Raw genomic sequence first — 69118 nt, forward strand, 5'->3', positions numbered from 1 at the left:
CTTGTTGTAGAGTCTTAAATGCAAAAGTTTGTTCTTGTGTGCATTTTAAAGCATTTGGTGCACATTAAATATTTGAAGGAAGGTAAATTGCCCCAGCAGCTGTTAAGCTGGGATTGTGTGTTCAGAGCATTCTTTAGTGTCAGCTTTAGTGTTTGCAGGGGTTGGATTTGTGTTAATTGTGCCAATATTCAATTAGTGATTAGTGAATTAGAGATTCAGTTTGTGGATTATAATATGGTTTTTCAGTTGCTGTTGTTTTGTCAGAGAAAAGAGAAGTGAACTGAAATCTCTAGATTTGTTCTTTGAACTGAGCAATAGTCAGGGTTTGGGAAGGTGTGGTTTGATACCAGGGAGCAGCAGCAGCTGGGGAGGTTCCTCCAGCTGCAGGGGAAGGAGGCAGAAATGGTCCCATTGAGAGAGGAGCAGAAGAAAGGATTTGGGTTTGGAAAGCTTTGGAGGGTTTAGTGTGAGAGCAGGGATTTGGAATGTGCGTGGGGAAGGGACAAACAGGAGCTGCCACAGCCTGGACTCCCCCCAGGGCTCCTGGCCAGGCAGGAAGGCTCCTGCCCTTGGAAGGTGTGTGGGAGGGCCCAGAGGTGTCATCCCCAGCTGAACCTCTGCTCCATGGACACTGGGAGAGAGAAAATGGATTTCTTGGGAGATCCTGGAGTGGTGTGTTGGGTTTGAAATAAGAGTAAAGGACAATTTAGTCAGAAACGATTCCTGTTGGTGGTGGCACAGAGCAAAAGGAAAATGGGCCTTTCTTTCAACCATTAAAATTTGGAATTGGTAAATGGGTATTGGCCCTTCAGTTTCTTTATGTGCCTGACTGTGCTGTACCATTCCTAGGCAAGCGATGGATTTAGTGAGTTAAATGACATTTGAAAAAGGGAAAATCCAAGTTTGTGGGTGCAGCTGCTCTGTCATTCCTGGGTTTTGGTGTCATTGTGTCACTCAGGGGTCCTGAGGAGGGTGAAGCCCTTCTGTGCAGGACATGGAGATGGTCCCTGGCCTGTCCAAATGTATTAAATGCTGCTGCTGAAGGAGCCTCCACAGTGATTTTATCTTCATTAAACCCCTGGAACCCACGGGCACCTGCTCCTGCCTGGACAGTAACCAGGAGTTTCCTTGGACTGGTGTCCCCCAGAAAGGACGTTTTCACCCCTGTTTCTGAGGCTTTTAATAGTCTTTGATCAATAAATATTTCTCCCTGTGATTTCTCCTTGTGGTGTCTTCTTGAAGCCTGAAGCAAGCAGAGGAGGGGATGCCAAAGATCCGCCCTCCCCTCTCTATTGTCACTCTGCACCCCCCAGGCCCTTTCTCTGCAGTGTTCTGTCTCCCTGGACGTCCCCCCAGGAACTTGTGCCCTTCCCTGCTGGCACGGGTGGGCACACCCCCCATCCCAGTCATGTTCCCAAGCACTGCCAGGGCCACCTGGGTGACCAGCAGGACATGAGTGGGGGTGGCTTGTGAGAGAGTCCCCAAAGGCTCCCTGTCCCCAGAGAGCAGAGCCACGGGGACCAGCAGGACAGGTCCTCCAGCAGGTCCCACTGCAAATGGCCCGGTTTGTGCTCCAGGAAGGAACAGGCAAGGACCCAGCTTGGGAGAAGATGCTCCAGGAAAGGACCAAGAGGGTCCAAGACACAGGATATGGGGCAGGAACACACCTTAGTGCCCCCTCACATACATGTGGTGTGAGTGAGAACAGCCTAGGGCAGAAACACCCACCTGCCCGGGGGCCCCAGCAGTGGGTCAGCACCAGGCTGCAAACAGGGCAGGGCAAAACTTGGCCCTGCAGACCCCACAACCGAGGCCAAAGAGAGACCAGCCAGGCCACCACCCCCAGCCCAGCCTATTGCACCTCCGGCCACAAGAGTGGGGACCAAAGCTGTGCTTCTCCTTCCTCCTCTGCACCCAGGAGCCCCAGCCCGGGGCACGATCCTGCCCCCAGCAGCACAGACTGCCAGGTCCCTGAGCCCCTGGGGCAGGAGCTCCTCGGGGCGCAGCCCCTGGGCCCTGCAGCACCACAACCTCCTGTAGGGCTGCCCCTGCCTGGGCTCAGACTGCCCAGCACGAGGGAAACCAGGAGCCAGAGAGCAGAGCTGGGGGCCTGCAGAACATCAGCATTTCCTGCCCTGCACAGCCAGGACAGTTTTCCAGAGCTCACTTAAAACAGCCCCTCCAGAACTTTCAGGGTGTTCCACAGGGCCCAGTCAGTCCCAGGATGATCCCAGTCAGTCCCAGGATGACCCCAGTCAGTCCCAGGATGACCCCAGTCACTCCTGGTTTCTCCCTGGGCCTGCATGGAATGAAGGGGCCAAGGTGACACTGCAGGGCCTCCTGGAACCAAAGAACCCTGAGACATTTGGGAACCTCCTGCAGTCAAGGGACAATTGGGAGCCTGCAGGGCCTCCTGGAAAAAAGGGACCCTGAGACACTGTGGAAACTCCTGGAATCCAGGGGCCTTTGTGACACTGCAGGGCCTCATGAAACCAAAGGAACCTGGAAACATTTGGGGAAGTTGTGGAATCAAGGGACCATTGTGACACTGCAGGGCAGGATGGAATTACAGGCACACTGGGACACTGGGGCAGGACATTCCCCCCTGGAATGGGACCAAGACAATGCCCTATTTGCAAATGTATCAGTGCTGAGCTGAGAGGGGCCCAGGCCAGGCCAGGAGATGTTGGAACCAGTCTGGGTTCAACCCTGAATTAACATCCCGATGGTGAGGCAACCCCTGGAGTCCAAGGGCTGTCAGTCCATCACTTTATACTGTAAAGTTCCAGTCCCCTTTCCCAGGGGCAGGTTTTTCCAACATAACCCCTCTTGGGGTATATGAGTGGAGATTCCCCCCTTGGCTGGGGACCCCCCTCAAGGTCAGTCCTCGAGGGTGAGCAAAAGAGATCTCCCCAGGAGCCTTGGTCTGGGGAAGTTACATCAAATGTCTACTTAATAATTATTTCTTTTTTGCCAGCTTTAGTATAATTCCTTCAATTATATTGTACTTATCCTGTACTACTGGTAGTTTTAGTGTTTATATTGTGTAGTAAATAATTCTGATTAAAATTTTTTTTGTCTGTTCATCTGTGATAATGAATAGTTCATTTCATATCAATATATCTGATTTTCCATCATTAAAACCTGCAGGGCAAAAGTGGTTCAATCACAGCTCTGTAATTCCTTAAATTCCAACCCTTGGCATAATCCAGGGCTGAGATTGGATCCAGCCACCCCCAGGCTCCTCTCTGAGCAGGAGTTTAGAGAGCCAGGGAGTCCTTTCTGCACCTCGGGACTCAAGGGCAGGACTTCTTTAATGAACTTTGTCTGAGCCTTCCGCTCCCCCCGGCAACAGGGGATGACAGGGAAAAGGGAGGGGAAAGGGGAGAAAAGGTGGAAAAAGGGGGTGGGACCCCTTCAACTGAGCGGTTGAGGGGGTGGGACCCCCAGAGCAGAGCACGGGGAAGCTGTGGTTTGACGGGACGATCGGAAAGGGGTGGGAGAGAAGGGAAAAGGGGTGGGATCCCCAAAACTGAGTGTGAGGGGGGTTGCCACCCCCAGCCTAAGTGGGAAGGGTTGGGAGCCCCTGGCTGAGCACAGAGGGTCTGGAAATTGGGGGGACGTTGGGAAAGAGGAGGGAGAGGGGGGAAGAGGGAGGTGGGACAGAAGGTCGAGGGGTCCCTTTGTGTCCCCCATCACATGAGCGTGACTCTCCTTCTTCATTTCCTGCCGGGGGTTTTGTAAACAGGGCCTTGTTGGAGTTGTTTTACCCCATTCCAGGCAGAGCATCCTGCTACAGGACCCCCATGGGACCCCCTACGCCCTTTCTCACCCTTTTCCTCACTGTCCCACCCATTTCCCACCCTCCCTGCAATCCCCTGCTCCCCCCACAGCTCGGTTTGGGGGTGGCCCCCTCCCCCACCCTGTTCAGTTCAAGGTCTCAGCCCCTTCTCGCTCACTTTGATGATGCAAAGCTCGTCCCTTTTCCCCCCTCTCCCACCCCTTTCCCATCAGACCCCCAAACTCCAGCTGCCCCAGTTGCTCCCACTAAATCTGGGAGTCCTACCTCCCCCTTTCTCTCAGTTTTGTGGGTCCCACCCCCCTCCTTCTCCATTTGGGGACCCCAGCTGTTCCGATCCACTTCAATGCAGAGGGGAACCAGGTTCTAAAACACTCCCATAAGCCAGGTTAAGGCACAAACGAGGCCAGATGCTGGATCCCAAAACGAGAATTCCACTTTGTTTTGGAACACAAAAGAGCAGAGAGAAAGAAGGGAGATAGGACAGTGGGACAAGCTAAGGGGAACTGTTAAAAGCACAGGACAGGAGTTAGCAGCACCAGGAAGTGCCGCTGCCTTGCAAGCTGGTAGATCTCTGCTGGGCTTCTGCCCTGGTCGCCTTGTAGCCTCCGAGGAACAAACCCAACCCGCAGGGGAAGGGGGTGGCAGCAGCTCCCGCAGCAGTCCTGCAACAGCTCCCCACAGTCCCCGGGCACGGCCTTAAATCCCCTCGCCGTGGGACCCCTGGATGCCCCCTGGCCCGTTCACCAGGATCCAAGCAAAGGTCTCCTGGCACCGAGATGGGCCCCGAGTGTCCCTTGGCTGGTTCCCCGGTCTCCAAGCGAGATCCGCCTGGCACACCTTCTCCCATTTTTGGATTGTCACAAGTTTTTCTCTTCTTTGCTCCTCTGCCTGCCTCTGCTGGCTTGCTGGGTGCCTCCTGGAGCTTTTGCAAGGAGCTCGGCTCCTGCAGCAGCCCGGCTGTGGCACCAAGGCTTTGGAACTCTGCTAAGGGAAAAGGTGAAGTTGCTGTTGGGCCAATGTTCCAGTGCTATTGCTAAGGGAAAATGTGAAGCTGCGGTGGATGGGGAGGATGTTGAGTTGCCCTGGAACTGGCCCAGTTGAATTAAAGTGCAGGTTGAAGGGTCGGTGCTGTTGCTAAGAGAGCAGCCCTGTTGCCGGGGAGCAGCCAATGGGGAGCTGCCCAGAGGCAGCCAATGGGGAAGCTGCGTGGTGGCGCAAAGGGCCAGCCAATGGGAGAGTGCGATGGAGCCAAGTGTAGCCAATAGCCAGCCAATGGGACCCCGAGCGGACGGGCAGCCAATGAGGAGCTGTGGCCGGGAAGGTGCTGAGGGACTGCGCATGCTCTGGGCCAGTCCCCGTGGGGGGCTTTTCCCAATTGTCCCCTGTTCAACTCCCTTCAACCTCCAACCCTGATAATTCCTGGCATCCCCCTGTCACTGCAGAGATCCACATGGGTTCTGCACTTGACCGCCCTGGGGCAGGGGGTGAGCAGGGCATAACCAAGCTCAGGTGTGGACACCTGACATTTCTGGGGGTGCCTAGAAGAGAAGCTTTGGGCAAGGTGACTGTGGTTAAACCTGTCTGGCCATCCAGGGACAGCCAAGTTGCTCTCTCCCTTCCCCTCCTCAGTCAGACAAGAATTCAGTCCATGGAGAGGTTTCTTTGGAAGACAAATGTATTAATGAAGGACATCCACGTCTGCCCCCGGCCCACTTTCCTTTCTGCCTTCCTTTCTCTCAGTTTATTGCTGATCAGGCCATCCCATGGAATGGAATATCCCTTGGGTCAGTCCAGCCCAGCCCTCCCAGCCATGTCCCCTGTGAAACACTTGCCCAGCAGAGCCCATTGGGTGGGGGTGGTTGCAGAGACGCTTCCTGCGGGGCCAGCACTGCCCAGGGACAGCCAAACCCTTGGGCTGGGACCAACAGCGCTGCAGCCACGAGCACCAACCCAGCAGGACAGGGGCTGCTCTGGGCAAAGGGAACTGCAGCCCAGGCACAGCCAGGGCAGGGCTGCTCAGGGGGCTCTTCCAGCCTCTGGTATTCTGGGACTCAATGAAGCTTTTCCTTGGAGAGCTCTTTGAAGGCCCAAGTGAGAGAGAGGCAGAAGTGCAGCTGTCAAATGCAGCAGGATAAACACAGCAGTTCCATTGAGGAACATTTCTGCCCTCAACCTCTTGTTAGGAAATGTGTTGGATAGATTTGATGAAACAAGCTTCCTTTTCTCTGGTCCAGTGGTAGGTCACAAAAAGGAGGGTGATGGCTGGTACAGTGCTGTGTGATAAGTTGTATTTCAGCAACTCACTATCCAGAAAGAATGCTGGTGGCTGTGAAGGGCCTGTGAGGTCCCTTCTCTCTGCAGGAGCTGATGGCTCAGCCCGTGACTCGGGGCTGGGCCAGGGGCTCTCCAGCTGCCCCTGCCCTGGCCTGTGACAGCCCAGCACAAGGCCCCTGGCTGGCACAGGCCCTGGGAGATCCCCTGTGCCTCAGGGCCTGGGCTCACTCCAGCAACGGGGCTTCTCTTTGGGCTGCCCCGTCCCTCGTGCTGAGCGCAGGATGGGACAGCAGCAGGCACAGCTGGGCCCTGTCTGTGCCCGCAGCTGAAAGGAGCAGCCTGGGCACAGCACGGGGAGGCTGCTGCTGGCAGGGCACAGCAAAGGGCCCGGGCAGGCTGGGCACTGGCACCCCCTTGTCCTTCCCTCAGCGTCACCCCCCAAGGCAGTGCCCCCGGCAGAGCCCTGAGCCAGGCGGGAGGGACAGGATCTGCCTTCCCCGGGCTGGGGGTCAGGGCTGGGCCTTTCTGCTGCCTCCAACCAAGCCAGGCTGTGCTCAACATCTCAGCTGCCTGCACAGAGCCTTTGCCTCCCTGCACTCACGGCCCTCAAGGATCTGCTGGAGAGTCCCTGGGGAGGCTTTGTCAGGAAGGGCCCTCAATGGGGCTCGTTAATGCTTGAAGGGACTAAAGGTTTATTCAGGTCCTTTGCCTTTCCTTTTGACTTTGAGTCTAGGAGAGGTTTGATCAGTCATGGTCTCCAATTCTCTGCTTTAATTAGTCCCTTGAGAGGCTTTGTCAGTAGGTCCTCCAGGGTTTTTAAGGAGCTTTGGGATTTCCTTTGGAAACTGAGCCTTTGAGAGCTTTGCGCAATCATGGCCTCCAATCCTCTCCTCCAACCAGTCCATGAGGAGCCTGTCTTGGGAATGGCCCTCAGTGGGACCCATTAATGCTTTGAGATACTTTGGGTTTTTCTTCTGACTTTCACTTCTGGACAGGTTTGTGCAATCTCCCCTCAGTACCTGAGGTTCAAGGATTCAGCACCAAAAGCCCCCCGGGGCTCATTCAGATAAAGCAAATCCTAACAAACCACAGCCGTTCCTGGGATTTTCCTCCAGTCTAGCCAGTAAATTAGGAATGTTGTCCCATGGAATCAGGGGACCATTGTGACACTGCAGGGCCCCAGGGAACTCTTTTGCCTGCGATGAGGGTCAGCACAAGAGACACCGACACCAACTTTGGAGAACAAGTGTGTAATTTTCCTGCAGTGCAAAGCAGCAAAGAATGACAAAAGGCTGAGCTCAGTAACGCACCTCATCGTTCCTACCAAGAGTGCCTGGAGTGAGTAGAAAAGCTCCCTGCCCAGTTGCCCTCATCTGTTCCCCTCAGCCAGGCCCGCACGGCAGCGGGGGAGCCCCGGTCGCAGCCAAGGGTTGGAGAACCCCTCCCGGGCACGGGAAATCCCACCCAGGGCGTCCACTCGTAGGGGAGGGCTCCACCTCTGCTGGGAGGGGGTCCAGCTTTTCTGGCCTTGCAGAAACAAGCTCACAGAGCTACGAGTGTGCAAAACCATCTGGCTCCCTTCTCCTCCTGGGTTCCACCCACAGCCTGGCCAGGGCTTAAGGGGAAAACCCAGGCAGTCAACCTGCCCCATCTGCTGCCAAACAAGGCCACACATCCACTGCCAGGGCCTTGACCACTCTCTAAAGACAGGAAGATAAAGATCACATTTTGCTCACAATCAGACATAAGATTTGATTAATCAACACATACAAATATCATTCACTAATGAGCTGAGACTCACAGATCTCACTAATAAGCACATTTATTTTGTTCAGGGGCAGATACACGGGGAGTCTTTCCACACTACATCTTTGACCAACAAACATACACAGTTTTAGCTAAGGAGCAAATACAGGGATAAACAGACTGTTAGGTTGGAAGGTTCATCTGGAGCTCAGCTTTGGCTCAGGGCCTGTTGTTCAGCCTCAGCACTTCAGTGACAGCCACACAGGGCTTTACATGACACACACAGTTTCCAGATTCATTAGAGATTCTCCCTTACTTAAGACATAGATGTTACTTTGCTTTACACAGTCCCCCCCCCTATTGCAAGTCCTTAGTTGGTCCTTTGGGGTCTCCTTCAGGGCTCTCTGGTGGGTTTTTGGGTATCTGGTGCCCCCCAAAGTTGAGGTGTCCACTTCTTGACCTCGGTTCTGAGCAGACACAGTGTCATTACCTTTCACCACAAAGACTGGAACGTTTGGGTTTGATCTTCTCTGGGCCCACAGAGCTCAGCTTCCATCCTGTTTGCTTAGTTACATCCCTGATCCAATTCTCTAGGACCTCTCCAAGATTACAGTTCTCCTTCCTTGGCCACAGAGAAATGTTGGGAGCAGTCTTCTATATCCCACCTCAAATCCCCCCTTTTTTCAGACTAAGCTCCTGAAGGGATAGAGTGTCTTAGGAGCTTTATTTCATTTTACAGCTCAAGGCATTAGAACAGCTACAGCACTGAATCCTGATGCAAGCTAAAATACAAATGCCCTTCCAGCTTTGGGGCAACCCTTCACAGGTGTTATTTCCACACACCAATCCCACCCCGTTCCTTTGGGGACCGGCCAAGGATCAGTCATTTCCCCAGCAGGAAGGGTTTGAGGACATTGGGGGTGATTTCCCACCAACGGGCCACTCTCATTAACACAATCCACTTGTCCTGTTCCTTTAGTGGGGGTCACAGCTTTGGACACAGGCAGGATTGTCAGAGGTGGTGGGGGGTACTTGCACACTGACTGCTGGGTCTACTTTTCGGGGAACACAAGTGCTCACCCAGTGACCAGGAATCATTTCTGCCAGAATAGGGAAGGCAGAAATGGTGAATGGCTTCCTTGTCTTTTCAGGTAAAGGAGTGCACACCCAGCAATCCCTTGGAGGCAACACTTGGGTCACGTTTGAGACTAAAAGGAGATGTAAATTTTGCTCCCAAGTCAAGACCCAATTAACTATTGTCAGGAGAGCCAAAGCAGACTTAAGCATTTGGTTTCTTCTCAGACAACCTCTCAGTTACCCAAGGGGCTCTGGCCTTTGGAATTCTGCAATAATGCATCCCTGATTTGACTTTTGTACCACTTCTACAATCAAGTGGGCACCTCTGTCTGATGACATTCCCAAATGTACCTCGAATCCAGGGATTCTTGGATTCAACAATATTCCACTCACTTCCCCAGCCAAGTTGGTGTGACAAGGAAAAGCCTCTGGCCACCCAGAGAAGGTATCCCCCAAGACCAGGAGATCTTTACACCCCCCTTGTCTGGGCAATTCAGTCACGTCCATCTGCCAACATTCACCTACAACAATTCTACATTTTCCATCACCTGTTCCCACTCCACTGGCAGGGTTTGGATTATTTCTCTTCCACACACCACACTGCTGACTCACTGCTTGTACAAATGGGGTCAATTTTGGACCAAGAACCCACTTGGGCAAATGTTACAGTGCAGAAACAAATACAAACACAAAACAAGGATTAGTGGAGAAAACAAAGCCAGAGACCAAATGGGGGAACACCAAATAACCCACCCAAAGAGCTGGAAGATCCACACATCTTAGAGGGACAGGATTCCCCAGAAAAATGCCTTATTATCCAATGGGATCTTCCCCCATCCCAGACCAGTCCAGGGATCTGTGGTCTTCTCCAGGAAAGTCCTGGGGCCGGCATGAAGATCCAGAGATCCCTCGGATCCACGGGAGATCAGGCAGAGGGTCCCATCTGGGGCCAGAAATGGTCTCCAAAAGCAGCAGAAAGCAAGTCCTTAACCCCAGCTGGGAGGTGTTAAGAAGCAGGCATTCTTTAGGGCAGCGTGCTGGACGCCTGCAGGAGAGTTCTTCTAATCCAGCCTGCTCAGGGACACAGGCAGGGCTTGGGATTACACCCACTGATTCCAGAGGCATTGGATATTCCCCCTTACTGAACACATGTCCATTACTGTGCTTTACACAGTCACACCCCTATTGCAAGTCCCTATTTGGTCATTTGGGGTCTTCTCTGGGGGTCTCTGGTGGGTTTTTTGGCATCTGGTGCCCCCCAAAGCTCAGGTGTCTGCTTCTTGACCTCGGTTCTCAGCATCACTGGTTTTCCCCACAGAGACCGTCATGTTTGGTTTGATCTTCTCTGGGTCCCCAGAGCTCAGCTCACATCCTGTTTGCTTGAGTTCCAGCCCTGATCCAATTCTCCAGGACTTCTCTAAGATTCTACTGTTCCTTATTTGGCCAGAGCAGAATCTTGGCAGCAATGTTCTACTTCTCCCAAACCAAGGCTCCCCCTGCACCAGCCACTGCCAAACAAGGCCAGACATCGACTGCCATGGCCTCGACCACTCTCTAGATACAGACAGAGAAAGATCAGATTTTGCTCACAATCAGACCTATTTTGTTAAGGAACAGATACAAACAGGATTCACTGATGAGCCCAGACTAACAGATCTTCCTAAGAAGCACACCTGTTTGGTTCAGGAGCAGATACACAGGTGGAGTCCCATCCCACCACATTTGTACCAACAAATAGACCCAGTTTTAGCTCAGGAGCAGATACATGGAGACACAGCCCATTAGGTTGGAAGGTTCATCTAGAGCTCAGCTTTGGCTCAGGGGCTGTTGTTCAGCCTCAGCACTTCAGTGACAGCCACACAGGGCTTTACATTACACACACAGTTTCCAGATTCATTACAGAGTCTTGCTTACGTAATACAGACACTTGTGGGCAACACTTGGATCACCTTTGGCCCTAAAAAGACCTGTAAATTTTCCTCCCACGTCAACAGTGTTTGAACTGTGTTCAGAAGAGCAAAACAAGAGTGAAGCATTTTGTTTCTGCAGTCAAGTGGGAACCTCTGTCTGATGACATTCCCAAAGGCATCCCAAATACAGGGAGGATTGCATTGAACAGGATTGCAGTCTCTTTCCCAACCTGCTTAGTGCAACAAGGAACAGCCTCTGGCCACCCAGAGAAGGTATCCCCCAAGACTAGGAGATCTTTACACCCCCCTTTTCTGGGCAATTCAGTCACATCCATCTGCCAACATTCACCTGCAACAATTCTACATTTTCCATCACCTGTTCCCACTCCAGTGGCAGGGTTTGGATTATTTCTCTTCCACACACCACACTGCTGACTCACTGCTTGTACAACTGGGGTCAGTTTTGGACCTAGAACGCACTTGTGCAAATGTTTCAATAATTTGCTTCACTCCAAGGAATACCCTCATGTTCCCCATCCACCAGGTCACAGGAGATTGGCTCAGGGACTATTATTTGCCCACTTGGGGGAACTGCCCAGCCTCCTGGAGCAAATTTTGCTCTAAGGTTTCAAGGAGTTGACAATCCTTAGCACTAGACTCCTTTTCTTCTACTGGGAGAAGGATCTCTGTCAGGATCTCTGACCTGGTGGTGGGGAGTTCTGTGCATCCAGAGAATTGTTTTCCATGCCGGACAAAGCTGCCCCCCCTGGGAAACAATTCCCAACCAGGACTTTCCAAGGGGCTGTCTCCTAAGTCAGCTCTGCCCCAATACACTTTCCCTCTAGTCTGGAAGCAATCCCGCTCTGGGCTTCCTTTGCTGGGGCTGGGGCAGTTGACAGGTTGCTTCTTTCCTTCCTGGCCCAGCCTCCCTTGTCCTTGGAGAATTCCAAAGCCCACGGAGGCTCCTGGGCTCTGGACTACTTGCACTTTGTGTTTGGGATACCCCATATCCACTCAGCCCAAGGAAATTCCACAGGGCCACAGTCTGACCCCAACGTTGCTGCTCAGCATCAGTGGCTATCAAAAGATCATCCACACCCTGCAATAAGGCTCCAAGAGGGTGGGTTTGGACTTCTCCATTCCTCCAGTCCCTTGGCCAATTGAGTTCCAAATATTGGGGGGCTATTTTTAAACCCCTGCAAGAGGACCACCAAAGTCAGATGGGTTTTCCTCCCCGGCTTTGCATTTTCCCATTGGAAAGCAAAAGCTCTTGACTTTCCCAACTCAAAGGGAGACACAAAAAGGCAGCTTTCAAACCTAATCCTGTGAAACAAATTAAACTCTCATTTAGGGGACTTAGCAAAGTGTAAGGATTCGCTACGACTGCTTGTATATCTTCTACTCTATTCTTTATAGCTCTAAGGTCTTGGACTAACTGGCATAGCCTTCCATTTGCCTGCTTGACTGGCAAAACTGGAGCATTCCATTTAGATTCACATTCTTTTCACAAGCAAAATTTCATCAATTGTTCTACAAAGGGTGAGAATCCCTTACAACTTTCTATTTGCAAAGGACATTGCTTTGGCCTCACCAACCCCACTCCAGGTTTCTCTGGAATTCTCACGGGTTCTGCTCTCTTGGATCATGGAGGCACCTCTCCAGCCCATCCTGTTGGAACCACTGCATCCCCAAGTGATGGTGGCAGATGGATTACTTCTGCTTTGGGAGACTCTCATGCAAAACTAGAAACTTCCCCAGAATTAGGCTCTGCAATAATAACCTATATTGGACCATTTTTCAATTGGATTGTGGCATTTCATTTTGCCAAGAGATCTCTCCCAAGCAGAGGCTTTGGGGAATTGGGGAAATACAAAAACTGGGGAGCCAACCACTGTTTTCCCAATTTCAAAGCCACAGCATTAAAAATGGCCCAGTTTCCCAAGTCCCTGGCACACCAGACAATTGTTCTAGAATTGTCCCTTGAGTTTCATTTTCCCGGATTTAACACAGAGGAACAAGTTCCCACAGCTACAAACAATTGTGCTTAGCTTGGCTGGAACCAGATGTTCTGATGGGGAAGAATCCTCTGGTGCCCCCTCAGTCGTCTTCAGTGATGCCACGAGAGGGTTCGGAGGGTTCTGAAGTTTCAGTTGCGGACAATCCCATTTCCAGTGTCCATCTTTCTTACAGGATGCACAGGGACTGATCCCAGGTCTCCTGGGGGGATGTTTGAAGCAGGCTGCCCATGCTCTCGTCCTCTTCCTCTCCCCGGGGGCACCATTTCCTCAGGGATTTCTTCCAGAACTGCAACTCCAACCTCCAACAATGTCCCCAAATTAGACTGATCTTGTCCCTCAGCTTGATTTTCCTTTCCGGGCTCACACCAAGGGCTCTGAGGGTGCTGCATTCACACCACAATCTTTCTGCCCTTTCACAGGTTCTGCAAAGTGAAAAACACATCACCAGACATAACCTCCTTCCACTTCTGTTCCCCTTCTCAAACAGCATCAACTGCAACAATGGATTCTAATTCAGTGTTCCAGAACAGCCACCCATTGATTCCAACACTCCATTAAATTCTCCCTGGGAGCTGTTCCTCCGGGGGGGCCGCCAATCTTCATCCAATATTGCAAAATGCAACCAAGGGGGGACTTCTTCCAAATTCCCCCTTCAGATTGCCCACTTCCCAGCTCTAAACAGTAGACCCAAAATGTTACAATACAGAAACAAATACAAGTACAGAACAATAGTGATCGATAAAACAAAGCCAGAGACCAAATTCCAGAATACCAAAGAACCCACCCAAAGCGCTGGAAGATCCACAGGTCTCAGATGAGCAGGATTCCCAAAATACCAAAGAACCCCCAGTGTGCTGAAAGATCCATACGTTTGACATGGGCAGGATTCCCAATAAGAATGCCTTGTTATCCACTGGGATCTTACCTGTGTCCCAGACTGGGCAGGGGATCTGTGCTCTTCTGCAGCAAAGTCCTGGTGCTGGCGTGAAGATCCAGAGATCCCTCGGATCCGCGGGAGATCAGGCAGAGGTGTCCTGTCTGGGGGCCAAAAATGATACCCAAAAGCTGCTGAGATACAGCTCGAACAAGCTGAAAACTAAACTGTGATTTGGGATCGTCCCAGATCGACTGGATTTCAGCAATTACTCAACACAGGTGCCACCTCCTCCAGCCAAGCCCAGGAGATCAACCTCCTCAGCAGCTGCAAGAGCGGGATGTTCATGTGCCTGCTGCCATCTCCCCAAAGCCATTATCCCACTCCTGCTGACAAGATGGGCAAGAGGAGCATCTACCTCACAAGATCTGCTGCCGCAAGAAGAGCGTGTCCCAAAGGATGTCCTCAGCCTTCTCAGAGGGGACGTCAGATCCTCTCCAGGGATGGTCCCAGCCCTTCCCAACCCGGACTGGGCACCAGCTCCAACTCTTCCCTGGAAAACAAACAACAAATTCATGAACAGAGATTACAAAGCAAAAGCAGAAACAAGAAAAAAAGGTAAAATGTTAACCTTCTGTCAGGGTTCTGAGGAAGGCCCAAGCCCTCCAGGCCAAAGGAAAACCCCACCTCCTCCAGCTCAGGAAAACCCAGGCCTTCTCCCTGCCCTGCTGCACTGGCCCAAAGAAAGGCTCCTAAGCCAAGGCAGCCCAAGCCTTTCCTGGCCTGCAGCCCAAAGCAGCTGGTGTTCTGCAGCCCCGCCTTTGCTCCCCCCACGGGGGTTTGTTTTTGGCAGGCTGGCTGCCCCTGCCCCAGCCCCGCCCAGCAAAGGGGCAGTGGCAGAGGCTGGGGGCAGAGCCGGGCTCCCATTTCACAGCCAGCCCAGAGCACCCGCCCGCCCTCCTGCCAAGAAGCAGCTTGGCAGCCGGCTGAAGAATTCCTCAGGTTCCCCATCAGCAAAGGGGAACCTTCGGTGCCCAGCCAGGCTGTGCAATGCCCGTGTCCGGGAGCACCCCCTGGGTGTGGACTCATCTGCAAACGGCGTGTGGAGCACGGCTTGGAGGAAGGGGCCAGAATCAAAGTCCATCCTCTTCAGCTCGCCGGCGTCCAGGTCAGCTGAGAGCTTGTCATCCTCGACGTCGTCCTCGATGTCTCCAGCAGCAGGCCCACCCGGCACAGCTTCTCCAGAGGCCCCTTCTCCTTCCCTGGGGACCAGACCAGGCTGTCAGCGTTCTGCCGAGGGCCCAGCTGTCTGTGAAGCGGGACGAGCAAAACCAGGTTGGATGGTGGCCACCAGCACTTGGGAGACCGGGTCTGCAGCCCAGCTCCAGCACAAAGAGGGGCGTGTTCCCGTGGGATGACCCCCCCTCAGTGCTACAGGCTGACAAAAAAGTCTGGTTTCCTTTGGTTCTTATTGCCAAGAGATGTGTGGAGGTGTTACCTGCCAGGCCCCTGGATCAAAGGGAGCACGTGGATCTCTCCCGTCTTCTAGGGCAGGGGAATGCCCTGCACCCAAGGATGGCACAAAAGGTCTTCCAGTGCTGGCCTGTCCGAGGGGCGGATGGACAAACACCACCTGATAAGGTGCTGGCAGCCTGGGGGGAAAATGGCCGGTCAGTTGGAGAAGGATCCTGTCCCCTCTGTCCCACTGTCCACGTGCCCAGGCCGTGCTGGCTGTGCTCAGGGCTGTGCCCAAACTTCTCCATCGATTCTCCCTTTTGGAGGAGAGCAGGATGGCAGGACACAGGCCACCTCCTCCAGCCACCCATGGGACACAAACAGCTTCAAGAGCGGCGTCCTCGTGAGCCCGCTGCCCTCTCCCAACACCGTTATTCCCCCCGTGCCACAAAGATTGGTATCCACCTGGAGAGACCAGTGCTGGGAACGGGAGCTGGTCCCAGATGGTGTTGGGGCCTTTGCGGAAAGGGTGCTTCCCGCAGACCATCTGGTAGAGCAGGATGCCCAGGGACCAGATGGTCGCCTCCTCGCCGTGGTAGCGCTTGAGGTAGATCCACTCTGGCGGGCTGTATGACAGTGTTCCTACGGAATACAGACGCAGTTCATCAGGTGGATGCTGCCTGCTCCCAGAGCCTCACCCCAGCATCCCTGGCAATGTGGGGCCTGCCCCAGTGGCACACGCTGGGACCCACTGCCTTCTCGCCGGCCCCTGACTCTTGGTTACAAACTCTGGGTTGGAGAAGAAGCCGCTGGTGTCCAAGAGGGCAGCAGAAGCCCTGGCAAGGCCCAACCATTACATGCAAGGGAAAAACCCACCCAGTGGTGGGGAAAAGGCGTGCCTTCTCCCCGCCCCACTGCACTGCCCCCAACAATTCATCATAAGCCAAGGCAAACAAGGCGAGCGGAGCAGCCCAAGCCCTTCCTCGCCTGCACACCAAGCCAGCTGGTGCACAGTTCTGACCCCCTTCTCTGCTACCCTCATGGGGGTTTTGGTCAGGCTGGCTCCCCCCTGCCCCAGACCCAGCCCGGGACAGGGTGGGTGGCGCAGGCTGTCGGCAAGGCCGGGGCCTGTCTCACAGTAACCTCCCAGCCCCATCCAAAAGCAACTTGGCTGAAGAACTAATCCTGTTCCCCCTCAGCCAAAGGGGCAATCTCCACTGCCACACCCGGGCATGGCCATGCGATGCCCGGCACCAGGAGCATCCCCCGGCTGTGGGCTCACCTGCAAACTGGGTGTAGACCGTGTCCTTAAGGAAGGTGCCACATCCAAAGTCGAGGAGCTTGGCCTCGCCGGTGGCCAGGTGGAGGAGGATGTTCTGGGGCTTGATGTCCCGGTGCAGGACGCCGCAGCTGGTGCAGTGCCGCACGGCCTGCAGCACCTGGCGGAACAGCCCCCACGCCATCTCCTCCGGCAGGAACCCCCACGCCCTCAGTAAGCGAGAGAGGTCCTGAGACGGCTCCGGATGCTCCATGACCAACAGGAACCCGTTGGGGAGCTCGAACCACTCCAGCAGCTGGATGACACCAGGGAAGCCATTGGACACCTTGTCCAGCAGCACGATCTCCAGGGGGGCCCGGGTGCCGTCAGGCTGCGGGGGGACCACGGGGTCGTCAGTGGGGCTGATGCCGTGCCTGTCTGCCTGCTCCCCCTCGGCCAGCCCTGGATGCTCCCCGTCCCCCACGGAGCCCACGGCCACTCTCCCTCCAGGTGTCCCGGCGGCTTCCACCCTGCCGGGCCTCGGCTCGTCCCCGCCCGTCCCGCCCCGCTTTCTGCCGCTGGCCCCGCTCGCTCACCAGCTCGCCCCAGCGCCGGATGCCATCCCGGGACACGGCTTTGATGGCCACCTGCAAGCCAAGGGGAAGGGCGGGTTGAGCTCGCCGCCCGTCCCGCCCTCCTCCTCCTCCTCCTCCTCCTCCTCCTCCTCCTGCACTCACCGGGGCTCCGTCCGCCAGGCAGGTCCCCGCGTAGACGCGGCCGAAGCCGCCGCTGCCCAGCAGCGAATGCAGCCGGTAGCGCTCGTGCAGCGGCTCCTTGGCCTTCGGTGCGGGCGAGACGTGGCCGTCAGCGTTGGGGCCGGGGCCCGGCACGGCCCCCGAGCGCCCCTCAAGCGGCCCGGGCCGGGCTTCCCCAGCCGCAGCGGGCAGCGGCGGCTCGCTGCCGGCGGCCGGGCTGGCGAGCGGCGGAGCTCTGGCCGGGGAAGCCGCCGAGGAGGCGGCAGCGGCCGCGGCGCCCGCGGCCCCCGCCGGCCCCGGCAGGCGCCGGGCTCGAGCCAGGCGGAGCCAAGGGGCGGCGAGGCCGAGCCCGTCCCACAGCCAGCCCCACAGGAGCGCCCAGCAGCGCCACAACCGGCGCGCCGGGAGCCGGGCGAGGGCGAGACCGCGCCGGGCCGCCCAGGGCCGGGGCCGGGGCGGCCCCGCCCGGCACAGGGGAACGGCCGGGGCCATGGGCCGGGCCGGCAAGGGGAGGGGGACACCGGCAATGGGACAGGGACCGCGGGAGTGGGACACTGGGACAGGGACACCGGCACAGGGACACTGGGACAGCGGGACACCGGGAGAGGGAGAGGAGGACGAAGAGCTCGAGCAAGGAGAGCACGAACAAGAGTCACAGCGAGAGCGCGTCGCTACAGTCGCTGCTGCCGCCGCTGCTGCTGCCGAAGCGCAGGGGCCGTTGGTCCGTTGGTCCGTTTGTCCGTTCCCCGTTGGCCCCCGCGAGCCCCGGGGGCAGCCCCGGCCGCTCCGCTCCCAACCAGCCCCGGCCGCAGTCACGGAGCTCCCCTTCCTCCCGCCCCCACGCCAAGACCACGGCCTTTTGGAGCTGCTTCACTTTAGTTCAACTTCTTGGCTGCCAAGTTTGCAACTTCCCGCCGCTGCTCGGACCCCATCCCGCCCGCTCGGCCCGCGCTGCTGTCGCTTCCTCCCAGGCCAGGCGGGCTCTGCACTTGCCCCTCAACTTTGGCAAGGGCTTTGCTCAGTGAGGAGCCCCGGCACGTCCGGCCAGCGCCAGGCAGAGCCAGCCCCGGGGGAGGGCAGAGCAGGACGATCGGCAGGGGAAATGCAGCCCTTTGGGGTCAGCGCTGCTCCCCGACCACCCCAGGGCTGGTCCTGTTTTCCACCTGGTTTGAGGGAAAATCGGCAGCTGCAGAGAGGATTAAGCAGAAGAGAATTAGAAGACTCTTCTTGCTGCCCTTTGGATGCCAGTCCCTCCTAATAAATGCAGGCTTAATTTGGAATGGACACGATGTAGCAGCTTTTTCAGCACCCAATATTTAACAGCTGCCTTTCAGGGGACAATGGGAAAAGGGGGGGAGAACAGGAGAAAAGGGGGGCTGGGACCTCCAAAGTGAGCGAGGAGGGGGCTGAGACTGTGAAACCGAGCAGGGCAGGGGGAAGAAACACCCCCAAACCGAGCTGGGGGGGAGCTGGGGACGGTGGGGATGATGGGAAAGGGGTGGGAGAGGGGAGAAAAGGGGTGTTGGACAGTGGGCAGGGGGACAGAGGGCAGGGGGTTCCCACATGGGTCTCCCCTGTCCCCCATCACTTGAGCCCTGGAGCGGTTCCCTGGGGCTCTGGGAGGGGGCAGATCCGCCCTGGGAATGTCCACTGCTTCTGTAACCCTTTGTGTGCTTGCTCTGGTGACGATTGTCCACAGGTGCCCAACCCCCCTGTCCATCCCTGGGGGGCTGATGGGGGGACTCCCCCACCCAGTAACTGGTGCTGCAGCAGCTGTGGGGCAGAGGGGGGTGGGAAAGGGGGGTCCGGGGTGGCCCCCTGAGCTCCCAACCTGCTGGGGGGGCTGAGGGCTGCTGGGGGGGCACCCCCTGACCTGTGTCCCTGCACACCCAGGGCTGTTCCAGGTCCTGGGAAAAGCCGAGTGAACGGCCCCAACCGGGAGAGGTTCCTGCCCGGGTACATCTCCAACTGGGAGCAGCTCAGGCACTTCAGCAAAGATTTGGGCACCTGGGGGGGACACCCCGTGTGGGGAGACCTAGGCCAGGCACTGGAACAGCCAAGGGGAGTTCCTGGAGAACAGACAGGATCAGGGGACATGAACTGCTGGCACAACTACGAGAATGTGGCCCCGTTTGCCCGGCCTGGGAACCCCCATTTTTGGGGTAATCTCCCCAAATCCTCCCAAATATTCCTCTGAATCCCCAAATGCCTGGGGTCAGGGCTCTGGCTCAAGCTCTCGTCCCCTTCCCGGCACAGGGTGGGTCTTTCCTCCTCAGAGCACCCTGGGCTGGCTTTGGAGCCCCTCCTCCTGGGGTACCTTCGTGGCTTTCCCTCCCCGCTGCCTTCCTGCGCCGTGGAGCCCTTCAAAACGGCCTCTCCCACCAGGCTCTGCGGGGGGGATTTGTCCTCCGGGCTCTCCGTCCTCAGCTCGGGGCCTGGGGCAGGAGGGAAGAAGGACAGGGAGGGGATTTGCCTCCGGCCCAGAGGGAAGGCCAAGGACATCCCCCCAACTCCGGCCCCAGCAGGACGGCGGCGGCAGCGGGGTTGTCCTGCAGCCGGGGACGATGCTCAGCTGGGAGATACAGGACAAGACAGGGCAAAGGGGCACTGACTTCCTCCTCACCTGCCTGGGGGTCCTGGGGCATCTTCCTCTTCCTCGCAGCCTCCTCCTCCATCTGGCCAAGCTTTGGGAAGGAATTATTCTGTGTAAACTCATTCCCTTCTGCCCAGAGTAACTCAAACTAATACACATATATCAGACTTACAGGCTGATGCCATAGAGTTTAGAGACAGACTTCCCAAAGGGATGAATTTTTCCTGGTTTAGGAGGGAAAACAAGGTGTGGGTGCATTGGGTTGGCGGTCCCTCTGTTACAACCCACCCCAGGAAAAGAGGGGGGGGTAACCCAGGTTTTATCAATAATTCCTTTGGGGTGGATTAAAGCAAAACGACACTAAATAATTGGTGTCTGAAAACATATATTGACAAGATTTATTTTAACAATTTTGTATCAATAGGTATGTTAGCATTTTGGGTGCTGTCATAACCTTTCGGGGGAGGAGGAAAACAAATGCATAGGGGAGAGAAAGACAGGGTAAGAGTAAGGGAGAGCAAGAGAAAAAAAAGGAAAGATGAGAGTGGTATAATCACCACCCACTGGATCCAGCGACGTCTTGATCCGCAGGCGGTGGGGGGAGAAGAAGAAGAAAAACCCCGCCAAACCCCCAAAGTCACCAGTCAGTATCTATATCCTTTGCAGCTCCCCCAAGGCGGGGAGTTGTTTTCACAGGGTGGTGTCTCCCTTTTTGGCGCGGAGTTCGTGGTCTCTTCCCGCCTTTTCTTTTCGGGGCTTGACATCTTCTGCACTGGAGGACGGGGGATGGGCCCAGTTGCCCATCAGAAAGTCAAAAGCCTGCAGAAGTCTCTTAGAATGCAGAAATCCTTAACTGTTCCAGTCTCTGACACCCTCCTGCCCAGCTCCATCTCTAGAAGTCACCTGGAATCACCAGGAATCACCTCCAAACCACCAAGATTCAGCCCAAAACAACCCTCTCAGCAGTGGAGTTCCCCCTCGCTGGTCCATCCACTTTGGGGTTCTGGGGTCCCTCCTGGGTGGGCTGCTGGAGGTCTCACATGTATTGGGGAACCCCCTCTCCAGGGTTCCCGCCCTCTCTGGGCTGCCGGAGATCCCGGGAATCCCAGGGGTCCTTCCTTTATGGGCTCCTCACTTTGCCATTCTGGGGATCCCCCTTCTCTGGGCTGCTGGGGGTCCCGGGGGTCCCGGGGGCTCCCCTCTCCGGGGTCCCTTTTAGGGTGGTCGGGGGCTTTCGGGGTCCCAGGGTCCCTTCTCCCCTGACTCTCGCCTTCGGGGTGCTGGCGATCCCAAGGTGTCCAGCCCTCTCTCCAGGCTGCCGGGGGTCCCGGCTCCCCCCACAGCCCTCGCTGCTCCCCCCTCCTCTCCAGACTGCCGGGAGTTCCCCCTCTCCGGGCCCCCGTTTCAGATTCCAACCCCCGCCTGTCCCAGGGGTCCCCAAAGCCGGTGTGTTTGTCCCGTGTCCCCCCCACTCCCCGCCGGTATCCGGCGATCGCCACGTGGCTCCGGGGACCCAACATCCCCCTGCTCATCGTCGGGGCTGTGCCGGGAACCCACCCCGGGACCCCCAAAAAACACCTCCCGGGGTCCCCAATATCCCCCCAAGGGGCATTTGCGGCTCAGCTTTGGGGTCCTGCAAGATCCAAACATCCCCCTGCACCCCCCAAAAAAATCCCAGCGTGCTCAAGATATTTGGGGCGAGCTCCCCTTCCCCGGTCACCTGCGGGATGCGGGGGGCGATGCTCCCGGGACGCGGGGGCTGCGGATACAGCGGTCGGTGCATCCACGTGCGTTCTTTCTCCTCCTCCTCCTTCCCCTCCTCCTGGGGGGGTCCGGGTGGAGCGCTGGGCGCTGCGGGTCTGGCTGGCAACTGATGAGTCATCAGCGCTGCGCGCTCGGATTGGCTGAGCACTGCTTTGGGGGCGGGGCTAAAGGAAAGGGGGTTCTTTGCAGGGGAAGACATTTGGAGCTGGAAGGACTCCAAAGCTGAGCCGCAAATGCCCCTGGTGGGGATCGGGGGGGGTCCGCGGGAGGGGATTTGGTTTTGGGGGTGTCCCGGTGGCGGTTCCCGGCAGAGCCCCGGCGGGTCTTGTTGGAAATGATCCAACTTGCCTCAAATTTTAGTCAGGGGAAGCAGTTGACCGGGTTTCTTTTCACGGGCTCTTGTCGGTTTGATCTTTAAAGCACCCAAACTTGGAGTTTCTCTGCACTGGCTCTGATGAGCTTCCATAAACAAAGCCCGAGGGAGCTGAAGATTGGACATCTGGGATCTTAAATTCCTGGTCCTTCAAGGACCTGTTGGAGGAACCAGAAGGTCCAGAGGGGATTAACAAAGACATTGCAGCCTGAGAGTTGGAGACTGTGTCTGAGGAGGAGTGCTAAGAGGACCAAAGAAGGTGGACCAAATTAGCCAGTTAAGGATAGACTACTAATTAGAGTCTTAATTAATGAAGAGAATTCATTAGTTCATTAATTGGGGTAAATTAGAAGCAATGAACATGAATTTGTTTGTTTGTTCAAATGTAGAAATGTGTGAAAAGTCTGGAAAGGGACAGGTGTGGCTGGAATGATTGGCTCCCTGTCTCTGGGAGCCAGAACAAAGCAGTGCCTGGCTCACCAACACTTCCCAGGGGCGTTGGAGGGTTTCATTTCTTCCCAACGCTTTTCAGGGACAATTCTTGGTGAGCCAGGTGGGACAATGCTGTCGACCCTCCAGGGATTCCGGGACCCTGAGGACTCCAGGGAGCAGTGAAAATATTCTTCTGGGAGATCTAAGTCCCTGGATCTGGTGAGTTCAAAGCAAGATCCCTGGAATTTTATTAAGGCATTCCTGAGTGTATAAAAGGTATACCTAAGCATCCTAGAAATGGAGCTCTAGAACAGAATTGAATAGAATTGGGTTGTGAAAGTGATGCTAGAACTGTAAAAGAAGGAGTGTGATATTTGGCTTATGAGAAGAAATCAGTATTGACTGAGTGAAAGGGGTGGGTTCCAGGCCCCAGGTGTGGTTCAGGGGGTGGGTTCCAGGCCCCAGGTGTGGTTCAGGGGGTGGGTTCCAGGCCCCAGGTGTGGTTTAGGGGGTGGGTTCCAGGCCCCAGGTGTGGTTCAGGGGGTGGGTTCCAGGCCCCAGCTGTGGGTCAGGGGGTGGGTTCCAGGCCCCAGGTGTGGGTCAGGGGGTGGGTTCCAGGCCCCAGGTGTGATTCAGGGGGTGGGTTCCAGGCCCCAGATGTGGGTCAGGGGGTGGGTTCCAGGCCCCAGGTGTGGTTCAGGGGGTGGGTTCCAGGCCCCAGGTGTGGTTCAGGGGGTGGGTTCCAGGCCCCAGGTGTGGTTCAGGGGGTGGGTTCCAGGCCCCAGGTGTGGGTCAGGGGGTGGGTTCCAGGCCTCAGGTGTGGGTCAGGGGGTGGGTTCCAGGCCCCAGGTGTGGGTCAGGGGGTGGGTTCCAGGCCCCCCGTGTGCTTTGCCCACAGATCAGTCACACACAGAGCTCTTGCCCATAGAGCTGCTTTGGGGAGGGCTTTGCTCAGGGAACTGTGTTTGTCAAAGCCAATGGTCAGTGCTGGAGAAAGTGAAGTGTTTGGGGAGTGTGTGTTACTGGCAGTGTGTGTTATAGTATTAGAATCCTGTCTGACTCAGAGACACCCATAATAGATATAAAAAAGAAAAAATTCACTTGCTGTAGAGTGTTAAATGCAAAAGTTTGTTCTTGTGTGCATTTAAAAGCATTTGGTGCACATTAAATATTTGAAGGAAGGTAAATTGCCACAGCAGCTGTTAAGCTGGGATTGTGTGTTCAGAGCATTCTTTAGTGTCAGCTTTAGTGTTTGCAGGGGTTGGATTTGTGTTAATTGTGCCGATCTTCCATTAGTGATTAGTGAATTAGAGATTCAGTTTGTGGATTATAATACGGTTTTTCAGTTGCTGTTGTTTTGTCAGAGAAAAGAGAAGTGAACTGAAATCTCTAGATTTATTCTTTGAACTGAGCAATAGTCAGGGTTTGGGAAGGTGTGGTTTGATGCCAGGGAGCAGCAGCAGCTGGGGAGGTTCTGAATCTGAAAAATCGGTCCGAGAAACTGCTCAGAGACTTTTTATCTTTAAGCAGCAAGGTATTTGTTTATTCAACGTTGGGAGCAAGCCAGCTCGCGCTGGACAAACTTGCTCAAAGGCTTCACACAAAATCAGCATTTTTATACAATCTTCAGATTGTATAAATGCATATTCAAGTGATTCCAACATCTATCTCTGCATATTAATAATAGGTGGAGTATAGGTGGAGCTCAGGCGGGGCTTGGGGCGGTGCTTCTCTTGGCCCTCAATTTTGGTGGGTCTGGGGGCTTCAACTCATCTTCCTCAGCTTGACCTTCCTTCTTTTCCATTGTTCTTGACCCGCTCACTGAAGCTTGGAGAAAGCCCTGGCTCCAGGCCTATTTCTTCTATTCAAATGTCTACCTGATCCTACTGCATTTCTAATTTATTGCTTCTAGGCCTATTACATGTTCCTGTACTATTCTCTTAAGCTTTGGTCCAGTAAGTAGAACAGAACAAGCACAGATCGTTTTGGATGTTGGTAGCTTGTTAGCAGGCCCAAATTTCTTAGTTAACTCTTTTGGGCCTGGCCTCCTGTTTCATTCCCCCCTTTTTGTTTAGAATTTACGAATTCTTTCATCAAGTTCCAATGGATTTTGATAGGTATTCATCACAGCCCACATTATCTGCATCCTTCTAACCATGATGCTTGATTTGCACCATAGCCAAACAATTAGGACCAGTAGTAGAATCATGCCAGCTCCTAATACCAATATTGGATGTATCAAATAGTGGAACATCCCCTCGTGATGCCGTAGGGGAGTATCCTGTAAAGACGTCCCACCAGTGGTGCTCTCCCACTTTTTCTACTTTGGTTAAAACGGTTTTTATGCTCTCAGTGTCATGTTCTACTTGCCAGAGCATTTGTTTAGTCGTTCTGTTTACTTCCTGGACCAGTTTTTCTATATCAGGATGTTTAAGCATTGCTTTAGAAAGATTAATGTTCATTGCTATCTGTAACTTTGGCACATCATGGTACATTATATAATCAGCTTCTATCAGTTGTCTAGTAGTCACTGGAACAGTATAATCAAAGTCACAGCCTATTATTTTAGTAAAAAAAAATTAGTACCACTCACTACTTCATGACAAATATCTATGGTAAAATTAACACAAAAGATTCTAACACATGCACAACCATTTCCTACGTAATAGACTTGTGATTGGGTTTTAGTTTGGGGAAGCATTTCAAAGGTACACACACTATCGTTAGCAGCTAAGCAGAAATCCTCATTTCCTACTACAGCATTTTCACAGATATATCCTAATTGTCCTTTAGGAATACATGCCTCAGTACCGACTGGCTGCCACTTTTTCTTGGTGTGATCATAACTTGCCCAAACATTATGGTCAATGGGTCTGACAATTACATTTTGGTGTATGGCTCCTAATGTCAGGATAGGAAAGATGGTCTTTTCTTTGGCTGCACTGATAGTGAGCACATAAGCTTCAATTTGTTCATGTTGAGGGTTGTAAGTGAAGTTCACTAACTGCCACCACGCTTGGGAATTTCTCTCAAACTGTGTAGTAGAACTGTTTCTAGCTATTATTTCTCTTACTTCTTGTGGTAATATTCCTGAAGGTCCTTCTCTTAATATTCCTGCAGCTACAGATTGTACCCACTGTTGAGTTTGGAGACATTGTATTGCAAGTGCAACCCTTTTATGGATGACACCAGCATAGTGAATAATTTTGGTGAAATCTTTTGCAGTGTGGTTGGCTTCTAATGTTAACAATTTAACTGCCAATGATTGTGTTTCTGCCAAAGTGAGCAAAGATGACCTTAAAGGGACTTTGAATTTTCTTAGATCAGATGTGAGAGCACTTAGTATATTCACTAATACTTCTTGATCTATGGTGTTTAATACACTTAATCCTGTGCCAAACCATCCGGTTACATCGCTTTGAATTCTGGTACGAGGGGATCTGGCCATCATCTCTGCATGCCAGCCTTTAGGGCTTTGCTGTATATAGGGCTGACAATCTTTTTGTATGTTTGATATGTTTACTTGAAGGCTTATTTGAACCCTCTTCAGTGAATATGTGGGATCTAACAACAGCTTCTGCTCATTTGAGTGTCTAATCATGTAAGGTCCAGCATAAGTTAAATTGTGGACACTCTCACAGGCTAAAGAAGGAGTTGTAAAACTGGTGGTGGTCTTAGTCAATGGGGTGGTAGGAGATTTGCTGGTTGGAAATCTCCTGGTTATATTTCCTTCCCTGAATGTCCACTGACACATCACAGAAACTGATTTATCTAGAGTGAAGGTGTGCCAACACTGATCAGCCACTAATTACATTTCACAGTAACGTCAATTCTGGGTGACCATCTAATCTGTGCCTATTAAAACACTTGCATCGTATGGGGTACCAGGATTTTACCAATTATTCAGTACCTTTGTTCCTTGGAGGACTATAACAGATGCATTGTATTGGTTCAGTTCAGATGAATTCAGAATATCTGTATTTATAGCAAATCATAGACTAGAATTCCCATTATAGGCCTGAGACCATAATAATTTTTCGGCCAGGGTTTGATTTAACACTAATGTACTTATCAGTCCAGAGATCAGCACTGAGGAGGCTTGATAGTAGATGATTCCTCTCCCGAGGTCCATGCTTCCTCTGGAACCCTCTTGACTCGAGAGCAGTGGATCCCCGTGGGTTTCTCTTTCACCCGGATCGTGTGGAGGTTGTCATCAGCACCTGGTAGGGTCCATCCCACTTCTCCCACAGTGGATCTCCTGAAAGATTCTTAACATATACCCAATCACCAGGATTGAATGGATGTAACTTACAATCAGGCTGCTTGGGTTGGTGTTCTAACACCACTGTAGCATTTTTCTGCAATTGTTTTTCCTACAGCCATAACATGATCGTACACATACTGATTACTGATTTGATCTACAGCTTCACTGTTCACAGTTTGCATCATGTAGGGTCTGCCCAATAGAATTTCAAATGGTCTCAGTTTCCCTTTTGATCTTGGCTTGACCCTTAGCCTGATTAAAGCAATAGGTAAAGCTTGATACCAATGAAAATTTGTTTCTTGACATATTTTAGATTCATCTTTTCTACTTGCCCACTTGCTTGGAGTCTGTAGGGCATATGCAGTTGCCAATTGATTTTTAGTGCTTTACTTATTGCTTGTACAATTCATGCACAGAAGTGTGAACCTCTATCTGAAGAGATGCTCTTAGGCATTCCAAACCGTGGTATAATCTCATTCAACAAGACTTTAACCACTCCTTTTGATTCATTTTTTTCTACATGGGAAAGCTTCAGGCCATCCAGAAAATGTGTCAGTCAAAACTAAGAGATAACAGGACCCCCCCCTTTTCTTGGGAGCTCAGAGAAATTAATTTGCCAAGTTTCACCTGGGAAATGCCCTTTACTTATTGCCCTTTGGCGTATTTCTGTTCCAGTATTAAAGACAAAGTTCACATTGGGATGTGACTTGCTCTATTGTGATAAATAAATTTGGTCCTGCTACTCTAGTCCTTAAATGCTAATAGAGTGAGTCTAAGCCCCAATAGTTTTATCATGTTTTACTTTTACAAATTGCCACACTAATTTTTCTAACAGTATTAACTGACCTGTTTTTAGTTAACCTCATCTATTGTCTAACACCTTACCTTCATTTTCATGTATCCATTTATAATCTGTTTCTTGATATTCTACCTGTTGATCTGTGTCTAGTTCTTCTAGCACTAAAGCTGCTACTGATAGTTCTTTACTTCTTGCAGCAGCTAATTCAGCTTCTGCATCAGCTTTTCTGTTTCTTATTTCCAGGACAGTGTAACCTTTCAGGTGTCCTTGGCAGTGCATAATTGCCACCTGAGAGGGGAGTTGTACAGCTTCTAATAATCATAGAGTTTCTTCAGTATATTCCACAACTTTTCCTTGAAGAGTTAAAAGTCCTCTTTTTTCCAGATTGCTCCATGAGTGTGAACTATGCCAAAGGCATATTTGGAGTCAGTCCAGGTGTTAATTTGTTTTCCTTCTGCCAATCCTAAAGCTCGAATGAGAGCCATCAGTTCTGCTTTCTGGACTGAGGTTCCTGCGGGCAAAGGATTTGATTTGATTACCTCAGTAGTGGTGGTCACAGCATACCCAGCCATCTTCACACCTTGTCTTATGAAACTGCTGCCATCGGTAAACCAGTCGTCTGCATCCAGGGGTGGTTCTTCTTTAAGGTCCAGGCAGCTGGAGTGCACTGCTTCGATGGTTTCCAGGCAGTCCTGCATGACAGGTGCAGCCGAGATTCTTCCTTCTAGGAATGAAGCTGGGTTAACAGTGTTAGTCACCTGAATGGTTATGTCATCTGATTCAGCCAGGATTACCCGATATTTCAGAAATTGGGAGGGTGACAGCCAATGATTTCCTTTCTGTTCCAGTACTGTAGATGCTGTGTGGGACACTAACACAGTCATTTTCTGTCCCATTGTACACTTCCTGGCTTCTTCCCTATTTATGATCATTGTTGCTACTGCCCTTAGGCAGGTGGGCCATCCTTTGCTTACTTCATCCAATTGCTTGGAGAAGTAGGCCACTGTTCTTTTGTGTGGCCCTTGTTGCTGAGCCAGGACCCCCAGAGCCATTCCTCGTTGTTCATGGGAGAACAACCAAAAGGGCTTCGTTACGTCAGGCAATCCCAACGCCGGGGTCCTCATGAGTTCTCACCTCAGCTGTTTGAAGGCTCCACTTGCTTCGGGAGTCCAGATGAGGTTGCCCTCAGTCATTTTCAGCAGGTCATATAAAGGCTTTGCAATTAGCCCATACTGATATATCTATAAACAACACCAACCTGTCATTCCTAGAAAGGCTCGAAGGTTTCTCACCATCTGTGGTTTCAGTGTCTGGCAGACAGTTTCCTTTCTTGTTGTCCCCAGTGATCATTGTCCTTCAGATACTTTGTAATCCAGGTACACCACTTGTTTCTGCACCGGCTGTGCTTTCTGTTGAGAGACTCGATACTCAAATGAGTCCAAAAAGTTTAAGAGGTTTACTGAGTATTGGGCACATTCTTCTTGTTTTTCAGTAACAATCAATAGATCATTCACATATTATAAAAGTACACCCTCTCCTGGTGGTGACTGCCATTGTTCCAATTCTTTAGCTAATTAATTCCCAAAATTGTGGGAATATTTCCTAACCCTTAAGGTAACACTGTCCAAATGAGCTGAGTTTTCCTTCCTGTGGTGGGATTTTCCCACTTGAAGGCAGATATCCTTTGACTTTCCTGTGTTAAGGGAAGGCAGAAAAAGGCATCTCTTAAGTCTAATACTGTGAACCAAATTACACTTTCTTTTAATATTGTTAATAAGGTATACAGGTTTGCAACAGCTGCATGTATGTTTTAGCTATTTTATTTACTGCTCTTAAATCCTGAGCCAACCTATGTGTTCCATTTGTCTTTTGACTGGTAAAATTGGGGTGTTGAAATCTGATTCACACTCTACAAACCCTTAATTTCAAAAAAATTGTCTATTATTGGCTCAATTCCTCTTCTATCTTCCAGCTTCAGTGCATATTGCTTCCTAACTACTGGGTTTGCTCCTGTCCGTAATTCTATTTCAATGGGAGCTGCTCTTTTTGACTTTCCTGGTGTTTCAGTAACCCAAACTCCTGGGTATACCTGATCTAAAATTTGATTGACATTTGAATTACCCTGGCTTGGCTCCACATAGCTCATTGCTAAACTCAGAGCTGCTATTAATTGTTCTTCCTTTACCTTGTCATGGTTTGAGATAGTCCCCAAATCCAATTCCCTAGCTCCATCCCCCCTCCCACATCTCAACCTAATGTGAGATGGGTTTTTCCAGACAAAACACACCAGACTCAAAGTGGGGGAAAGGGAATATATTACAATGACTGTACAAATAAATATAACATCACAATATACACATGATCACAACTATCTCTACCATGACATATGTATTTACAATGGATCAGATCTCTTCTCCCCTCCAAATAAAAGTCCAGGAGGGAAAGAAGGACAGATCCCTTCCAGTCCTTAAGCAGCAGCTCCTCTTCTGTCCTCCCTGCAGCAGTAACTGGGTTGTTGTAGCTGGATCTCTGTTCAACATACACAAGGGGGTCTCCAAGCCCCTCGGCTCTCCTTCGGTCCAAGCGAAGGCCTCACCTGTGGGCTGCCAGCAGGGACCAGACTCGCATCACCACAGGCATATCACGAACTGCAGGGGCATCTTCGTGAAAGTCCCTTCCTCAGGGGATTCAAATTCCCGTTTGCAGAGCTCCGTGCTCTGTCTCCAGGCAGCGGGGGGGGCGAAGCCCTCCTCCACATTCCTTTGGCTGTCCTGGTCCAGCTTCAGGACGCCTTTGAGCTTCTCAGCTCCTCTCTGTAAGTGCTGTAGCACTCCAAGGCTCTTTCAAGTAAGAGTCCATCATCTTCCTCCTTCCAGGAGGTCTCAAAGGAGTTTTGGGGGGTCTGGTACAGTCTTACCCCAAACTCTGTCTCTCAGCTGCTGGTTCTCTCTCTCTCCCTTTCCAGGAGTCTTTTCTCTGGTGCTGCATGTTGTTTCTGCTGCTCCTTCAGTACAGGTCCTTATCTCTGGCTCTCTGCCACCTTCTCCGGCCAGTGTCGGCTGCTGCTGTGTGCCCATGGAGAAAACACCTCCCGGCATAACTACAGGCACCTAGCCCAGCTTTATGCTGTTCCAGGTCCCTGCAGCCCCCCAGCCGGGGCTGGGAGGCCCCAGAGGGCCCAAGGGGCTTAGAGCCCCCTCCTCGTGGCTCACAACATGGCCACCTCTCCTCCAACAATCAAAACTACAACTCATCTCTTCCGGTGAGCTGTGATATGTTTACATTTCTGCAGGAGCGCCCATTGGGCAAAACTTCAAAACTTCCAGAGGTTTCCACCCCTTGGGGTCTACCACTTTTCTTAGCCTCTGGGGGAAAACAAAATTCAAACCACGACAACCTTAAGTTCAATTTTACCTTGTTTGAATTCTATTACAGCTCCCAGATTTTCTAGTAGGTCTCTGCCCAATACGAGTTTGGATAAATTTGGTAAATACAAAAACTGATGCACTCCCATTTGTTTTCCAATTTTGAACTTTAGGGGTTTCAAAAGAAAGCTTTTCTGATTGGCCAGTGGCACCCACGACTTAAACATATTTATCACTTTTAGGTATTAATTCAAAACAGAAAATGTAGCCCTGGTGTCAATTAGAAAATCTAATTCTTCTTTTTCTTCCCCTAGTTTAATTTTTACCAGCAGGTCCCCTAGCACTGGCCTGCCAGCCCCCCCCTTCACTCAGTACTCTGTAAGCAACAACAGCCTCTCCTGTGCCTGTATTTCCACCTGTTAATTCAGGGCATTCTTGCTTCCAGTGTCCCTCTTTTCTGCAATATGCACACTGGTTCTGACCCAGCCTTGTCTGTCGGGGAGGCAAACCTTACATCTGTTACACAAGGCTCATACATATAACTAACAATTGCAAAATTGACAAATCTTAATTCTAGGTCTTATCCATAGTGATGTGCTTATAGTTAACTCTTCAGCACTACCTCTCATATAGCAACTCTTAGCATGATAATACTTTTAACTATGTGCTCCTGGATGTTTCAAGGTAAGCAAGATATATCAGGTACACAATAACAATACTTGGCCAAATACAAACAAAACCAGACCAGAAGACCAGACCAGCCCAGAGGGGATATTCCCCTGGGAGAGCGTCCTCTCCCATGTCCCCCGCGAGACGGCGTCCCGCCTCGACTCACGGGTATCCAGAACCAGAATAACCAGAACCAGAATAAACAAAACCAGAACCAGATACAAACACCTTTTATCAATAGGCAGTGTTCTTGTCCAGCCCCCGCAAGAAGCCACCGAAGAAGGGAGCCCCTTCGGGTAAAAAGACTTACCCGAGGGCGCCCAAGGGGGTCCCGTCCTCCAGGGGATTCCGCAGCCGGGTGGAGAAGGTGTGCTGCTGCCGGTCGCCAAATGAATCCGAAAAATCGGTCCGAGAAACTGCTCAGAGACTTTTTATCTTTAAGCAGCAAGGTATTTGTTTATTCAACGTTGGGAGCAAGCCAGCTCGCGCTGGACAAACTTGCTCAAAGGCTTCACACAAAATCAGCATTTTTATACAATCTTCAGATTGTATAAATACATATTCAAGTGATTCCAACATCTATCTCTGCATATTAATAATAGGTGGAGTATAGGTGGAGCTCAGGTGGGGCTTGGGGCGGTGCTTCTCTTGGCCCTCAATTTTGGTGGGTCTGGGGGCTTCAACTCATCTTCCTCAGCTTGACCTTCCTTCTTTTCCATTGTTCTTGACCCGCTCACTGAAGCTTGGAGAAAGCCCTGGCTCCAGGCCTATTTCTCCTATTCAAATGTCTACCTGATCCTACTGCATTTCTAATTTATTGCTTCTAGGCCTATTACATGTTCCGGTACTATTCTCTTAAGCTTTGGTCCAGTAAGTAGAACAGAACAAGCACAGATTGTTTTGGATGTTGGTAGCTTGTTAGCAGGCCCAAATTTCTTAGTTAACTCTTTTGGGCCTGGCCTCCTGTTTCAGATCCTGGAGTGGCGTGTTGGGTTTGAAATAAGAGTAAAGGACAATTTAGTCAGAAACGATTCCTGTTGTTGGTGGCACAGGGCAAAAGGAAAATGGGCCTTTCTTTCAACCATTAAAATTTGGAATTGGTAAATGGGTGTTGGTCCTTCAGTTTCTTTATGTGCCTGACTGTGCTGTACCATTCCTAGGCAAGAGATGGATTTAGTGAGTTAAATGACATTTGAAAAAGGAAAAATCCAAGTTAGTGGGTGCAGCTGCTCTGTCATTCCTGGGTTTTGGTGTCATTGTGTCACTCAGGGATCCTGAGGAGGGTGAAGCCCTTCTGTGCAGGACATGGAGATGGTCCCTGGCCTGTCCAAATGCATTAAATGCTGCTGCTGAAGGAGCCCCCCCAGTGATTTTATCTGCATTGACCCCCTGGAGCCCACGGGCACCTGCTCCGGCCTGGACAGTAACCAGGAGTTTCCTTGGACTGGTGTCCCCCAGGAAGGACGTTTTCACCCGTTTCTGAGGCTTTTAATAGTCTTTGATCAATAAATATTTCTCCATGTGATTTCTCCTTGTGGTGTCTTCTTGAAGCCTGAAGCAAGCAGAGGAGGGGATGCCAAAGATCCGCCCTCCCCTCTCTATTGTCCCTCTGCACCCCCCAGGCCCTTCCTCTGCAGTGTCCTGTCTCCCTGGACGTCCCCCCTGGAACTTGTGCCCTTCCCTGCTGGCACGGGTGGGCACACCCCCCATCCCAGTCATGTTCCCAAGCACTGCCAGGGCCACCTGGGTGACCAGCAGGACATGAGTGGGGGTGGCTTGTGAGAGAGTCCCCAAAGGCTCCCTGTCCCCAGAGAGCAGAGCCACGGGGACCAGGGCAGGTCCCCCAGCAGGTCCCACTGCAAATGGCCCACTTTGTGCTCCAGGGAGGAACAGGCAAGGACCCAGCTTGGGAGAAGATGCTCCAGGAAAGGACCAAGAGGGTCCAAGACACAGGATTTGGGGCAGGAACACACCTCAGTGCCTCCTCACATACATGTGGTGTGAGTGAGAACAGCCCAGGGCAGAAACACCCACCTGCCCGGGGGCCCCAGCAGTGGGTCAGCACCAGGCTGCAAACAGGGCAGGGCAAAACTTGGCCCTGCAGACCCCACAACCGAGGCCAAAGAGAGACCAGCCAGGCCACCACCCCCAGCCCAGCCTATTGCACCTCCGGCCACAAGAGTGGGGACCAAAGCTGTGCTTCTCCTTCCTCCTCTGCACCCAGGAGCCACAGCCCGGGGCACGATCCTGCCCCCAGCAGCACAGACTGCCAGGTCCCTGAGCCCCTGGGGCAGGAGCTCCTCAGGGCGCAGCCCCTGGGCCCTGCAGCACCACAACCTCCTGTAGGGCTGCCCCTGCCTGGGCTCAGACTGCCCAGCACGAGGGAAACCAGGAGCCAGAGAGCAGAGCTGGGGGCCTGCAGAACATCAGCATTTCCTGCCCTGCACAGCCAGGACAGTTTTCCAGAGCTCACTTAAAACAGCCCCTCCAGAACTTTCAGGGTGTTCCACAGGGCCCAGTCAGTCCCAGGATGATCCCAGTCAGTCCCAGGATGACCCCAGTCACTCCTGGTCTCTCCCAGTATATCCCAGTTGCCCCCAGCTGCCCCCCCACCCCGAGCTGCCGTCGGGCGCCGCCCCCCAAGATGCTGACGGGGGTCGGGGGCTCCGTGCTGGGGTTCCTCTGCCTGGGCCTGCATGGAATGAAGGGGCCAAGGTGACACTGCAGGGCCTCCTGGAACCAAAGAACCCTGAGACATTTGGGAACCTCCTGCAATCAAGGGACAATTGGGAGCCTGCAGGGCCTCCTGGAAAAAAGGGACCCTGAGACACTGTGGAAACTCCTGGAATCCAGGGGCCTTTGTGACATGGGGGCCTCATGGAACCAAAGGAACCTGGAAACATTTGGGGAAGTTGTGGAATCAAGGGACCATTGTGACACTGCAGGGCAGGATGGAATTACAGGCACACTGGGACACTGTGGCAGGACATTCCCCCCTGGAATGGGACCAAGACAATGCCCTATTTGCAAATGTATCAGTGCTGAGCTGAGAGGGGCCCAGGCCAGGCCAGGAGATGTTGAAACCAGTCTGGGTTCAACCCTGAATTAACATCCTGATGGTGAGGCAACCACTGGAGTCCAAGGGCTGTCAGTCCATCACTTTATACTATAAAGTTCCAGTCCCCTTTCCCAGGGGCAGGTTCTTCCAACATAACCCCTCTTGGGGTGTATGTTTGGAGATTCCCCCCTTGGCTGGGGACCCCCCGCAAGGTCAGTCCTCGAGGGTGAGCAAAAGAGATCTCCCCAGGAGCCTTGGTCCTGGGGAGTTACATCAAATGTCTACTTAATAATTATTAATTTTTTGCCAGCTTTAGTATAATTCCTTCAATTATATTGTACTTATCCTGTACTACTGATAGTTTTATTGTTTATATTGTGTAGTAAATAATTCTGATTAAAATCTTTTGTCTGTTCATCTGTGATAATGATGAGTTCATTTCATATCAATATATCTGATTTTCCATCATTAAAACCTGCAGGACAAAAGTGGTTCAATCACAGCTCTGTAATTCCTTAAATTCCAACCCTTGGCATAATCCGGGGCTGAGATTGGATCCAGCCGCCCCCAGGCTCCTCTCTGAGCAGGAGTTTAGAGAGCCAGGGAGTCCTTTCTGCACCTCGGGACTCAAGGGCAGGACTTCTTTAATGAACTTTGTCTAAACCTTCCACTCCCCCCGGCAACAGGGGATGACAGGGAAAAGGGAGGGGAAAGGGGAGAAAAGGTGGAAAAAGGGGGTGAGACCCCTTCAACTGAGCGGTTGAGGGGGTGGGACCCCCAGAGCAGAGCACGGGGAAGCTGTGGTTTGACGGGACGATCGGAAAGGGGTGGGAGAGAAGGGAAAAGGGGTGGGATCCCCAAAACTGAGTGTGAGGGGGGTTGCGACCCCCAGCCTAAGTGGGAGGGGTTGGGAGCCCCTGGCTGAGCACAGAGGGTCTGGAAATTGGGGGGACGTTGGGAAAGAGGAGGGAGAGGGGGGAAGAGGGAGGTGGGACAGAAGGTCGAGGGGTCCCTTTGTGTCCCCCATCACATGAGCGTGACCCCCCTTCTTCATTTCCTGCCGGGGGTTTTGCAAACAGGGCCTTGTTGGAGTTGTTTTACCCCATTCCAGGCAGAGCATCCTGCTACAGGACCCCCATGGGACCCCCTACGCCCTTTCTCACCCTTTTCCTCACTGTCCCACCCGTTTCCCACCCTCCCTGCAATCCCCTGCTCCCCCCACAGCTCGGTTTGGGGGTGGCCCCCTCCCCCACCCTGTTCAGTTCAAGGTCTCAGCCCCTTCTCACTCACTTTGATGATGCAAAGCGCATCCCTTTTCCCCCCTCTCCCACCCCTTTCCCATCAGACCCCCAAACTCCAGCTGCCCCAGTTGCTCTCACTAAATCTGGGAGTCCTACCTCCCCCTTTCTCTCAGTTTTGTGGGTCCCACCCCCCTCCTTCTCCATTTGGGGACCCCAGCTGTTCCGATCCACTTCAATGCAGAGGGGAACCAGGTTCTAAAACACTCCCATAAGCCAGGTTAAGGCACAAACGAGGCCAGATGCTGGATCCCAAAACGAGAATTCCACTTTGTTTTGGAACACAAAAGAGCAGAGAGAAAGAAGGGAGATAGGACAGTGGGACAAGCTAAGGGGAACTGTTAAAAGCACAGGACAGGAGTTAGCAGCACCAGGAAGTGCTGCTGCCTTGCAAGCTGGTAGATCTCTGCTGGGCTTCTGCCCTGGTCGCCTTGTAGCCTCTGAGGAACAAACCCAACCCGCAGGGGAAGGGGGTGGCAGCAGCTCCCGCAGCAGTCCTGCAACAGCTCCCCACAGTCCCCGGGCACGGCCTTAAATCCCCTCGCCGTGGGACCCCTGGATGCCCCCTGGCCCGTTCACCAGGATCCAAGCAAAGGTCTCCTGGCACCGAGATGGGCCCCGAGTGTCCCTTGGCTGGTTCCCCGGTCTCCAAGCGAGATCCGCCTGGCACACCTTCTCCCATTTTTGGATTGTCACAAGTTTTTCTCTTGTTTGCTCCTCTGCCTGCCTCTGCTGGCTTGCTGGGTGCCTCCTGGAGCTTTTGCAAGGAGCTCGGCTCCTGCAGCAGCCCGGCTGTGGCACCAAGGCTTTGGAACTCTGCTAAGGGAAAAGGTGAAGTTGCTGTTGGGCCAATGTTCCAGTGCTATTGCTAAGGGAAAATGTGAAGCTGCGGTGGATGGGGAGGATGTTGAGTTGCCCTGGAACTGGCCCAGTTGAATTAAAGTGCAGGTTGAAGGGTCGGTGCTGTTGCTAAGAGAGCAGCCCTGTTGCCGGGGAGCAGCCAATGGGGAGCTGCCCAGAGGCAGCCAATGGGGAAGCTGCGTGGTGGCGCGAAGGGCCAGCCAATGGGAGAGTGCGATGGAGCCAAGTGTAGCCAATAGCCAGCCAATGGGACCCCGAGCGGACGGGCAGCCAATGAGGAGCTGTGGCCGGGAAGGTGCTGAGGGACTGCGCATGCTCTGGGCCAGTCCCCGTGGGGGGCTTTTCCCAATTGTCCCCTGTTCAACTCACTTCAGCCTCCAACCCTGATAATTCCTGGCATCCCCCTGTCGCTGCAGAGATCCACATGGGTTCTGCACTTGACCGCCCTGGGGCAGGGGGTGAGCAGGGCATAACCAAGCTCAGGTGTGGACACCTGACATTTCTGGGGGTGCCTAGAAGAGAAGCTTTGGGCAAGGTGACTGTGGTTAAACCTGTCTGGCCATCCAGGGACAGCCAAGTTGCTCTCTCCCTTCCCCTCCTCAGAGACGCTTCCTGTGGGGCCAGCACTGCCCAGGGACAGCCAAACCCTTGGGCTGGGACCAACAGCGCTGCAGCCACGAGCACCAACCCAGCAGGACAGGGGCTGCTCTGGGCAAAGGGAACTGCAGCCCAGCCACAGCCAGAGCAGGGCTGCTCAGGGGGCCCTTCCAGCCTCTGGTATTCTGGGACTCAATGAAGCTTTTCCTTGGAGAGCTCTTTGAAGGCCCAAGTGAGAGAGAGGCAGAAGTGCAGCTGTCAAATGCAGCAGGATAAACACAGCAGTTCCTGTGAGGAACATTTCTGCCCTCAATCTGGGGAAGGGCCTGTGAGGTCCCTTCTCTCTGCAGGAGCTGATGGCTCAGCCCGTGACTCAGGGCTGGGCCAGGGGCTCTCCAGCTGCCCCTGCCCTGGCCTGTGACAGCCCAGCACAAGGCCCCTGGCTGGCACAGGCCCTGGGAGATCCCCTGTGCCTCAGGGCCTGGGCTCACTCCAGCAACGGGGCTTCTCTTTGGGCTGCCCCGTCCCTCGTGCTGAGCGCAGGATGGGACAGCAGCAGGCACAGCTGGGCCCTGTCTGTGCCCGCAGCTGAAAGGAGCAGCCTGGGCACAGCACGGGGAGGCTGCTGCTGGCAGGGCACAGCAAAGGGCCCGGGCAGGCTGGGCACTGGCACCCCCTTGTCCTTCCCTCAGCGTCACCCCCCAAGGCAGTGCCCCCGGCAGAGCCCTGAGCCAGGCGGGAGGGACAGGATCTGCCTTCCCCGGGCTGGGGGTCAGGGCTGGGCCTTTCTGCTGCCTCCAACCAAGCCAGGCTGTTCTCAACATCTCAGCTGCCTGCACAGAGCCTTTGCCTCCCTGCACTCACGGCCCCCAAGGATCTGCTGGAGAGTCCCTGGGGAGGCTTTGTCAGGAATGGCCCTTGGGGGGCTCCTGAAGGCTCCAAGGGACTGCAGGGTTTTCCAAGGCCTTTGGGTTTTGCTTTGGAATCTCGCAGAAGTTTGTGCAACCCTGACCTCCAGTTCTCTGCTCTAATGAGTCCCTGAAGAGGCTTGGTCAGGAAGGGCCCTCAATGGGGCTCGTTAATGCTTGAAGGGACTAAAGGTTTATTCAGGTCCTTTGCCTTTCCTTTTGACTCTGAGTCTAGGAGAGGTTTGATCAATCATGGTCTCCAATTCTCTGCTGTAATTAGTCCCTTGAGAGGCTTTGTCAGTAGGTCCTCCAGGGTTTTTAAGGAGCTTTGGGATTTCCTTTGGAAACTGAGCCTTTGAGAGCTTTGTGCAATCATGGCCTCCAATCCTCTCCTCCAACCAGTCCATGAGGAGCCTGTCTTGGGAATGGCCCTCAGTGGGACCCATTAATGCTTTGAGATACTTTGGGTTCTCCTTCTGACTTTCACTTCTGGACAGGTTTGTGCAATCTCCCCTCAGTACCTGAGGTTCAAGGACTCAGCACCAAAAGCCCCCCGGGGCTCATTCAGATAAAGCAAATCCTAACAAACCACGGCCCTTCCTGGGATTTTCCTCCAGTCTAGCCAGTAAATTAGGAATGTTGTCCCATGGAATCAGGGGACCATTGTGACACTGCAGGGCCCCAGGGAACTCTTTTGCCTGCGACGAGGGTCAGCACAAGAGACACCGACACCAACTTTGGAGAACAAGTGTGTAATTTTCCTGCAGTGCAAAGCAGCAAAGAATGACAAAAGGCTGAGCTCAGTAACGCACCTCATCGTTCCTACCAAGAGTGCCTGGAGTGAGTAGAAAAGCTCCCTGCCCAGTTGCCCTCATCTGTTCCCCTCAGCCAGGCCCGCACGGCAGCGGGGGAGCCCCGGTCGCAGCCAAGGGTTGGAGAACCCCTCCCGGGCACGGGGAATCCCACCCAGGGCGTCCACTCCTAGGGGAGGGCTCCATCTCTGCTGGGAGGGGGTCCAGCTTTTCTGGCCTTGCAGAAACAAGCTCGCAGAGCTACGAGTGTGCAAAACCATCTGGCTCCATTCTCCTCCTGGGTTCCACCCACAGCCTGGCCAGGGCTTAAGGGGAAAACCCAGGCAGTCAACCTGCCCCATCTGCTGCCAAACAAGGCCACACATCCACTGCCAGGGCCTTGACCACTCTCTAAAGACAGGAAGATAAAGATCACATTTTGCTCACAATCAGACATAAGATTTGATTAATCAACACATACAAATATCATTCACTAATGAGCTGAGACTCACAGATCTCACTAATAAGCACATTTATTTTGTTCAGGGGCAGATACACGGGGAGTCTTTCCACACTACATCTTTGACCAACAAACATACACAGTTTTAGCTAAGGAGCAAATACAGGGATAAACAGACTGTTAGGTTGGAAGGTTCATCTGGAGCTCAGCTTTGGCTCAGGGCCTGTTGTTCAGCCTCAGCACTTCAGTGACAGCCACACAGGGCTTTACATGACACACACAGTTTCCAGATTCATTAGATATTCTCCCTTACTTAAGACATAGATGTTACTTTGCTTTACACAGTCACCTCCCCTATTGCAAGTCCTTAGTTGGTCCTTTGGGGTCTCCTTCAGGGCTCTCTGGTGGGTTTTTTGGTAGCTGGTGCCCCCCAAAGTTGAGGTGTCCACTTCTTGCCCTCGGTTCTGAGCAGACACAGTGTCATTACCTTTCACCACAAAGACTGGAACGTTTGGGTTTGATCTTCTCTGGGCCCACAGAGCTCAGCTTCCATCCTGTTTGCTTAGTTACATCCCTGATCCAGTTCTCCAGGACCTCTCCAAGATTACAGTTTTCCTTCCTTGGCCATAGAGAAATGTTGGGAGCAGTCTTCTATATCCCACATCAAATCCCCCCTTTTTTCAGACTAAGCTCCTGAAGGGATAGAGTGTCTTAGGAGCTTTATTTCATTTTACAGCTCAAGGCATTAGAACAGCTACAGCACTGAATCCTGATGCAAGCTAAAATACAAATGCCCTTCCAGCTTTGGGGCAACCCTTCACAGGTGTTATTTCCACACACCAATCCCACCCCGTTCCTTTGGGGACCGGCCAAGGATCAGTCATTTCCCCAGCAGGAAGGGTTTGAGGACATTGGGGGTGATTTCCCACAAACGGGCCACTCTCATTAACACAATCCACTTGTCCTGTTCCTTTAGTGGGGGTCACAGCTTTGGACACAGGCAGGATTGTCAGAGGTGGTGGGGGGTACTTGCACACTGACTGCGGGGTCTACTTTTTGGGGAACACAAGTGCTCACCCAGTGACCAGGAATCATTTCTGCCAGAATAGGGAAGGCAGAAATGGTGAATGGCTTCCTTGTCTTTTCAGGTAAAGGAGTGCACACCCAGCAATCCCTTGGAGGCAACACTTGGGTCACGTTTGAGACTAAAAGGAGATGTAAATTTTGCTCCCAAGTCAAGACCCAATTAACTATTGTCAGGAGAGCCAAAGCAGACTTAAGCATTTGGTTTCTTCTCAGACAACCTCTCAGTTACCCAAGGGGCTCTGGCCTTTGGAATTCTGCAATAATGCATCCCTGACTTGACTTGTTGGACCACTTCTACAATCAAGTGGGCACCTCTGTCTGATGACATTCCCAAATGTACCTCGAATCCAGGGATTCTTGGATTCAACAGTATTCCACTCACTTCCCCAGCCAAGTTGGTGTGACAAGGCAAAGCCTCTGGCCACCCAGAGAAGGTATCCCCCAAGACCAGGAGATCTTTACACCCCCCTTGTCTGGGCAATTCAGTCACATCCATCTGCCAACATTCACCTACAACAATTCTACATTTTCCATCACCTGTTCCCACTCCACTGGCAGGGTTTGGATTATTTCTCTTCCACACACCACACTGCTGACTCACTGCTTGTACAACTGGGGTCAGTTTTGGACCAAGAACCCACTTGGGCAAATGTTACAGTGCAGAAACAAATACAAACACAAAACAAGGATTAGTGGAGAAAACAAAGCCAGAGACCAAATGGGGGAACACCAAATAACCCACCCAAAGAGCTGGAAGATCCACATGTCTTAGAGGGACAGGATTCCCCAAAAGAATGCCTTATTATCCAGTGGGATCTTCCCCCATCCCAGACCAGTCCAGGGATCTGTGGTCTTCTCCAGGAAAGTCCTGGGGCCGGCATGAAGATCCAGAGATCCCTCGGATCCACGGGAGATCAGGCAGAGGGTCCCATCTGGGGCCAGAAATGGTCTCCAAAAGCAGCAGAAAGCAAGTCCTTAACCCCAGCTGGGAGGTGTTAAGAAGCAGGCATTCTTTAGGGCAGCGTGCTGGACGCCTGCAGGAGAGTTCTAATCCAGCCTGCTCAGGGACACAGGCAGGGCTTGGGATTACACCCACTGATTCCAGAGGCATTGGATATTCCCCCTTACTGAACACATGTCCATTACTGTGCTTTACACAGTCACACCCCTATTGCAAGACCACTCTCTAGATACAGAAAGAGAAAGATCAGATTTTGCTCACAATCAGACATCTTTTGTTAATGAACAGACACAAACAGGATTCACTGATGAGCCCAGACTAACAGATCTTCCTAAGAAGCACACCTGTTTGGTTCAGGAGCAGATACACAGGTGGAGTCCCATCACACCACATTTGTACCAACAAATAGACCCAGTTTTAGCTCAGGAGCAGATACATGGAGACACAGCCCATTAGGTTGGAAGGTTCATCTAGAGCTCAGCTTTGGCTCAGGGGCTGTTGTTCAGCCTCAGCACTTCAGTGACAGCCACACAGGGCTTTACATTACACACACAGTTTCCAGATTCATTACAGAGTCTTGCTTATGTAATACAGACACTTGTGGGCAACACTTGGATCACCTTTGGCACTAAAAAGACATGTAAATTTTCCTCCCACGTCAACAGTGTTTGAACTGTTGTCAGAAGAGCAAAACAAGAGTGAAGCATTTTGTTTCTGCAGTCAAGTGGGAACCTCTGTCTGATGACATTCCCAAAGGCATCCCAAATACAGGGAGGATTGCACTGAACAGGATTGCAGTCTCTTTCCCAACCTGCTTAGTGCAACAAGGAACAGCCTCTGGCCACCCAGAGAAGGTATCCCCCAAGACCAGGAGATCTTTACACCCCCCTTTTCTGGGCAATTCAGTCACATCCATCTGCCAACATTCACCTGCAACATTTCTGCATTTTCCATCACCTGTTCCCACTCCAGTGGCAGGGTTTGGATTATTTCTCTTCCACACACCACACTGCTGACTCACTGCTTGTACAGCAGGGGTCAGTTTTGGACCAAGAACCCACTTGTGCAAATGTTTCAATAATTTGCTTCACTCCAAGGAATCCCCTCATGTTCCCCAACCACCAGGTCACAGGAGATTGGCTCAGGGACTATTATTTGCCCACTTGGGGGAACTGCCCAGCCTCCTGGAGCAAATTTTGCTCTAAGGTTTCAAGGAGTTGACAATCCTTAGCACTAGACTCCTTTTCTTCTACTGGGAGAAGGATCTCTGTCAGGATCTCTGACCTGGTGGTGGGGAGTTCTGTGCATCCAGAGAATTGTTTTCCATGCCGGACAAAGCTGCCCCCCCTGGGAAACAATTCCCAACCAGGACTTTCCAAGGGGCTGTCTCCTAAGTCAGGTCTGCCCCAATACACTTCCCCTCTAGTCTGGAAGCAATCCCGCTCTGGGCTTCCTTTGCTGGGGCTGGGGCAGTTGACAGGTTGCTTCTTTCCTTCCTGGCCCAGCCTCCCTTGTCCTTGGAGAATTCCAAAGCCCACAGAGGCTCCTGGGCTCTGGACTACTTGCACTTTGTGTTTGGGATACCCCATATCCACTCAGCCCAAGGAAATTCCACAGGGCCACAGTCTGACCCCAACGTTGCTGCTCAGCATCAGTGGCTATCAAAAGATCATCCACACCCTGCAATAAGGCTCCAAGAGGGTGGGTTTGGACTTCTCCATTCCTCCAGTCCCTTTGCCAATTGAGTTCCAAATATTGGGGGGCTATTTTTAAACCCCTGCAAGAGGACCACCAAAGTCAGATGGGTTTTCCTCCCCGGCTTTGCATTTTCCCATTGGAAAGCAAAAAGCTCTTGACTTTCCCAACTCAAAGGGAGACACAAAAAGGCAGCTTTCAAACCTAATCCTTTGAAACATATTAAACTCTAATTTAGGGGAGTGAGCAAAGTGTAAGGATTCGCTACGACTGCTTGTATATCTTCTACTCTGTTCTTTACAGCTCTAAGGACTTGGACTAACTGGCATAGCCTTCCATTTGCCTGCTTGACTGGCAAAACTGGAGCATTCCATTTAGATTCACATTCTTTTCACAAGCAAAATTTCATCAATTGTTCTACAAAGGGTGAGAATCCCTTACAACTTTCTATTTGCAAAGGACATTGCTTTGGCCCCACCAACCCCACTCCAGGTTTCTCTGGAATTCTCACGGGTTCTGCTCTCTTGGATCATGGAGGCACCTCTCCAGCCCATCCTGTTGGAACCACTGCATCCCCAAGTGATGGTGGCAGATGGATTACTTCTGCTTTGGGAGACTCTCATGCAAAACTAGAAACTTCCCCAGAATTAGGCTCTGCAATAATAACCTATATTGGACCATTTTTCAATTGGATTGTGGCATTTCATTTTGCCAAGAGATCTCTCCCAAGCAGAGGCTTTGGGGAATTGGGGAAATACAAAAACTGGGGAGCCAACCACTGTTTTCCCAATTTCAAAGCCACAGCATTAAAAATGGCCCAGTTTCCCAATTCCCTGGCACACCAGACAATTGTTCTAGAATTGTCCCTTGAGTTTCATTTTCCCGGATTTAACACAGAGGAACAAGTTCCCACAGCCACAAACAATTGTGCTTAGCTTGGCTGGAACCAGATGTTCTGATGGGGAAGAATCCTCTGGTGCCCCCTCAGTCGTCTTCAGTGATGCCACGAGAGGGTTCGGAGGGTTCTGAAGTTTCAGTTGCGGACAATCCCATTTCCAGTGTCCATCTTTCTTACAGGATGCACAGGGACTGATCCCAGGTCTCCTGGGGGGGATGTTTGAAGCAGGCTGCCCATGCTCTCGTCCTCTTCCTCTCCCCGGGGGCACCATTTCCTCAGGGATTTCTTCCAGAACTGCAACTCCAACCTCCAACAATGTCCCCAAATTAGACTGATCTTGTCCCTCAGCTTGATTTTCCTTTCCGGGCTCACACCAAGGGCTCTGAGGGCGCTGCATTCACACCACAATCTTTCTGCCCTTTCACAGGTTCTGCAAAGTGAAAAACACATCACCAGACATAACCTCCTTCCACTTCTGTTCCCCTTCTCAAACAGCATCAACTGCAACAATGGATTCTAATTCAGTGTTCCAGAACAGCCACCCTTTGATTCCAACACTCCATTAAATTCTCCCTGGGAGAATTTACAAGTACAAAACAATATTGATGGATAAAACAAAGGCAGAGACCAAATTCCAGAATAACAAAGAACCCACCCAAAGTGTTGGAAGATCCACAGGTCTCAGATGAGCAGGATTCCCAAAATACCAAAGAACCCCAGTGTGCTGAAAGATCCATATCTTTGACATGGGCAGGATTCCCAATAAGAATGCCTTGTTATCCACTGGGATCTTACCTGTGTCCCAGACTGGGCTGGGGATCTGTGCTCTTCTGCAGCAAAGTCCTGGTGCTGGCGTGAAGATCCAGAGATCCCTCGGATCCGCGGGAGATCAGGCAGAGGTGTCCTGTCTGGGGGCCAAAAATGACACTGAAAAGCAGCAGAAACAAACTTCTTCACCCCAATTTGGAGATGTTAAAAAGAGCATTCTTCTTTATTCAGCATGCTGGGCGTTCAGAGGAGAGCTCCTCTAATCCACCGTGCCAAAGGACAGACAGGGCTGTTTATTACACACACTGTTTACATGTGCATTCAATAGTCTGGCTTACTTAATACAGATTCAGTACTTTGCTTTACATAGCCACACCCCTATTGGAAGTCCTTTTCTGGGCCTTCCGGGCCTTCTCTGTCATCCTGACCTCAGTTCTTGAGCAGCACAGCACCACTGTGTTTCACCACCAAATATAAAGTTTGTTCTTTCATTATCTGGGTACCCAGAGCTTAGTTTCCATCCTGCTTGTTTGGGACATCCCTTCTCTAATTCTCTAGGACTTCTCCAGGATTACATTGTTCCTCATTTGGGCACTCCGGGGGACTGTGAGAAGAGTTTCTATTTCTTCTCTCAGTGGTTTGATGGAGACCATGAGGAGCTGGGAACTCATTGCAGGGACAGGAGGGAGCAGTTGGGAAGTACTAGGCAGGTGGGGGAGAGAACTGTTCAGAGAACAGCTGAGATACAGCTCGAGCAAGCTGAAAACTAAACTGTCATTTGGGGTCATCCCAGAACGACTGGATTTCAGCAATTACTCAACACAGGTGCCACCTCCTCCAGCCAAGCCCAGGAGATCAACCTCCTCAGCAGCTGCAAGAGCGGGATGTTCATGTGCCTGCTGCCATCTCCCCAAAGCCATTATCCCACTCCTGCTGACAAGATGGGCAAGAGGAGCATCTACCTCACAAGATCTGCTGCCGCAAGAAGAGCGTGTCCCAAAGGATGTCCTCAGCCTTCTCAGAGGGGACGTCAGATCCTCTCCAGGGATGGTCCCAGCCCTTCCCAACCCGGACTGGGCACCAGCTCCAACTCTTCCCTGGAAAACAAACAACAAATTCATGAACAGAGATTACAAACCAAAAGCAGAAACAAGAAAAAAAGGTAAAACATTAACATTCTGTCAGGGTTCTGAGGAAGGCCCAAGCCCTGCAGGCCAAAGGAAAACCCCACCTCCTCCAGCTGAGGAAAACCCAGGCCTTCTCCCTGCCCTGCTGCACTGGCCCAAAGAAAGGCTCCTAAGCCAAGGCAGCCCAAGCCTTTCCTGGCCTGCAGCCCAAAGCAGCTGGTGTTCTGCAGCCCCGCCTTTGCTCCCCCCACGGGGGTTTGTTTTTGGCAGGCTGGCTGCCCCTGCCCCAGCCCCGCCCAGCAAAGGGGCAGTGGCAGAGGCTGGGGGCAGAGCCGGGCTCCCATTTCACACCCAGCCCAGAGCACCCGCCCGCCCTCCTGCCAAGAAGCAGCTTGGCAGCCGGCTGAAGAATTCCTCAGGTTCCCCATCAGCAAAGGGGAACCTTCGGTGCCCAGCCAGGCTGTGCAATGCCTGTGTCCGGGAGCACCCCCTGGGTGTGGACTCATCTGCAAACGGCGTGTGGAGCACGGCTTAGAGGAAGGGGCCAGAATCAAAGTCCATCCTCTTCAGCTGGCCGGCGTCCAGGTCAACTGAGAGCTTGTCATCCTCGACGTCGTCCTCGATGTCTCCAGCAGCAGGCCCACCCGGCACAGCTTCTCCAGAGGCCCCTTCTCCTTCCCTGGGGGCCAGACCAGGCTGTCAGCGTTCTGCCGAGGGCCCAGCTGTCTGTGAAGCGGGACGAGCAAAACCAGGTTGGATGGTGGCCACCAGCACTTGGGAGACCGGGTCTGCAGCCCAGCTCCAGCACAAAGAGGGGCGTGTTCCCGTGGGATGACCCCCCCTCAGTGCTACAGGCTGACAAAAAAGTCTGGTTTCCTTTGGTTCTTATTGCCAAGAGATGTGTGGAGGTGTTACCTGCCAGGCCCCTGGATCAAAGGGAGCACGTGGATCTCTCCCGTCTTCTAGGGCAGGGGAATGCCCTGCACCCAAGGATGGCACAAAAGGTCTTCCAGTGCTGGCCTGTCCGAGGGGCGGATGGACAAACACCACCTGATAAGGTGCTGGCAGCCTGGGGGGAAAATGGCCGGTCAGTTGGAGAAGGATCCTGTCCCCTCTGTCCCACTGTCCACGTGCCCAGGCCGTGCTGGCTGTGCTCAGGGCTGTGCCCAAACTTCTCCATCGATTCTCCCTTTTGGAGGAGAGCAGGATGGCAGGACACAGGCCACCTCCTCCAGCCACCCATGGGACACAAACAGCTTCAAGAGCGGCGTCCTCGTGAGCCCGCTGCCCTCTCCCAACACCGTTATTCCCCCCGTGCCACAAAGATTGGTATCCACCTGGAGAGACCCGTGCTGGGAACGGGAGCTGGTCCCAGATGGTGTTGGGGCCTTTGCGGAAAGGGTGCTTCCCGCAGACCATCTGGTAGAGCAGGATGCCCAGGGACCAGATGGTCGCCTCCTCGCCGTGGTAGCGCTTGAGGTAGATCCACTCTGGCGGGCTGTATGACAGTGTTCCTACGGAATACAGACGCAGTTCATCAGGTGGATGCTGCCTGCTCCCAGAGCCTCACCCCAGCATCCCTGGCAATGTGGGGCCTGCCCCAGTGGCACACGCTGGGACCCACTGCCTTCTCGCCGGCCCCTGACTCTTGGTTACAAACTCTGGGTTGGAGAAGAAGCCGCTGGTGTCCAAGAGGGCAGCAGAAGCCCTGGCAAGGCCCAACCATTACATGCAAGGGAAAAACCCACCCAGTGGTGGGGAAAAGCCGTGCCTTCTCCCCGCCCCACTGCACTGCCCCCAACAATTCATCATAAGCCAAGGCAAACAAGGCGAGCGGAGCAGCCCAAGCCCTTCCTCGCCTGCACACCAAGCCAGCTGGTGCACAGTTCTGACCCCCTTCTCTGCTACCCTCATGGGGGTTTTGGTCAGGCTGGCTCCCCCCTGCCCCAGACCCAGCCCGGGACAGGGTGGGTGGCGCAGGCTGTCGGCAAGGCCGGGGCCTGTCTCACAGTAACCTCCCAGCCCCATCCAAAAGCAACTTGGCTGAAGAACTAATCCTGTTCCCCCTCAGCCAAAGGGGCAATCTCCACTGCCACACCCGGGCATGGCCATGCGATGCCCGGCACCAGGAGCATCCCCCGGCTGTGGGCTCACCTGCAAACTGGGTGTAGACCGTGTCCTTAAGGAAGGTGCCACATCCAAAGTCGAGGAGCTTGGCCTCGCCGCTGGCCAGGTGGAGGAGGATGTTCTGGGGCTTGATGTCCCGGTGCAGGACACCGCAGCTGGTGCAGTGCCGCACGGCCTGCAGCACCTGGCGGAACAGCCCCCACGCCATCTCCTCCGGCAGGAACCCCCACGCCCTCAGTAAGCGAGAGAGGTCCTGAGACGGCTCCGGATGCTCCATGACCAACAGGAACCCGTTGGGGAGCTCGAACCACTCCAGCAGCTGGATGACACCAGGGAAGCCATTGGACACCTTGTCCAGCAGCACGATCTCCAGGGGGGCCCGGGTGCCGTCAGGCTGCGGGGGGACCACGGGGTCGTCAGTGGGGCTGATGCCGTGCCTGTCTGCCTGCTCCCCCTCGGCCAGCCCTGGATGCTCCCCGTCCCCCACGGAGCCCACGGCCACTCTCCCTCCAGGTGTCCCGGCGGCTTCCACCCTGCCGGGCCTCGGCTCGTCCCCGCCCGTCCCGCCCCGCTTTCTGCCGCTGGCCCCGCTCGCTCACCAGCTCGCCCCAGCGCCGGATGCCATCCCGGGACACGGCTTTGATGGCCACCTGCAAGCCAAGGGGAAGGGCGGGTTGAGCTCGCCGCCCGTCCCGCCCTCCTCCTCCTCCTCCTCCTCCTCCTCCTCCTCCTGCACTCACCGGGGCTCCGTCCGCCAGGCAGGTCCCCGCGTAGACGCGGCCGAAGCCGCCGCTGCCCAGCAGCGAATGCAGCCGGTAGCGCTCGTGCAGCGGCTCCTTGGCCTTCGGTGCGGGCGAGACGTGGCCGTCAGCGTTGGGGCCGGGGCCCGGCACGGCCCCCGAGCGCCCCTCAAGCGGCCCGGGCCGGGCTTCCCCAGCCGCAGCGGGCAGCGGCGGCTCGCTGCCGGCGGCCGGGTTGGCGAGCGGCGGAGCTCTGGCCGGGGAAGCCGCCGAGGAGGCGGCAGCGGCCGCGGCGCCCGCGGCCCCCGCCGGCCCCGGCAGGCGCCGGGCTCGAGCCAGGCGGAGCCAAGGGGCGGCGAGGCCGAGCCCGTCCCACAGCCAGCCCCACAGGAGCGCCCAGCAGCGCCACAACCGGCGCGCCGGGAGCCGGGCGAGGGCGAGACCGCGCCGGGCCGCCCAGGGCCGGGGCCGGGGCGGCCCCGCCCGGCACAGGGGAACGGCCGGGGCCATGGGCCGGGCCGGCAAGGGGAGGGGGACACCGGCAATGGGACAGGGACCGCGGGAGTGGGACACTGGGACAGGGACACCGGCACAGGGACACTGGGACAGCGGGACACCGGGAGAGGGAGAGGAGGACGAAGAGCTCGAGCAAGGAGAGCACGAACAAGAGTCACAGCGAGAGCGCGTCGCTACAGTCGCTGCTGCCGCCGCTGCTGCTGCCGAAGCGCAGGGGCCGTTGGTCCGTTGGTCCGTTTGTCCATTCCCCGTTGGCCCCCGCGAGCCCCGGGGGCAGCCCCGGCCGCTCCGCTCCCAACCAGCTCCGGCCGCAGTCACGGAGCTCCCCTTCCTCCCGCCCCCACGCCAAGACCACGGCCTTTTGGAGCTGCTTCACTTTAGTTCAACTTCTTGGCTGCCAAGTTTGCAACTTCCCGCCGCTGCTCGGACCCCATCCCGCCCGCTCGGCCCGCGCTGCTGTCGCTTCCTCCCAGGCCAGGCGGGCTCTGCACTTGCCCCTCAACTTTGGCAAGGGCTTTGCTCAGTGAGGAGCCCCGGCACGTCCGGCCAGCGCCAGGCAGAGCCAGCCCCGGGGGAGGGCAGAGCAGGACGATCGGCAGGGGAAATGCAGCCCTTTGGGGTCAGCGCTGCTCCCCGACCACCCCAGGGCTGGTCCTGTTTTCCACCTGGTTTGAGGGAAAATCGGCAGCTGCAGAGAGGATTAAGCAGAAGAGAATTAGAAGACTCTTCTTGCTGCCCTTTGGATGCCAGTCCCTCCTAATAAATGCAGGCTTAATTTGGAATGGACACGATGTAGCAGCTTTTTCAGCACCCAATATTTAACAGCTGCCTTTCAGGGGACAATGGGAAAAGGGGGGGAGAACAGGAGAAAAGGGGGGCTGGGACCTCCAAAGTGAGCGAGGAGGGGGCTGAGACTGTGAAACCGAGCAGGGCAGGGGGAAGAAACACCCCCAAACCGAGCTGGGGGGGAGCTGGGGACGGTGGGGATGATGGGAAAGGGGTGGGAGAGGGGAGAAAAGGGGTGTTGGACAGTGGGCAGGGGGACAGAGGGCAGGGGGTTCCCACATGGGTCTCCCCTGTCCCCCATCACTTGAGCCCTGGAGCGGTTCCCTGGGGCTCTGGGAGGGGGCAGATCCGCCCTGGGAATGTCCACTGCTTCTGTAACCCTTTGTGTGCTTGCTCTGGTGACGATTGTCCACAGGTGCCCAACCCCCCTGTCCATCCCTGGGGGGCTGATGGGGGGACTCCCCCACCCAGTAACTGGTGCTGCAGCAGCTGTGGGGCAGAGGGGGGTGGGAAAGGGGGGTCCGGGGTGGCCCCCTGAGCTCCCAACCTGCTGGGGGGGCTGAGGGCTGCTGGGGGGGCACCCCCTGACCTGTGTCCCTGCACACCCAGGGCTGTTCCAGGTCCTGGGAAAAGCCGAGTGAACGGCCCCAACCGGGAGAGGTTCCTGCCCGGGTACATCTCCAACTGGGAGCAGCTCAGGCACTTCAGCAAAGATTTGGGCACCTGGGGGGGACACCCCGTGTGGGGAGACCTAGGCCAGGCACTGGAACAGCCAAGGGGAGTTCCTGGAGAACAGACAGGATCAGGGGACATGAACTGCTGGCACAACTACGAGAATGTGGCCCCGTTTGCCCGGCCTGGGAACCCCCATTTTTGGGGTAATCTCCCCAAATCCTCCCAAATATTCCTCTGAATCCCCAAATGCCTGGGGTCAGGGCTCTGGCTCAAGCTCTCGTCCCCTTCCCGGCACAGGGTGGGTCTTTCCTCCTCAGAGCACCCTGGGCTGGCTTTGGAGCCCCTCCTCCTGGGGTACCTTCGTGGCTTTCCCTCCCCGCTGCCTTCCTGCGCCGTGGAGCCCTTCAAAACGGCCTCTCCCACCAGGCTCTGCGGGGGGGATTTGTCCTCCAGGCTCTCCGTCCTCAGCTCGGGGCCTGGGGCAGGAGGGAAGAAGGACAGGGAGGGGATTTGCCTCCGGCCCAGAGGGAAGGCCAAGGACATCCCCCCAACTCCGGCCCCAGCAGGACGGCGGCGGCAGCGGGGTTGTCCTGCAGCCGGGGGCGATGCTCAGCTGGGAGATACAGGACAAGACAGGGCAAAGGGGCACTGACTTCCTCCTCACCTGCCTGGGGGTCCTGGGGCATCTTCCTCTTCCTCGCAGCCTCCTCCTCCATCTGGCCAAGCTTTGGGAAGGAATTATTCTGTGTAAACTCATTCCCTTCTGCCCAGAGTAACTCAAACTAATACACATATATCAGACTTACAGGCTGATGCCATAGAGTTTAGAGACAGACTTCCCAAAGGGATGAATTTTTCCTGGTTTAGGAGGGAAAACAAGGTGTGGGTGCATTGGGTTGGCGGTCCCTCTGTTACAACCCACCCCAGGAAAAGAGGGGGGGGTAACCCAGGTTTTATCAATAATTCCTTTGGGGTGGATTAAAGCAAAACGACACTAAATAATTGGTGTCTGAAAACATATATTGACAAGATTTATTTTAACAATTTTGTATCAATAGGTATGTTAGCATTTTGGGTGCTGTCATAACCTTTCGGGGGAGGAGGAAAACAAATGCATAGGGGAGAGAAAGACAGGGTAAGAGTAAGGGAGAGCAAGAGAAAAAAAAGGAAAGATGAGAGTGGTATAATCACCACCCACTGGATCCAGCGACGTCTTGATCCGCAGGCGGTGGGGGGAGAAGAAGAAGAAAAACCCCGCCAAACCCCCAAAGTCACCAGTCAGTATCTATATCCTTTGCAGCTCCCCCAAGGCGGGGAGTTGTTTTCACAGGGTGGTGTCTCCCTTTTTGGCGCGGAGTTCGTGGTCTCTTCCCGCCTTTTCTTTTCGGGGCTTGACATCTTCTGCACTGGAGGACGGGGGATGGGCCCAGTTGCCCATCAGAAAGTCAAAAGCCTGCAGAAGTCTCTTAGAATGCAGAAATCCTTAACTGTTCCAGTCTCTGACACCCTCCTGCCCAGCTCCATCTCTAGAAGTCACCTGGAATCACCAGGAATCACCTCCAAACCACCAAGATTCAGCCCAAAACAACCCTCTCAGCAGTAGAGTTCCTCCTCGCTGGTCCATCCACTTTGGGGTTCTGGGGTCCCTCCTGGGTGGGCTGCTGGAGGTCTCACATGTATTGGGGAACCCCCTCTCCAGGGTTCCCGCCCTCTCTGGGCTGCCGGAGATCCCGGGAATCCCAGGGGTCCTTCCTTTATGGGCTCCTCACTTTGCCATTCTGGGGATCCCCCTTCTCTGGGCTGCTGGGGGTCCCGGGGGTCCCGGGGGCTCCCCTCTCCGGGGTCCCTTTTAGGGTGGTCGGGGGCTTTCGGGGTCCCAGGGTCCCTTCTCCCCTGACTCTCGCCTTCGGGGTGCTGGCGATCCCAAGGTGTCCAGCCCTCTCTCCAGGCTGCCGGGGGTCCCGGCTCCCCCCACAGCCCTCGCTGCTCCCCCCTCCTCTCCAGACTGCCGGGAGTTCCCCCTCTCCGGGCCCCCGTTTCAGATTCCAACCCCCGCCTGTCCCAGGGGTCCCCAAAGCCGGTGTGTTTGTCCCGTGTCCCCCCCACTCCCCGCCGGTATCCGGCGATCGCCACGTGGCTCCGGGGACCCAACATCCCCCTGCTCATCGTCGGGGCTGTGCCGGGAACCCACCCCGGGACCCCCAAAAAACACCTCCCGGGGATCCCCAATATCCCCCCAAGGGGCATTTGCGGCTCAGCTTTGGGGTCCTGCAAGATCCAAACATCCCCCTGCACCCCCCAAAAAAATCCCAGCGTGCTCAAGATATTTGGGGCGAGCTCCCCTTCCCCGGTCACCTGCGGGATGCGGGGGGCGATGCTCCCGGGACGCGGGGGCTACGGATACAGCTGTCGGTGCATCCACGTGCGTTCTTTCTCCTCCTTCCCCTCCTCCTGGGGGGGTCCGGGTGGAGCGCTGGGCGCTGCGGGTCTGGCTGGCAACTGATGAGTCATCAGCGCTGCGCGCTCGGATTGGCTGAGCACTGCTTTGGGGGCGGGGCTGAAGGAAAGGGGGTTCTTTGCAGGGGAAGACATTTGGAGCTGGAAGGACTCCAAAGCTGAGCCGCAAATGCCCCTGGTGGGGATCGGGGGGGGGTCCGCGGGAGGTGATTTGGTTTTGGGGGTGTCCCGGTGGCGGTTCCCGGCAGAGCCCCGGCGGTGGGCGGGGGGATGCGGGGTCCCCCCCGCGGTGGGGGTTGGTCTTGTTGGAAATGATCCAACTTGCCTCAAATTTTAGTCAGGGGCAGCAGTTGACCGGGTTTCTTTTCACGGGCTCTTGTCGGTTTGATCTTTAAAGCACCCAAACTTGGAGTTTCTCTGCACTGGCTCTGATGAGCTTCCATAAACAAAGCCCGAGGGAGCTGAAGATTGGACATCTGGGATCTTAAATTCCTGGTCCTTCAAGGACCTGTTGGAGGAACCAGAAGGTCCAGAGGGGATTAACAAAGACATTGCAGCCTGAGAGTTGGAGACTCTGTGTCTGAGGAGGAGTGCTAAGAGGACCAAAGAAGGTGGACCAAATTAGCCAGTTAAGGATAGACTACTAATTAGAGTCTTAATTAATGAAGAGAATTCATTAGTTCATTAATTGGGGTAAATTAGAAGCAATGAACATGAATTTGTTTGTTTGTTCAAATGTAGAAATGTGTGAAAAGTCTGGAAAGGGACAGGTGTGGCTGGAATGATTGGCTCCCTGTCTCTGGGAGCCAGAACAAAGCAGTGCCTGGCTCACCAACACTTCCCAGGGGCGTTGGAGGGTTTCATTTCTTCCCAACGCTTTTCAGGGACAATTCTTGGTGAGCCAGGTGGGACAATGCTGTCGACCCTCCAGGGATTCCGGGACCCTGAGGACTCCAGCGAGCAGTGAAAATATTCTTCTGGGAGATCTCAGTCCCTGGATCTGGTGAGTTCGAAGCAAGATCCCTGGAATTTTATTAAGGCATTCCTGAGTGTATAAAAGGTATACCTAAGCATCCTAGAAATGGAGCTCTAGAACATAATTGAATAGAATTGGGTTGTGAAAGTGATGCTAGAACTGTAAAAGAAGGAGTGTGATATTTGCCTTATGAGAAGAAATCCCTACTGACTGAGTGAAAGGGGTGGGTTCCAGGCCCCAGGTGTGGTTCAGGGGGTGGGTTCCAGGCCCCAGGTGTGGTTCAGGGGGTGGGTTCCAGGCCCCAGCTGTGGGTCAGGGGGTGGGTTCCAGGCCCCAGGTGTGGTTCAGGGGGTGGGTTCCAGGCCCCAGGTGTGGTTCAGGGGGTGGGTTCCAGGCCCCCCGTGTGCTTTGCCCACAGATCAGTCACACACAGAGCTCTTGCCCATAGAGCTGCTTTGGGGAGGGCTTTGCTCAGGGAACTGTGTTTGTCAAAGCCAATGGTCAGTGCTGGAGAAAGTGAAGTGTTTGGGGAGTGTGTGTTACTGGCAGTGTGTGTTATAGTATTAGAATCCTGTCTGACTCAGGGACGCCCATAATAGATATAAAAAAGAAAAAATTCACTTGCTGTAGAGTGTTAAATGCAAAAGTTTGTTCTTGTGTGCATTTTAAAGCATTTGGTGCACATTAAATATTTGAAGGAAGGTAAATTGCCACAGCAGCTGTTAAGCTGGGATTGTGTGTTCAGAGCATTCTTTAGTGTCAGCTTTAGTGTTTGCAGGGGTTGGATTTGTGTTAATTGTGCCGATCTTCCATTAGTGATTAGTGAATTAGAGATTCAGTTTGTGGATTATAATACGGTTTTTCAGTTGCTGTTGTTTTGTCAGAGAAAAGAGAAGTGAACTGAAATCTCTAGATTTATTCTTTGAACTGAGCAATAGTCAGGGTTTGGGAAGGTGTGGTTTGATGCCAGGGAGCAGCAGCAGCTGGGGAGGTTCTGAATCCGAAAAATCGGTCCGAGAAACTGCTCAGAGACTTTTTATCTTTAAGCAGCAAGGTATTTGTTTATTCAACGTTGGGAGCAAGCCAGCTCGCGCTGGACAAACTTGCTCAAAGGCTTCACACAAAATCAGCATTTTTATACAATCTTCAGATTGTATAAATGCATATTCAAGTGATTCCAACATCTATCTCTGCATATTAATAATAGGTGGAGTATAGGTGGAGCTCAGGCGGGGCTTGGGGCGGTGCTTCTCTTGGCCCTCAATTTTGGTGGGTCTGGGGGCTTCAACTCATCTTCCTCAGCTTGACCTTCCTTCTTTTCCATTGTTCTTGACCTGCTCACTGAAGCTTGGAGAAAGCCCTGGCTCCAGGCCTATTTCTCCTATTCAAATGTCTACCTGATCCTACTGCATTTCTAATTTATTGCTTCTAGGCCTATTACATGTTCCTGTACTATTCTCTTAAGCTTTGGTCCAGTAAGTAGAACAGAACAAGCACAGATTGTTTTGGATGTTGGTAGCTTGTTAGCAGGCCCAAATTTCTTAGTTAACTCTTTTGGGCCTGGCCTCCTGTTTCATTCCCCCCTTTTTGTTTAGAATTTACGAATTCTTTCATCAAGTTCCAATGGATTTTGATAGGTATTCATCACAGCCCACATTATCTGCATCCTTCTAACCATGATGCTTGATTTGCACCATAGCCAAACAATTAGGACCAGTAGTAGAATCATGCCAGCTCCTAATACCAATATTGGATGTATCAAATAGTGGAACACTCGTGATGCCGTAGGGGAGTATCCTGTAAAGACGTCCCACCAGTGGTGCTCTCCCACTTTTTCTACTTTGGTTAAAACGGTTTTTATGCTCTCAGTGTCATGTTCTACTTGCCAGAACATTTGTTTAGTCGTTCTGTTTACTTCCTGGACCAGTTTTTCTATATCAGGATGTTTAAGCATTGCTTTAGAAAGATTAATGTTCATTGCTATCTGTAACTTTGGCACATCATGGTACATTATATAATCAGCTTCAATCAGTTGTCTAGTAGTCACTGGAACAGTATAATCAAAGTCACAGCCTATTATTTTAGTAAAAAAAAATTAGTACCACTCACTACTTCATGACAAATATCTATGGTAAAATTAACACAAAAGATTCTAACACATGCACAACCATTTCCTACGTAATAGACTTGTGATTGGGTTTTAGTTTGGGGAAGCATTTCAAAGGTACACACACTATCGTCAGCAGCTAAGCATAAATCTTCATTTCCTACTACAGCATTTTCACAGATATATCCTAATTGTCCTTTAGGAATACATGCCTCAGGACTGACTGGCTGCCACTTTTTCTTGGTGTGATCATAACTTGCCCAAACATTATGGTCAATGGGTCTGACAATTACATTTTGGTGTATGGCTCCTAATGTCAGGATAGGAAAGATGGTCTTTTCTTTAGCTGCACTGATAGTGAGCACATAAGCTTCAATTTGTTCATGTTGAGGGTTGTAAGTGAAGTTCACTAACTGCCACCACGCTTGGTAATTTCTCTCAAATTGCGTAGTAGAACTGTTTCTAGCTATTATTTCTCTTACTTCTTGTGGTAATATTCCTGAAGGTCCTTCTCTTAATATTCCTGCAGCTACAGATTGTACCCACTGTTGAGTTTGGAGACATTGTATTGCAAGTGCAACCCTTTTATGGATGACACCAGCATAGTGAATAATTTTGGTGAAATCTTTTGCAGTGTGGTTGGCTTCTAATGTTAACAATTTAACTGCCAATGATTGTGTTTCTGCCAAAGTGAGCAAAGATGACCTTAAAGGGACTTTGAATTTTCTTAGATCAGATGTGAGAGCACTTAGTATATTCACTAATACTTCTTGATCTATGGTGTTTAATACACTTAATCCTGTGCCAAACCATCCGGTTACATCGCTTTGAATTCTGGTACGAGGGGATCTGGCCATCATCTCTGCATGCCAGCCTTTAGGGCTTTGCTGTATATAGGGCTGACAATCTTTTTGTATGTTTGATATGTTTACTTGAAGGCTTATTTGAACCCTCTTCAGTGAATATGTGGGATCTAACAACAGCTTCTGCTCATTTGAGTGTCTAATCATGTAAGGTCCAGCATAAGTTAAATTGTGGACACTCTCACAGGCTAAAGAAGGAGTTGTAAAACTGGTGGTGGTCTTAGTCAATGGGGTGGTAGGAGATTTGCTGGTTGGAAATCTCCTGGTTATATTTCCTTCCCTGAATGTCCACTGACACATCACAGAAACTGATTTATCTAGAGTGAAGGTGTGCCAACACTGATCAGCCACTAATTACATTTCACAGTAACGTCAATTCTGGGTGACCATCTAATCTGTGCCTATTAAAACACTTGCATCGTATGGGGTACCAGGATTTTACCAATTATTCAGTACCTTTGTTCCTTGGAGGACTATAACAGATGCATTGTATTGGTTCAGTTCAGATGAATTCAGAATATCTGTATTTATAGCAAATCATAGACTAGAATTCCCATTATAGGCCTGAGACCATAATAATTTTTCGGCCAGGGTTTGATTTAACACTAATGTACTTATCAGTCCAGAGATCAGCACTGAGGAGGCTTGATAGTAGATGATTCCTCTCCCGAGGTCCATGCTTCCTCTGGAACCCTCTTGACTCGAGAGCAGTGGATCCCCGTGGGTTTCTCTTTCACCCGGATCGTGTGGAGGTTGTCATCAGCACCTGGTAGGGTCCATCCCACTTCTCCCACAGTGGATCTCCTGAAAGATTCTTAACATATACCCAATCACCAGGGCTGAATGGATGTAACTTACAATCAGGCTGCTTGGGTTGATGTTCTAACACCACTGTAGCATTTTTCTGCAATTGTTTTCCTACAGCCATAACATGATCGTACACATACTGATTACTGATTTGATCTACAGCTTCACTGTTCACAGTTTGCATCATGTAGGGTCTGCCCAATAGAATTTCAAATGGTCTCAGTTTCCCTTTTGATCTTGGCTTGACCCTTAGCCTGATTAAAGCAATAGGTAAAGCTTGATACCAATGAAAATTTGTTTCTTGACATATTTTAGATTCATCTTTTCTACTTGCCCACTTGCTTGGAGTCTGTAGGGCATATGCAGTTGCCAATTGATTTTTAGTGCTTTACTTATTGCTTGTACAATTCATGCACAGAAGTGTGAACCTCTATCTGAAGAGATGCTCTTAGGCATTCCAAACTGTGGTATAATCTCATTCAACAAGACTTTAACCACTCCTTTTGATTCATTTTTTTCTACATGGGAAAGCTTCAGGCCATCCAGAAAATGTGTCAGTCAAAACTAAGAGATAACAGGACCCCCCCCTTTTCTTGGGAGCTCAGAGAAATTAATTTGCCAAGTTTCACCTGGGAAATGCCCTTTACTTATTGCCCTTTGGCGTATTTCTGTTCCAGTATTAAAGACAAAGTTCACATTGGGATGTGACTTGCTCTATTGTGATAAATAAATTTGGTCCTGCTACTCTAGTCCTTAAATGCTAATAGAGTGAGTCTAAGCCCCAATAGTTTTATCATGTTTTACTTTTACAAATTGCCACACTAATTTTTCTAACAGTATTAACTGACCTGTTTTTAGTTAACCTCATCTATTGTCTAACACCTTACCTTCATTTTCATGTATCCATTTATAATCTGTTTCTTGATATTCTACCTGTTGATCTGTGTCTAGTTCTTCTAGCACTAAAGCTGCTACTGATAGTTCTTTACTTCTTGCAGCAGCTAATTCAGCTTCTGCATCAGCTTTTCTGTTTCTTATTTCCAGGACAGTGTAACCTTTCAGGTGTCCTTGGCAGTGCATAATTGCCACCTGAGAGGGGAGTTGTACAGCTTCTAATAATCATAGAGTTTCTTCAGTATATTCCACAACTTTTCCTTGAAGAGTTAAAAGTCCTCTTTTTTCCAGATTGCTCCATGAGTGTGAACTATGCCAAAGGCATATTTGGAGTCAGTCCAGGTGTTAATTTGTTTTCCTTCTTCCAATCCTAAAGCTCGAATGAGAGCCATCAGTTCTGCTTTCTGGACTGAGGTTCCTGCGGGCAAAGGATTTGATTTGATTACCTCAGTAGTGGTGGTCACAGCATACCCAGCCATCTTCACACCTTGTCTTATGAAACTGCTGCCATCGGTAAACCAGTCGTCTGCATCCAGGGGTGGTTCTTCTTTAAGGTCCAGGCAGCTGGAGTGCACTGCTTCGATGGTTTCCAGGCAGTCCTGCATGACAGGTGCAGCCGAGATTCTTCCTTCTAGGAATGAAGCTGGGTTAACAGTGTTAGTCACCTGAATGGTTATGTCATCTGATTCAGCCAGGATTACCCGATATTTCAGGAATTGGGAGGGTGACAGCCAGTGATTTCCTTTCTGTTCCAGTACTGTAGATGCTGTGTGGGACACTAACACAGTCATTTTCTGTCCCATTGTACATTTCCTGGCTTCTTCCCTATTTATGATCATTGTTGCTACTGCCCTTAGGCAGGTGGGCCATCATTTGCTTACTTCAGCCAATTGCTTGGAGAAGTAGGCCACTGTTCTTTTGTGTGGCCCTTGTTGCTGAGCCAGGACCCCCAGAGCCATTCCTCGTTGTTCATGCGAGAACAACCAAAAGGGCTTCGTTACGTCAGGCAATCCCAACGCCGGGGTCCTCATGAGTTCTCACCTCAGCTGTTTGAAGGCTCCACTTGCTTTGGGGGTCCAGATGAGGTTGCCCTCAGTCATTTTCAGCAGGTCATATAAAGGCTTTGCAATTAGCCCATACTGATATATCTATAAACAACACCAACCTGTCATTCCTAGAAAGGCTCGAAGGTTTCTCACCATCTGTGGTTTCAGTGTCTGGCAGACAGTTTCCTTTCTTGTTGTCCCCAGTGATCATTGTCCTTCAGATACTTTGTAATCCAGGTACACCACTTGTTTCTGCACCGGCTGTGCTTTCTGTTGAGAGACTCGATACTCAAATGAGTCCAAAAAGTTTAAGAGGTTTACTGAGTATTGGGCACATTCTTCTTGTTTTTCAGTAACAATCAATAGATCATTCACATATTATAAAAGTACACCCTTTCCCAGTGGTGACTGCCATTGTTCCAATTCTTTAGCTAATTAATTCCCAAAATTGTGGGAATATTTCCTAACCCTTAAGGTAACACTGTCCAAATGAGCTGAGTTTTCCTTCCTGTGGTGGGATTTTCCCACTTGAAGGCAGATATCCTTTGACTTTCCTGTGTTAAGGGAAGGCAGAAAAAGGCATCTCTTAAGTCTAATACTGTGAACCAAATTACACTTTCTTTTAATATTGTTAATAAGGTATACAGGTTTGCAACAGCTGCATGTATGTTTTAGCTATTTTATTTACTGCTCTTAAATCCTGAGCCAACCTATGTGTTCCATTTGTCTTTTGACTGGTAAAATTGGGGTGTTGAAATCTGATTCACACTCTACAAACCCTTAATTTCAAAAAAATTGTCTATTATTGGCTCAATTCCTCTTCTATCTTCCAGCTTCAGTGCATATTGCTTCCTAACTACTGGGTTTGCTCCTGTCCGTAATTCTATTTCAATGGGAGCTGCTCTTTTTGACTTTCCTGGTGTTTCAGTAACCCAAACTCCTGGGTATACCTGATCTAAAATTTGATTGACATTTGAATTACCCTGGCTTGGCTCCACATAGCTCATTGCTAAACTCAGAGCTGCTATTAATTGTTCTTCCTTTACCTTGTCATGGTTTGAGATAGTCCCCAAATCCAATTCCCTAGCTCCATCCCCCCTCCCACATCTCAACCTAATGTGAGATGGGTTTTTCCAGACAAAACACACCAGACTCAAAGTGGGGGAAAGGGAATATATTACAATGACTGTACAAATAAATATAACATCACATTATACACATGATCACAACTATCTCTACCATGACATATGTATTTACAATGGATCAGATCTCTTCTCCCCTCCAAATAAAAGTCCGGGAGGGAAAGAAGGACAGATCCCTTCCAGTCCTTAAGCAGCAGCTCCTCTTCTGTCCTCCCTGCAGCAGTAACTGGGTTGTTGTAGCTGGATCTCTGTTCAACATACACAAGGGGGTCTCCAAGCCCCTCGGCTCTCCTTCGGTCCAAGCGAAGGCCTCACCTGTGGGCTGCCAGCAGGGACCAGACTCGCATCACCACAGGCATATCACGAACTGCAGGGGCATCTTCGTGAAAGTCCCTTCCTCAGGGGATTCAAATTCCCGTTTGCAGAGCTCCGTGCTCTGTCTCCAGGCAGCGGGGGGGGCGAAGCCCTCCTCCACATTCCTTTGGCTGTCCTGGTCCAGCTTCAGGACGCCTTTGAGCTTCTCAGCTCCTCTCTGTAAGTGCTGTAGCACTCCAAGGCTCTTTCAAGTAAGAGTCCATCATCTTCCTCCTTCCAGGAGGTCTCAAAGGAGTTTTGGGGGGTCTGGTACAGTCTTACCCCAAACTCTGTCTCTCAGCTGCTGGTTCTCTCTCTCTCCCTTTCCAGGAGTCTTTTCTCTGGTGCTGCATGTTGTTTCTGCTGCTCCTTCAGTACAGGTCCTTATCTCTGGCTCTCTGCCACCTTCTCTGGCCAGTGTCAGCTGCTGCTGTGTGCCCATGGAGAAAACACCTCCCGGCATAACTACAGGCACCTAGCCCAGCTTTATGCTGTTCCAGGTCCCTGCAGCCCCCCCAGCCAGGGCTGGGAGGCCCCAGAGGGCCCAAGGGGCTTAAAGCCCCCTCCTCGTGGCTCACAACATGGCCACCTCTCCTCCAACAATCAAAACTACAACTCATCTCTTCCGGTGAGCTGTGATATGTTTACATTTCTGCAGGAGCGCCCATTGGGCAAAACTTCAAAACTTCCAGAGGTTTCCACCCCTTGGGGTCTACCACTTTTCTTAGCCTCTGGGGGAAAACAAAATTCAAACCACGACAACCTTAAGTTCAATTTTACCTTGTTTGAATTCTATTACAGCTCCCAGATTTTCTAGTAGGTCTCTGCCCAATACGAGTTTGGATAAATTTGGTAAATACAAAAACTGATGCACTCCCATTTGTTTTCCAATTTTGAACTTTAGGGGTTTCAAAAGAAAGCTTTTCTGATTGGCCAGTGGCACCCACGACTTAAACATATTTATCACTTTTAGGTATTAATTCAAAACAGAAAATGTAGCCCTGGTGTCAATTAGAAAATCTAATTCTTCTTTTTCTTCCCCTAGTTTAATTTTTACCAGCAGGTCCCCTAGCACTGGCCTGCCAGCCCCCCCCTTCACTCAGTACTCTGTAAGCAACAACAGCCTCTCCTGTGCCTGTATTTCCACCTGTTAATTCAGGGCATTCTTGCTTCCAGTGTCCCTCTTTTCTGCAATATGCACACTGGTTCTGACCCAGCCTTGTCTGTCGGGGAGGCAAACCTTACATCTGTTACACAAGGCTCATACATATAACTAACAATTGCAAAATTGACAAATCTTAATTCTAGGTCTTATCCATAGTGATGTGCTTATAGTTAACTCTTCAGCACTACCTCTCATATAGCAACTCTTAGCATGATAATACTTTTAACTATGTGCTCCTGGATGTTTCAAGGTAAGCAAGATATATCAGGTACACAATAACAATACTTGGCCAAATACAAACAAAACCAGACCAGAAGACCAGCCCAGCCCAGAGGGGATATTCCCCTGGGAGAGCGTCCTCTCCCGTGTCCCCCGCAAGACTGCGTCCCGCCTCGACTCACGGGTATCCAGAACCAGAATAACCAGAACCAGAATAAACAAAACCAGAACCAGATACAAATACCTTTTATCAATAGGCAGTGTTCTTGTCCAGCCCCCGCAAGAAGCCACCGAAGAAGGGAGCCCCTTCGGGTAAAAAGACTTACCCGAGGGCGCCCAAGGGGGTCCCGTCCTCCGGGGGATTCCGCAGCCGGGTGGAGAAGGTGTGCTGCTGCCGGTCGCCAAATGAATCCGAAAAATCGGTCTGACAAACTGCTCAGAGACTTTTTATCTTTAAGCAGCAAGGTATTTGTTTATTCAACATTGGGAGCAAGCCAGCTCGCGCTGGACAAACTTGCTCAAAGGCTTCACACAAAATCAGCATTTTTATACAATCTTCAGATTGTATAAATACATATTCAAGTGATTCCAACATCTATCTCTGCATATTAATAATAGGTGGAGTATAGGTGGAGCTCAGGCGGGGCTTGGGGCGGTGCTTCTCTTGGCCCTCAATTTTGGTGGGTCTGGGGGCTTCAACTCATCTTCCTCAGCTTGACCTTCCTTCTTTTCCATTGTTCTTGACCCGCTCACTGAAGCTTGGAGAAAGCCCTGGCTCCAGGCCTATTTCTCCTATTCAAATGTCTACCTGATCCTACTGCATTTTTAATTTATTGCTTCTAGGCCTATTACATGTTTATTGCTTCTAGGCCTATTACATGTACTATTCTCTTAAGCTTTGGTCCAGTAAGTAGAACAGAACAAGCACAGATTGTTTTGGATGTTGGTAGCTTGTTAGCAGGCCCAAATTTCTTAGTTAACTCTTTTGGGCCTGGCCTCCTGTTTCAGATCCTGGAGTGGTGTGTTGGGTTTGAAATAAGAGTAAAGGACAATTTAGTCAGAAACGATTCCTGTTGGTGGTGGCACAGGGCAAAAGGAAAATGGGCCTTTCTTTCAACCATTAAAATTTGGAATTGGTAAATGGGTGTTGGCCCTTCAGTTTCTTTATGTGCCTGACTGTCCTGTACCATTCCTAGGCAAGAGATGGATTTAGTGAGTTAAATGACATTTGAAAAAGGAAAAATCCAAGTTTGTGGGTGCAGCTGCTCTGTCATTTCTGGGTTTTGGTGTCCTTGTGTCACTCAGGGGTCCTGAGGAGGGTGAAGCCCTTCTGTGCAGGACATGGAGATGGTCCCTGGCCTGTCCAAATGCATTAAATGCTGCTGCTGAAGGAGCCCCCCCAGTGATTTTATCTGCATTGACCCCCTGGAGCCCACGGGCACCTGCTCCGGCCTGGACAGTAACCAGGAGTTTCCTTGGACTGGTGTCCCCCAGGAAGGACGTTTTCCCCCCTGTTTCTGCGGCTTTTAATAGTCTTTGATCAATAAATATTTCTCCATGTGATTTCTCCTTGTGGTGTCTTCTTGAAGCCTGAAGCAAGCAGAGGAGGGGATGCCAAAGATCCGCCCTCCCCTCTCTATTGTCCCTCTGCACCCCCCAGGCCCTTCCTCTGCAGTGTCCTGTCTCCCTGGACGTCCCCCCTGGAACTTGTGCCCTTCCCTGCTGGCACGGGTGGGCACACCCCCCATCCCAGTCATGTTCCCAAGCACTGCCAGGGCCACCTGGGTGACCAGCAGGACATGAGTGGGGGTGGCTTGTGAGAGAGTCCCCAAAGGCTCCCTGTCCCCAGGGAGCAGAGCCACGGGGACCAGGGCAGGTCCCCCAGCAGGTCCCACTGCAAATGGCCCGGTTTGTGCTCCAGGGAGGAACAGGCAAGGACCCAGCTTGGGAGAAGATGCTCCAGGAAAGGACCAAGAGGGTCCAAGACACAGGATTTGGGGCAGGAACACACCTCAGTGCCTCCTCACATACATGTGGTGTGAGTGAGAACAGCCCAGGGCAGAAACACCCACCTGCCCGGGGGCCCCAGCAGTGGGTCAGCACCAGGCTGCAAACAGGGCAGGGCAAAACTTGGCCCTGCAGACCCCACAACCGAGGCCAAAGAGAGACCAGCCAGGCCACCACCCCCAGCCCAGCCTATTGCACCTCCGGCCACAAGAGTGGGGACCAAAGCTGTGCTTCTCCTTCCTCCTCTGCACCCAGGAGCCCCAGCCCGGGGCACGATCCTGCCCCCAGCAGCACAGACTGCCAGGTCCCTGAGCCCCTGGGGCAGGAGCTCCTCGGGGCGCAGCCCCTGGGCCCTGCAGCACCACAACCTCCTGTAGGGCTGCCCCTGCCTGGGCTCAAACTGCCCAGCACGAGGGAAACCAGGAGCCAGAGAGCAGAGCTGGGGGCCTGCAGAACATCAGCATTTCCTGCCCTGCACAGCCAGGACAGTTTTCCAGAGCTCACTTAAAACAGCCCCTCCAGAACTTTCAGGGTGTTCCACAGGGCCCAGTCAGTCCCAGGATGATCCCAGTCAGTCCCAGGATGACCCTAGTCACTCCTGGTCTCTCCCAGTATATCCCAGTTGCCCCCAGCTGCCCACCCACCCCGAGCTGCCGTCGGGCGCCGCCCCCCAAGATGCTGACGGGGGTCGGGGGCTCCGTGCTGGGGTTCCTCTGCCTGGGCCTGCATGGAATGAAGGGGCCAAGGTGACACTGCAGGGCCTCCTGGAACCAAAGAACCCTGAGACATTTGGGAACCTCCTGCAATCAAGGGACAATTGGGAGCCTGCAGGGCCTCCTGGAAAAAAGGGACCCTGAGACACTGTGGAAACTCCTGGAATCCAGGGGCCTTTGTGACATGGGGGCCTCATGGAACCAAAGGAACCTGGAAACATTTGGGGAAGTTGTGGAATCAAGGGACCATTGTGACACTGCAGGGCAGGATGGAATTACAGGCACACTGGGACACTGTGGCAGGACATTCCCCCCTGGAATGGGACCAAGACAATGCCCTATTTGCAAATGTATCAGTGCTGAGCTGAGAGGGGCCCAGGCCAGGCCAGGAGATGTTGGAACCAGTCTGGGTTCAACCCTGAATTAACATCCTGATGGTGAGGCAACCCCTGGAGTCCAAGGGCTGTCAGTCCATCACTTTATACTATAAAGTTCCAGTCCCCTTTCCCAGGGGCAGGTTCTTCCAACGTAACCCCTCTTGGGGTGTATGAGTGGAGATTCCTCCCTTGGCTGGGGACCCCTCGCAAGGTCAGTCCTCGAGGGTGAGCAAAAGAGATCTCCCCAGGAGCCTTGGTCTGGGGGAGTTACATCAAATGTCTACTTAATAATTATTAATTTTTTACCAGTTTTAGTATAATTCCTTCAATTAAATTGTACTTATCCTGTACTACTGGTAGTTTTAGTGTTTTATTGTGTAGTAAATAATTCTGATTAAAATCTTTGGTCTGTTCATCTGTGATAATGAATAGTTCATTTTATATCAATATTTCTGATTTGCCATCATTAAAACCTGCAGGACAAAAGTGGTTCAATCACAGCTCTGTAATTCCTTAAATTCCAACCCTTGGCATAATCCAGGGCTGAGATTGGATCCAGCCGCCCCCAGGCTCCTCTCTGAGCAGGAGTTTAGAGAGCCAGGGAGTCCTTTCTGCACCTCGGGACTCAAGGGCAGGACTTCTTTAATGAACTTTGTCTGAGCCTTCCACTCCCCCCGGCAACAGGGGATGACAGGGAAAAGGGAGGGGAAAGGGGAGAAAAGGTGGAAAAAGGGGGTGGGACCCCTTCAACTGAGGGTTGAGGGGGTGGGACCCCCAGAGCAGAGCACGGGGAAGCTGTGGTTTGACGGGACGATCGGAAAGGGGTGGGAGAGGAGGGAAAAGGGGTGGGATGCCCAAAACTGAGTGTGAGGGGGGTTGCGACCCCCAGCCTAAGTGGGAGGGGTTGGGAGCCCCCGGCTGAGCACAGGGGGTCTGGAAATTGGGGGGACGTTGGGAAAGAGGAGGGAGAGGGGGGAAGAGGGAGGTGGGACAGAAGGTCGAGGGGTCCCTTTGTGTCCCCCATCACATGAGCGTGACTCCCCTTCTTCATTTCCTGCCGGGGGTTTTGTAAACAGGGCCTTGTTGGAGTTGTTTTACCCCATTCCAGGCAGAGCATCCTGCTACAGGACCCCCATGGGACCCCCTATGCCCTTTCTCACCCTTTTCCTCACTGTCCCACCCGTTTCCCACCCTCCCTGCAATCCCCTGCTCCCCCCACAGCTCGGTTTGGGGGTGGCCCCCTCCCCCACCCTGCTCAGTTCAAGGTCTCAGCCCCTTCTCACTCAATTTGACCATGCAAAGCTCGTCCCTTTTCCCCCCTCTCCCACCCCTTTCCCATCATACCCCCAAACTCCAGCTGCCCCAGTTGCTCCCACTAAATCTGGGAGTCCTACCTCCCCCTTTCTCTCAGTTTTGTGGGTCCCACCCCCCTCCTTCTCCATTTGGGGACCCCAGCTGCTTCGATGCAGAGGGGAACCAGGTTCTAAAACACTCCCATAAGCCAGGTTAAGGCACAAACGAGGCCAGATGCTGGATCCCAAAACGAGAATTCAACTGTGTTTTGGAACACAAAAGAGCAGAGAGAAAGAAGGGAGATAGGACAGTGGGACAAGCTAAGGGGAACTGTTAAAAGCACAGGACAGGAGTTAGCAGCACCAGGAAGTGCCGCTGCCTTGCAAGCTGGTAGATCTCTGCTGGGCTTCTGCCCTGGTCGCCTTGTAGCCTCTGAGGAACGATCCCAACCCGCAGGGGAAGGGGGTGGCAGCAGCTCCCGCAGCAGTCCTGCAACAGCTCCCCACAGTCCCCGGGCACGGCCTTAAATCCCCTCGCCGTGGGACCCCTGGATGCCCCCTGGCCCGTTCACCAGGATCCAAGCAAAGGTCTCCTGGCACCGAGATGGGCCCCAAGTGTCCCTTGGCTGGTTCCCCGGTCTCCAAGCGAGATCCGCCTGGCACACCTTCTCCCATTTTTGGATTGTCACAAGTTTTTCTCTTCTTTGCTCCTCTGCCTGCCTCTGCTGGCTTGCTGGGTGCCTCCTGGAGCTTTTGCAAGGAGCTCGGCTCCTGCAGCAGCCCGGCTGTGGCACCAAGGCTTTGGAACTCTGCTAAGGGAAAAGGTGAAGTTGCTGTTGGGCCAATGTTCCATTGCTACTGCTAAGGGAAAATGTGAAGCTGCAGTGGATGGGGAGGATGTTGAGTTGCCCTGGAACTGGCCCAGTTGAATTAAAGTGCAGGTTGAAGGGTCGGTGCTGTTGCTAAGAGAGCAGCCCTGTTGCCGGGGAGCAGCCAATGGGGAGCTGCCCAGAGGCAGCCAATGGGGAAGCTGCGTGGTGGCGCGAAGGGCCAGCCAATGGGAGAGTGCGATGGAGCCAAGTGTAGCCAATAGCCAGCCAATGGGACCCCGAGCGGACGGGCAGCCAATGAGGAGCTGTGGCCGGGAAGGTGCTGAGGGACTGCGCATGCTCTGGGCCAGTCCCCGTGGGGGGCTTTTCCCAATTGTCCCCTGTTCAACTCACTTCAGCCTCCAACCCTGATAATTCCTGGCATCCCCCTGTCACTGCAGAGATCCACGTGGGTTCTGCACTTGACCGCCCTGGGGCAGGGGGTGAGCAGGGCATAACCAAGCTCAGGTGTGGACACCTGACATTTCTGGGGGTGCCTAGAAGAGAAGCTTTGGGCAAGGTGACTGTGGTTAAACCTGTCTGGCCATCCAGGGACAGCCAAGTTGCTCTCTCCCTTCCCCTCCTCAATCAGACAAGAGGAGAAAAGCAGGTGAAGAAATCCTTGGTCAACAGAAAGGGAGATTAACTGGAGAGAGGAAAGCAAACAGCAAAGGCCATGTGCAGAAACCAAGAAAACCCCTGGGAGGCAAGAATTCAGTCCATGGAGAGGTTTCTTTGGAAGACAAATGTATTAATGAAGGACATCCACGTCTGCCCCCTGCCCACCTTCCTTTCTGCCTTCCTTTCTCTCAGTTTATTGCTGATCATGCCATCCCATGGAATGGAATATCCCTTGGGTCAGTCCAGCCCAGCTGTCCCAGCCATGTCCCCTGTGAAACACTTGCCCAGCAGAGCCCATTGGGTGGGGGTGGTTGCAGAGACGCTTCCTGCGGGGCCAGCACTGCCCAGGGACAGCCAAAGCCTTGGGCTGGGACCAACAGCGCTGCAGCCACGAGCACCAACCCAGCAGGACAGGGGCTGCTCTGGGCA

General features: G+C 52.6%; 2 protein-coding genes and 3 long non-coding RNA genes across 6 annotated transcripts; 1 reads left to right on the forward strand and 4 right to left on the reverse strand.

Moving 5' to 3' along the window:
* Window positions 1–7340: 7340 nt before the first annotated feature.
* On the forward strand, window positions 7341–13423 carry LOC135406222 (uncharacterized). The gene is made up of 2 exons (XR_010426239.1): window positions 7341–7414; window positions 13247–13423. It is a non-coding gene; the product is annotated as an uncharacterized LOC135406222 (long non-coding RNA).
* On the reverse strand, window positions 12291–15398 carry LOC135406137 (uncharacterized). 2 transcript variants are annotated; one of them, XR_010426145.1, is made up of 4 exons: window positions 15200–15398; window positions 14120–15006; window positions 13753–13865; window positions 12291–13249 (listed from the first exon to the last, which is right to left on the reverse strand). It is a non-coding gene; the product is annotated as an uncharacterized LOC135406137 (long non-coding RNA). The 2 variants fall into 2 exon arrangements; XR_010426144.1 differs by lacking the exon at window positions 15200–15398 and having other exon boundaries at window positions 14120–15117.
* Window positions 15399–15438: 40 nt separating this feature from the next.
* On the reverse strand, window positions 15439–17661 carry LOC135404877 (serine/threonine-protein kinase pim-1-like). The gene is made up of 4 exons (XM_064639605.1): window positions 17011–17661; window positions 16439–16805; window positions 15622–15798; window positions 15439–15473 (listed from the first exon to the last, which is right to left on the reverse strand). Exons 1-4 carry the CDS (start codon window positions 17659–17661, stop codon window positions 15439–15441), a joined length of 1230 nt encoding a protein of 409 aa, XP_064495675.1.
* Window positions 17662–43511: 25850 nt separating this feature from the next.
* Window positions 43512–45945, reverse strand: LOC135406132 (uncharacterized). Its single transcript, XR_010426140.1, has 3 exons — window positions 45772–45945; window positions 44837–44949; window positions 43512–44471 (listed from the first exon to the last, which is right to left on the reverse strand). It is a non-coding gene; the product is annotated as an uncharacterized LOC135406132 (long non-coding RNA).
* Window positions 45946–45992: 47 nt separating this feature from the next.
* Window positions 45993–49313, reverse strand: LOC135404878 (serine/threonine-protein kinase pim-1-like). Its single transcript, XM_064639606.1, has 5 exons — window positions 48663–49313; window positions 48091–48457; window positions 47274–47450; window positions 46852–47005; window positions 45993–46658 (listed from the first exon to the last, which is right to left on the reverse strand). Exons 1-4 carry the CDS (start codon window positions 49311–49313, stop codon window positions 46899–46901), a joined length of 1302 nt encoding a protein of 433 aa, XP_064495676.1. The 3' UTR covers window positions 45993–46658; window positions 46852–46898.
* Between the last annotated feature and the right edge of the window lie 19805 nt (window positions 49314–69118).

The sequence above is a fragment of the Pseudopipra pipra genome, chromosome W, assembly GCF_036250125.1.
Source record: "Pseudopipra pipra isolate bDixPip1 chromosome W, bDixPip1.hap1, whole genome shotgun sequence".
NCBI lineage: Eukaryota > Metazoa > Chordata > Aves > Passeriformes > Pipridae > Pseudopipra > Pseudopipra pipra.

Coding starts and splice junctions, on each gene's coding strand:
- LOC135404877 (XM_064639605.1), bottom strand. CDS start 17,661: ATGGCCCCGGCCGTTCCCCTGTGCCGGGCGGGGCCGCCCCGGCCCCGG. Junction 15,799..16,438: donor GGTCTACACCCAGTTTGCAG/GTGAGCCCACAG, acceptor TGTATTCCGTAG/GAACACTGTCATACAGCCCG. Junction 15,474..15,621: donor CCCAGCACTGGTCTCTCCAG/GTGGATACCAAT, acceptor CTCCTCCAAAAG/GGAGAATCGATGGAGAAGTT.
- LOC135404878 (XM_064639606.1), bottom strand. CDS start 49,313: ATGGCCCCGGCCGTTCCCCTGTGCCGGGCGGGGCCGCCCCGGCCCCGG. Junction 48,458..48,662: donor TCCGGCGCTGGGGCGAGCTG/GTGAGCGAGCGG, acceptor GTCCCCCCGCAG/CCTGACGGCACCCGGGCCCC. Junction 47,451..48,090: donor GGTCTACACCCAGTTTGCAG/GTGAGCCCACAG, acceptor TGTATTCCGTAG/GAACACTGTCATACAGCCCG.